The 72,089-nt window shown below is 46.8% G+C and overlaps 1 protein-coding gene across 1 annotated transcript; it reads left to right on the top strand.

Moving 5' to 3' along the window:
* The first annotated feature begins 22,701 nt into the window (after positions 1-22,701).
* LOC146056231 (tyrosinase-like) lies at positions 22,702-66,946 on the top strand. Its single transcript, XM_083168364.1, has 3 exons — positions 22,702-22,868; positions 26,717-26,840; positions 66,379-66,946. Exons 1-3 carry the CDS (start codon positions 22,857-22,859, stop codon positions 66,594-66,596), a joined length of 354 nt encoding a protein of 117 aa, XP_083024490.1. The 5' UTR covers positions 22,702-22,856; the 3' UTR covers positions 66,597-66,946.
* Positions 66,947-72,089: the final 5,143 nt, after the last annotated feature.

The raw sequence follows: 72,089 nt of genomic DNA, 5'->3' as shown, positions 1-72,089 counted from the left end.
CACACTTATGTCAACATTTACATGTGTTGACCTTTCTGTGTTGATTTTTTCTTGTGGCGATTCGCGTCACACCCCCCCCACCCCCCCCCCCCGCAACCCCCACTCCCGCGATTCACGGCACACACACCCCCCCCGCGATTCTCGGCACCCCACCCCGTGACCCCCCTCCCGTGATTCACGGCACACCCCCGCGACCCCCCCTACCATGATTCGCCGCAACCCCCCGCCCCCATAACCCCCCTCCCGCGATTTGCGGCAACCCACCCCGCGACCCCCCTCCCGCGATTCTCTGCAATCCCTCCCCTCCCGCGATTCGCAGCATCCACCCCCCCACAACCCCCCCTCCTGCAATTCGCGGCACCCCCCGCGACACCCCCTCCTGCAATTCGCGGCACCCTCCGCGACTCCCCCTCCCGCGATTCGCGGACACCTAAGTTGCAATACAGGGCATCTTTCATACAATTCTAACCATATTTCTCATATACAAACGTTCACAAATTAAGGGGGCGCAGCCCCTTACGACGGTGTGAAGAGCGCCCGTAGGGCGCGATGAATCACCTAGTATATAAATATATATATATATATATATATATATAGATAGATATATACAGTAGATATGTGTAGAAATATAGATAGATATGTTTGCTCCTCAGGAATGGTAGCTGTCACAACAGTGAAGAGATGGCAGAGGCAATGACAGATTAAAAAAACTGGGTCCCCATGCCCAAAAACCACCCTGCCCTTGGTGTGGTGACCCCTGAGCACTAATCTGTCACTTTTCACTGATTTCCCAAATGTGTTACTGTGTAATATCAGTGGGAAGATGATGTGAGGCATGGGACAGAGAGACCAACTGCCATTTCCAACTGCCGCCCGCATGCCACATGCCAGGTGTAAAACCTCAGTGTGCTGGCCTCTCACTGGCATTTCTTGAGCAGGAGCAGAGGTGAGCACAAGAAAAAATACCCCCCTAGAGAGATCCAGCTTTTACAGCGCGTTTCCTCCAGGTATTATCAGTGATCAGAGAGATCAGCGCACATTAACATCTGTGTTTTCTTTTCTTTTTTTCTTTTTTTTTGTGCACCTTTGGTGCAATTTACCATCATTTACAATGAGCCGGAGGGAACTGGCCCAGTTATTTGGAACTGGGCCATATCCGAACACCTCCTGGCTACGATCTGGACGCCGCAGACCATCTTCAGGCGTTCCATCTGCAGCAGCCCAACCAGCAGCGGCACTGTCCTCAGGAGCACCAGCAGCGGCAGCACCAGCCTTGGTAGCACGGAGACCAGCAGTCATCCTTGCCCGCCTTCCATCCTACAGGAGATGCACCTTTACAGGAGGCGGCGCTGTAGAGTCCTGCACCATCTGCATCTCCCAGTTTCGGGTTTGTGAGGAAGTGGCAGTCACATCCTGCAGGCATGTTTTCCACGTCTCATGCCTGACACAGTGGCTGGACGTCAACAGCATCTGCCCCCTGTGCCGCGCCCGATGCTTTGACCTGAGCAGATTTCCCCAGCGTCATCTTTAGAGGAAATCAAGAACATCATTGCCCCCAAACATCCAGGGGTGCAATCCAAGGACGTAAGTACTATTCTAACTGGTCATGTCCTTGTTGTCTTGTCTCCCCCTGTCTACCCTACTCGGGGATTAGCTACTTGCTGCTGTTGTCAGCAGAAGTCTTGAGGGATTTTACCTTTTTTACCTGAACTGACGGACTTAATTTGGCACATTAAAATTTGGCTTTCAATTTCAAATTCTTCAGTCCCTCAGCAGGATTTTGGTTTCACCTCTTGCCGAGTTCTACTTGTGTTATCCTTGCTCTCCCCCAACCCCCTATTCCCTCATGTGTCTTTATGTTGCTTCTGATTGGCCCTGAAGCTTGTCATTATTCGGCTAATTGGCATTCAATTAAACATTTTTTTTTTTTTTGGCAGATCATCCATTTTACTAAATTTTAATGCTTTGGGAGCTATCCACGAAGCAGTGGAAAGAGGGGAGAATTGTGATTGGTTGCTATTGGTAACCTCTCTACTGGCTCCTCCCTCCACTCTTCTCACTGCTTCCCCAATAGACCCCTTTGCCACCAATCTTAGTTTAAACATATTTAAATATTTTTAATGTGTTTCAAATAAATTCCACCTTTTATTCTGCCAAATACATGTCTCTGAGTCTTTATTTATATTATGGTTACTTATGATTGTGTGATTATATGGTATATACATGGGACACCCCTCAGATGGTGGAAGGTAATGGGCACCATACATTTCCTAATTGATTTCGTTCTAATAAATAAATAAATAACCAATGAATGGCAATCACTGTGTCTGAGTCTTTCTGTTATATAATTTTATTAATGGTATTTTATGGTTATATTATTATTTTGTGGCTGACGTGGGGATCAGATAGAAGATGTTAATCCTATGTCGCATAATGCATGTGCAAGGGTGATTAGCGTCAGAAAATGCAAATGGATCATAAACACAAACTGTCCAGACTCTGGGACAGATGCACTAAGCTTCAAAAGTGATAAAATGGAGAGTGTTAAACAACCAACCAATCAGCACCTGCCTGACATTTTTCAAACACAGTCTGTGACATGTCAGGTAGGAGATGATTGGCTGCTTGTTCATCACTCTCCACTTTATCACTTTTGAAGCTTAGTGCATCTGGCCATGTGACTGACAGGAAACCGGCGCTCGGGGGGGGGGGGGGGTGGAAACCTGCCATATTCCAGGTGTTTCTGAAAAATGCAGCCGTGCCCAGGTATTTAAGAGGAGGGTCTGTGATGTCAGCAATGACCACTGTCACACTCCTAGATTAATGGAAGGGGGGGGGGGGGAATTTGAGGAAGAATTACTTCACAGAAAGAGTAGTAGATACGTGGAATAGCCTCCCATCAGAGGTGGTAGCGGCAAATACAGTAGTACAATGTAAACATGCTTTGGATAGGCATATTGATATCCTTACAAAAAAATAAGGATCAAATATGGTTTGAGGTAACGGGGGAAATTTATTAAGAAAAAATTGTGGAAAAAATTGTATTTTCATACGAAAATACGATTTTTTGGGGGCTTATTCATATTTTTGGCATTTACTATGCCAAAAATACGAATTTTCGTATTGATGGGACATTCGTATTTGTATTTACAAATACGAATAAATACACCATCGATAGAATACGACAGAAATCACCATTCAAAAGAATGGTGGTTCCTGATTTAATAAGCGGCTGTATTGAAAATACGACCGCTAATTAGCATAAAACGGCCGCGAATTGCTGGGCAAATACGGCAGGAAAATACACTATATTTTCCTGTCACATTTGCAGCCTTCAGTGTTAAAAAAATAAGAGTTAAAAAAAATATATAAAAAAAATATATAAAAAAAAAAAAACGGCGTGGGGTCCCCCCACAGCCGTAACCAGCACCAGGCGGAAAGAGCCGGGGCAGGTAATAAAAAAATCAGGAAACCCGACAAATAGGGGTTCTCCGATTTTTTAAAACCAGCCCCAGGTCCAGGGCTGGTTCCCAAAATACGGGGGACAAAATGAGTAGGGGTCCCCTGTATTTTAAGAACCAGCCCCAGACCAAATCAGCCAGCAGGGCAATGCCACAGCCAGGGGACACTTATTATATAAGGTCCCGCGGCCAAAACATTCATCCCTATTGACCAGTCAGCCTGCCAGGGGCCCTGGGGGAGTGGGGACCCCCCCAATAAAGGGGTCCCCCCCCCCCTCCAGGACTTACTTGACCAGGCTGAAGCCTGGTGCTGTCCTCGATGCCCCTGGGCGGTGGGCATCGAGCTGATTGCCGTGTAAAAAAAAGAATAAACTATTGTTTAATACTGTGGAACTATGAGTCCCAGCAAGTCTCCCCCGCATGCTGGGACTTGGAGAACCACAAGTCCCAGCATGCGGGGCATTAAAGGGCCCGCTGGTACTTGTAGTTCCACAGTATGAAAAATAGTCAAATAAATACACACTGACATATGAAAAATAAAACTTTAATACAGCCAAAGCCCACACATACTGATACTTACCTATCTTGAGAACGTTGGTATGTCCCTGGGTCCGGGGCTCCATGGTCCAGGGTCTGGTGCCTTGGTTCCTGGGTCCGTGGCTGCAGAGTCCGTGGTCATGGGCCTTGGTTCCGGGGTCCGGGTCTCCAGGGCTGAAGAGTCCAGGGTCCAGGATCCGAAGAAATCCATTTGGGGACCTGTGGAAGGAAATCCTACTCACCAGGTCCTCTGGCGAAGATCCCGTCTTCTTCTCTCTGCCGTAGTCCAAGTCGCGCATCACCCCGTTTGGACTGAGGAGAGACGCAGAGAACATTCATCTTCCGCGCCTCTCCTCCGAATGATTCTATTGGCCGCCTAGCGGCCAATCAGGAGCCGACTTTCTCAGCTCCAACGTCTAAAAAAGGGGCAGACTAGATGGGCCAAGTGGTTCTTATCTGCCGTCACATTCTAGGTTTCTAAGGGTCACAGTTACTCACATTTGTACAGACAGCAAAAACCTCTTGAGGGTTGGGGAATTGCATATGGACTTGCGATAGAATAGCAATTAGCGATTCATACACAATTCTCTCACAATTTAGCAAAGGGTGTATTCTCTTTCTGCCTGGACGGTCAGGTAAGGGCCTGCGTCCTTTGTAAATATACCATGCAAATGGGTGTGGCCCAGAGGCAGATTTACCACAAGTAACCACTGCACCTGCCTAGGGCCCAGCACGTCCCAAGGGGCCCCATAAAGATATCCTGGCCATCCAAAACATTCCCAGAGGAGCATTGCATGACTACTGCCTGATGTCATGGCATCACATGGACCAGCGCACACTCCCAAAGTCCCTTTAATAGGATATAAAACATATGGTGTCATCCACTGTATGTGGGAAACCAGGTTACTGTACATGTGACCCAGGTAGTCAGCTAATTCCATAAGACCTAGAGCCTGATTCAGATTTGTACTCAATGCCGATGTTCATGCAGCTGAGCATTTATAGGTAAACCCTGCATGCGCCAAGGTACTTTATCTATGGCGCCTGCAATCAGCAGCAAGATTATAGTGCTATGGATTGTTTGAGGAGGGCCTCAAACCGGTATCTTGCCTTGGGCATCGTGAGGTTTAAATCCGCCTCTGGTGTGACCAGCTGTAGGTGGGTGCAGTGGCATTCAGAGGGGGGAGCCAGTACTTATTACCTGGGCCCAGGTCTGCTGGAGGTTCCCCCTCCCCTGTTGCAGGGAGCCGGGCAGTTGGGAGAAATGAAAGGCTGCCACAGCACAGCCTCTCTCTTCTGCTCAGGACATGCTGCTCAGTGCTGTGTGCGGAGCTGGGGAGAGAGGCAGATTCTGCAGCTCTGATGCAGGCGTGATCCCTCCCTGCCACCCACCTGTAGTGCCCACTGCCTGTGCAAAAACATTTTTTTTAACAAGGGCATTACTCCGGTAACCATAGTGGGGCCCATGCACCCCGTCAGTGCCCCTGGATGGGTATGACTACCCGTCACCTGGTGCAGACACATGCTTGGAGAGCTTGGGCCAGGGGATGTGTTGGCCACCTCTACTTACATCTCTTCCTTCAGTAATGTCAGGTAGTTACACCAACATGTTTATAAATCGTGTCTGTGTAAAACCCCTCCGTGCAAAGTGACCGTACTGACATCCAACACTATAACAATGGAGATTGCCATCATTTTACCAAGTCAGCGTAATGGCATATGTGTTTTGTTATTTTTTTTTAACCCTTTGAGACCAACATCTCATGTGTTCAAAATATCTGCTAAAATTGCCAGGTTTGTTATATCAATTCCAATAACAAAAGTGTAAAAACAGATTATATTTCCTATATAAGGTAACATTGCCGGTCGTTATGATGATGTTTGCTTGGCAATTTTCACACCTATATTGACAAATTTATTGGCACTCAAAGGGTTAAAGCACCACAAAGCCATTCCCCAATGAAATGCAATCCAGTAAAGGGCTGGTTTTCTATAACCACAAAAGGCCTGAAGCAGCGGCATCTCATATGTACCACCCTGCGCATGTTGTCCAAGTCAGACATATACATCTCTATGGATCTGTGGCCAATATGGGCTGTGCACAACTGAACTTCATCTCCTCGTGTGGCTACATGGGGGACACTGGATGGCAACGGGGCATTTGAACATAGAGTATAAATCAGGTTGGCATGCAAATGCATACACAGCTGTGATTATCTAGTTTATGTAACCACCAATCATCACAGGAGAAGCTGCCATCCAAGAAAGAAGACAGACACCCGCGGAGCCATCTCAAGTCACTATTGAGGAACATCAACTCCTAGGGTTAACCTATGGCCCTTCAGTCTGGGCGACGCAGTGGTGAGGCTGGTGACATGGTTCTCTGCATGCAATATAGCAGCTAACGAGGTAATGGGCAAGTACTAAGGGGATGTACTAAAGCCGTGTACACACGGTAGCGATATGGGCTATAATTGCTGGAAATATGGTCGCTGGTGACCATATTGCCAGTGATGGGAGTGTGCCCCTGCTATAAATCGCTCCCGTTTTCAGCCCCATTCTAATCGCTGGTCGCAGGAGTTTGCTGCTGCGACCAGTTGATTACCTCTGCGGCTCCCCCAGCAGAGGTTCCTTTTCATCAGCGACCATCTCTGGTCGATGATGAAAAGGAGACACTGAGCAATATATCTCCCCGTGTGTACGCACCTTTAGTTTGAAAAGTGATAAAAAGGGATTTTTGTAAGAACTTACCGTTCGAATTCCTTTCTCTGATATGGTCCTGGTGACACAGCTCAACATTGGGATGTAGGAGGGTCCGTAGGAGCCAGGCACCTATCCTAAAGCTTTTGGAGGGTAGGCTCCTCCCTTCTGCATCCCAGACTCTTCAGTTCAATCTTTCAAAGCCACTGGAATACATTAACTCAGTACAAACGCCTGCACATATTATATGCACAATTTCAAAAATAACTTTTCAACCATATATAACATGAAACATCATGAACCTGGCATACTTACTGAGCGTAAGGGAGGGATTGCTGTGTCACCAGGACCATATCAGAGAAAGGGATTCGAACGGTAAGTTCTTACAAAAATCCCTTTTTCTCTTTCAATGGTCCTGGTGACACAGCTCAACATTGGGACGTTCCAGAGCCGGTCCTTTGGGTGGGTACGCTCAGGACTGCAGCTCTCAACACTGCTCGCCCGAATGATGCGTCCTCCGACGCGAACTCATGGAACCTATAGAATTTGGCAAAAGTATGAACAGATGACCAAGTGGCAGCCCTGAAAACCTGCTCAGCTGTTGCCCCATGTCGAACCACCCAAGAGGTGGCGACTGACCTGGTGGTATGCGCATTAATCCTGGCCGGCACAGGCCTTCCAAATTTAGTATATGCAAAAGCAATTACAGAACGCAACCACCTAGCAATGGTCTGCTTAGAAGCGGGCCAACCAATTTTGTGTACATCATACAAAACTAGTAAAGTATCAGTCTTCCTGACACTCTTTCCTCTGTCCACATAAATGCGCAAGGCGCGCACAACATCCAAATTCCTCACTTTGTCCCTTTTCCTTGAACCCTCTGGGGGTTGAAACACAGGCAGAACTATCTCCTGATTTAGATGAAAAGCAGAGACTACTTTTGGTAAAAATTGGGGTACTGTCCGAAGGACAGCCCTATCATCATGAAATATAAGGAAGGGAGACTTGCAGGAAAATGCTCCCAACTCCGACACTCTTTTTGCTGACGCCACCGCCAACAAAAATACCAGTTTCCATGTTAGGAATTTAAGGTCAGCCGACCTTAACGGCTCAAAAGGCGCCTTTTGAAGGCACTCCAGAACCAGAGATAAATCCCATGGCGCTACTGGTTGCTTGTAGGGAGGTTTCAATCGAGAAACCCCTTGTAGGAAGGTCTGTACTTCCGGTAACAATGCTATCCTTTTTTGGAAATAAATTGACAAGGCCGAGATCTGCACTAAATCGCGATGTGTGTGACTTCTGCCTTTCACACCACCGAATATAGGTCTTCCAGACCCTATAATAATTTGCAGAAGACACTGACTTTCTAGCTTTAATCATGGTGTTAACCACAGCCTCTGAGAACCCTTTGTTCTTCAAGATGGCGGTCTCAACAGCTAAGCCGTCAAATTTAACCGAGCTGAATCCAGATGGTTAAACAGTCCTTGGTTTAGAAGGTCTGACCTCAGAGGTAGACGCCACGAGTCCACAGACAGTCTCTGAAGCCTCGAGTACCAGGACCTCCTTGGCCAATCTGGGGCCACTAAAATCACCGGGATTGCCTGGGCCTGTATCTTTTTCAAAACTCTTGCCAGCAGGAAAAACATAAAGTAGATTCCCCTCCCAGGGGATGGTCATAGCATCCACTGCTTCTGCCAGTGGATCCCTCATCCTGACATAGAACCTGGGTACCTGATGGTTGAACCTGGATGCCATCAGGTCCACATCTGGAGTTCCCCATTTCAGAGTAATTTGATGAAATACTTGTGGGTTCAGGCTCCATTCTCCTTCCATCAGCTCCTCCCTGCTCAGGAAGTCGGCCTCTATATTCTCCACTCCTGGTATGAATATTGCTGATAACGCTGGAACATTCTGTTCCGCCCACAAGAAGATCCGGGACACCTCCCACATAGCCAGTTTGCTGCGTGTGCCTCCCTGGTGATTCAGATACGCCACAGCTGTGGCGTTGTCGGTCTGAATCCTTAAAGGAAGCCTCTGTAACCTTTCTCCCGCCAGAGAAATCACCTTCCACACAGCCCTCAGTTCCAGGTTGTTGATCAGTAAGGCAGACTCCTCCGAAGTCCACAAGCCCTGCAGACACAGGTCCAAGACTACCTCCCACCAGCCCCTGAGACTGGCGTCGGTGGTGACTACCAGCCAGCTCCAGGACTGCAGAGACCGACCCCACTGAAGGGAATCCACCTCCGTCCACCATTTCAAGGCACGCACAACATCCAAATTCTTCACTTTGTCCCTTTTCCTTGAACCCTCTGGGGGTTGAAACACAGGCAGAACTATCTCCTGATTTAGATGAAAAGCAGAGACTACTTTTGGTAAAAATTGGGGTACTGTCAGAAGGACAGCCCTATCATCATGAAATATAAGGAAGGGAGACTTGCAGGAAAATGCTCCCAACTCCGACACTCTTTTTGCTGACGCCACCGCCAACAAAAATACCAGTTTCCATGTTAGGAATTTAAGGTCAGCCGACCTTAACGGCTCAAAAGGTGCCTTTTGAAGGCACTCCAGAACCAGAGATAAATCCCATGCGCTACTGGTTGCTTGTAGGGAGGTTTCAATCGAGAAACCCCTTGTAGGAAGGTCTGTACTTCCGGTAACAATGCTATCCTTTTTTGGAAATAAATTGACAAGGCCGAGATCTGCACTTTGAGTGACTGAAGGCTTAACCCAGAGGAAAAGCCATTCTGCAAAAACTCCAGCAATTTCGCCAATCTAAATCGCGATGTGTGTGACTTCTGCCTTTCACACCACCGAATATAGGTCTTCCAGACCCTATAATAATTTGCAGAAGACACTGACTTTCTAGCTTTAATCATGGTGTTAACCACAGCCTCTGAGAACCCTTTGTTCTTCAAGATGGCGGTCTCAACAGCTAAGCCGTCAAATTTAACCGAGCTGAATCCAGATGGTTGAACGGTCCTTGGTTTAGAAGGTCTGACCTCAGAGGTAGACGCCACGAGTCCACAGACAGTCTCTGAAGCCTCGAGTACCAGGACCTCCTTGGCCAATCTGGGGCCACTAAAATCACCGGGATTGCCTGGGCCTGTATCTTTTTCAAAACTCTTGCCAGCATTGGAACTGGCGGAAAAACATAAAGTAGATTCCCCTCCCAGGGGATGGTCATAGCATCCACTGCTTCTGCCAGTGGATCCCTCATCCTGGCATAGAACCTGGGTACCTGATGGTTGAACCTGGATGCCATCAGGTCCACATCCGGAGTTCCCCATTTCAGAGTAATTTGATGAAATACTTGTGGGTTCAGGCTCCATTCTCCTTCCATCAGCTCCTCCCTGCTCAGGAAGTCGGCCTCTATATTCTCCACTCCTGGTATGAATATTGCTGATAATGCTGGAACATTCTGTTCCGCCCACAAGAAGATCCGGGACACCTCCCACATAGCCAGTTTGCTGCGTGTGCCTCCCTGGTGATTCAGATACGCCACAGCTGTGGCGTTGTCGGTCTGAATCCTTAAAGGAAGCCTCTGTAACCTTTCTCCCACCAGAGAAATCACCTTCCACACAGCCCTCAGTTCCAGGATGTTGATCGGTAAGGCAGACTCCTCCGAAGTCCACAAGCCCTGCAGACACAGGTCCAAGACTACTGCCCCCCAGCCCCTGAGACTGGCGTCGGTGGTGACTACCAGCCAGCTCCAGGACTGTAGAGACCGACCCTACTGAAGGGAATCCACCTCCGTCCACCATTTCAGGGAGGACCGAGCTTCTGGAGACAACACTATTTGTTCTGACTTCATGGTCTGAGTATTCCCTGACCAGGCTGTCAGAATGTTCCACTGGAACACTCGCGAGTGGAACCTGGCGAACTGTAACGTCTCGAAAGACGCCACCATCTTCCCCAGCAGTTTGAGGCACCTCCATACTGATGTTCTCTGAGACCCGAAGATCTCCTGGACCAAGGCAGCCAGATCCCTGGCCTTTGCCTCTGGTAGAAATATCCGATGTAGGTGGGTATCCAGAACAACTCCCAGGAATTGGAGTCTCTGTGACGGCACCAACTGAGACTTTTGTAAATTTAAAAGCCATTTTTGCGCCTGCAAAAACCCGATGGCTTCTGCCAAGTGACTCTTCAACTTTTCTGCTGACTCTGCTTTGAACAGCAGGTCGTCCAACTATGGAATCACCGTGATTCCCCTCAATCGAAGCACTGCCGCCATTACTGACATTATCTTGGTGAATACCCTTGGCGCTGTAGCCAGACCAAAGGGCAACGCCTGGATTTGCAAATGCATGTCTCCTATCGCAAACCTCAATAGAGCCTGATGTTCTGGGTGGATAGGAACATGAAGGTATGCGTCCTGGACATCCATGGACGCCAAAAATTCTCCCTGGTCCAGGCTTAGCAGCACAGACCGTAGAGACTCCATTTTGAAATAGTCTACCCACAAATGGATATTTAATGACTTTAAGTTTAGGTTTGGGCACCAAAAACAGAGTGGAATAAAATCCTTTCTTCCACTCCGCTCTGGGGACCGGGACCACCACACCCTTCTCTAAAAGAGAGTGAGCCGCTCCCAGGAGAGCCGTACGGAGCCGAGCCTCCTTTGGTAGTGTTGTGGGAATGAATCTTCTCGGAGGAAGACCCTTGAAGGGAATTCTGTAACCCTGGGATATAATTTCTAACACCCAAGAATCCCGGTCTAACAGTGCCCATGCGTCTCTGAACAGTGTCAGACGTCCCCCCACCTTGACCACCGCCGGGCAAAAGCCCTGGTAGTCATGCGGAGGGTTTGTCCTCTCCTTTGGTGTTTGGTTTCTTATGAAAGGAACCAAATTTAGACTTTGGGGCCTTGCCCCTGGAGGACTGAAACTTTCCCCTAAAAGACTGTCCTCGAAAGGACGCACCTCCTCTAGGGGAGGGCCGAAAGGACGGCCTAAAAGCAGAAAACCTTGATGTCTGCTTGGCTGCAGGGGCTGGCAGGAAAGTACTTTTACCACCTGTGGCCTGCTTAATAATCTCTTCCAGTTCTGAACCAAATAACAGCTTTCCTTTAAAAGCTAATGCCTCTAAGGCCTTCTTAGACTCGTTATCTGCCTCCCAAGCCTTAAGCCAGAGCACTCTCCTGGCATTGACAGACACTGTGGAAACTCTGTAAAATGGGGAGAGGGGGAAGATTGGGGAGAACCCACGCACAAGTTACACCTTACAGTAAGACAATTTATGAGGTATCAATTAATTGGTCAATATGTCAGTCCACAATGCGAGAAAATTTATTTAATTAAATTGTTTAGTCACTCATGTGGAGGTGCACCCCTGAGAGCAAAAAATGTAGCATAAGAAAAAGGGGAGAAAAAGTACTCTCCTTTGTTTGGGGGCACGCTTTTGTAGAAAAAGAAATTTCTGAGTAATGATGATAGAATTTAAAACATAACTTTTAATCAAGGTACTAATAAAAGATTTGTTGAAGGACAAGGACACAGACAAACTACACAAAACATATATGATTGGTTGGTGTAACCAATAGTGACTCACTCGAGTCTCGTCAAAAAATTGCTGACGTTAAAGGAATAAAGTTACCAGATTTGTATATTAAATAGACTAATATAACAATTTAATCCCAGTGGATAAATCTATTATATACTGCTGGTATTTTTGTAGCGAAATGAAAAAGACGTATTATAAATATGGTCAACACCAATAATTGTATGGTGTGTACCCACATGCAATTTTCAGATTTTATAAATTATCTCAGAGTGCAGTTATTCTCTGGGTACAGTTTTTACTGAAATTTAAGCATACAGGAAAGCGATGGTAGCCACAAAGTCTGGTGATTGTTGTATCAGCTTATGCAAATGTATAGTAAGGTAAAATTACCGTCACTGGTGTTGTCCCGACCAATTAGTAATAGTTCTGGGTCGAGGCAATATATCCCAGTGATATGAAGCCAGATTTGCAGAGATTAGAGAGTGAAAAAATGAATAAGCATCTGCTGTCTCTTGCCCCTGGATAAGGTGCCCTGTTGATAATATATCAGAGCAGGGTCTAGCCGAAATCCTTTCGGTAGAGATGAGAGTGCTAATGATATGTAAATGTGACAAGAGTGCCCAGTTAGGGTGTGTAGAGACGAATTATATCAGGTAGATTGGTAGGCTGCTGCTTCCCATATGCTACAGCATTGATGGGAAGTGAGCGGTACACACTACACAATAGCGTTAAATGACAGAAAGGGATGTCTCCTTTCCCTTCATGCAAATATATGGTGCCCTGTTGCGCAGTGGACAGTGCAGGGTCTTGCCAAATTTCACATGAAGTAGGTAGGGAATCTCTTGAATAAAAGATCTGGAGAAGGGAGAAATAAATAGGGAAAGACGCACTGGTATACTGATAATAATTATATAGTATTGCAAACCATATTGCTTCAGTGCATAGAAAAGGTCTGGCGTTCAAGTGTAAGCATAAGTATTTATATACTACCCACAATCAAGATGGAGGTTAGTGTTGGGGATTTGCGTATACAAAGAAAAAATAAATACCAACAATCAGCAGGAAAGGTAATCAATGTAACCGTCAGGCGGCGGTAGATATAATTGTGCAAGTCGGTGTGGCTAACACCGCTTACCTGTTTGCAGGAGAGCTCCATGTTATCCGTGAGCTCCCAGCATGTGTCCTGCCGGCGCTAGGTATCGGCGTTACTGTCAGCCGGCGCCGCAGGCGATGTGTGCGTGCAGACATCTGTTTCGCTATGAGCTTCCTCAGTGCTCATATATTTGCATGAAGGGAAAGGAGACATCCCTTTCTGTCATTTAACGCTATTGTGTAGTGTGTACCGCTCACTTCCCATCAATGCTGTAGCATATGGGAAGCAGCAGCCTACCAATCTACCTGATATAAGTCGTCTCTACACACCCTAACTGGGCACTCTTGTCACATTTCCATATCATTAGCACTCTCATCTCTACCGAAAGGATTTCGGCTAGACCCTGCTCTGATATATTATCAACAGGGCACCTTATCCAGGGGCAAGAGACAGCAGATGCTTATTCATTTTTTCACTCTCTAATCTCTGCAAATCTGGCTTCATAGCACTGGGATATATTGCCTCGACCCAGAACTATTACTAATTGGTCGGGACAACACCAGTGACGGTAATTTTACCTTACTATACATTTGCATAAGCTGATACAACAATCACCAGACTTTGTGGCTACCATCGCTTTCCTGTATGCTTAAATTTCAGTAAAAACTGTACCCAGAGAATAACTGCACTCTGAGATAATTTATAAAATCTGAAAATTGCATGTGGGTACACACCATACAATTATTGGTGTTGACCATATTTATAATACGTCTTTTTCATTTCGCTACAAAAATACCAGCAGTATATAATAGATTTATCCACTGGGATTAAATTGTTATATTAGTCTATTTAATATACAAATCTGGTAACTTTATTCCTTTAACGTCAGCAATTTTTTGACGAGACTCGAGTGAGTCACTATTGGTTACACCAACCAATCATATATGTTTTGTGTAGTTTGTCTGTGTCCTTGTCCTTCAACAAATCTTTTATTAGTACCTTGATTAAAAGTTATGTTTTAAATTCTATCATCATTACTCAGAAATTTCTTTTTCTACAAAAGCGTGCCCCCAAACAAAGGAGAGTACTTTTTCTCCCCTTTTTCTTATACTGTGGAAACTCTGGCAGCCATTTTGAGAGCTTCCTCCTCAGCCTCCAGCACATACTCTGCAGCTGCTTTAAGCTTCTCCGCAAGCAATAACACACAAGGGTCAGCGTGTAAGATAGTGCACAAATCATTGGCCCACACAATCATGGCCTTAGAGACCCAGGCTGTAGCAATCAGAGTACGTAGGGTGTATCCCACCCCTTCAAAGATTGCCTTGAGGTTACCCTCCATCTTCTTGTCTACTGTGTCCTTAAAGGCTGCTCCCCCTTGCACTGGTAGTACAGTGGCTTTTGACAAACGTGCCACAGAAGCATCTACCACTGGAACTTTCTCCCAGAGATCTGCATGAGCCTCAGGCATGGGGTATAGACTTAAAAATCTCTTTGGCATTTGCAGCCTTTTATCGGGCGTTTTCCAATCCCCTTCCAATAAATCCTGTAAACCTTCATCTGCAGGGAAGGTAACAGCTTCCTTACGCTGCCGTTTAAACACACCTTTTGCAGGAGTTTTATCTTCCACAGACAAATTCAAAGCCTGTTTTACAGCAGTAATCAAATCCTCCACCCCTGCGGCTGAGGAATCCTCAGAATCATCACCCTGCTCCCAGGGAATGTCTGCATATGCTCCATCCTCTTCATCAACAATTAAAGGCACTGAGTAAGACCTTTTAGGGGTCCCCACAGCATCAACATCAATCTTGTCTAGCAATTCACTAAACCTGTTCATCCCCTTAGCAGTATCCTGCATTACCTGAAGAAAACCAGGATCTGCCTGGGTCAGAGGCAAGGAGCCAGAGGACTGCTGAGATGATGACATAGGTCTCTGAGATTCTACTAAGACATCACTCTGTCTGTCCAGCAATTGCACAAAAGCATTTACAGACCTGCCCAGGGCACTGGCCCACGCAGGTTCCAATTGCTCTACCCTCTGGGGTTCACTCCCCATGGGTCTCACAGCCGCGCAAGTGATACACAAGCCCCCTTTGGTCATCTGCTCAGGGACAAATTTCAGTGTACAGACACTGCAAGCGCTCAATGTATTAAGGGCTCCCTCCCCCAAAACAACAGCCTGTTGCTCAGACATGATGTAAAGTAACAGTCACAGTGCATTCAATGTACAAGCGTTTATACAGAGTCAATGCACCCAGCCACTTATCTGTCTGTTGGTTTCAGATGTGGGGAAAACGATGCCCAGGAAATCCAAACACTCTGCCAGGATCTGTCAGCCAGCTCAGCTCCGCTGCAAGCGTTCCGAATGGCGCCAAAACAGAGTGAGGGAAGAGACCAAGTCCCTGCTGCTGCGGGGTCCGTGACTTTTGGCGCCAAACACCCCCAGACAGCCGCTCCCATTGCAGGATCTCCTAGTTCCAGTATCTCCCCCTCAGCTGGGGACCACTTGGAACATGCCTGTAACACACTGCTGTCCTCTCATATAGGAGCTCAGTGTGTAAGCTCCGCAGAAAATGGCCGCCGCCATCACGGAGCGCCTGTCCCCCATGATCCCCACCTAGCGCGAAGCCGGTTTCAGAGTGCTCCGGAGCCCAGGCAGCTTCTTAAAAGAAGCTGTAAGCGCTGCACAGGGAGGCCAGACAGCGTCTCCCCTGTGCACAGCGAGCTGACAGGACGCGCTTCTGTCAGCTCCTGCTGCGCTAGCAGTGTGAGGATTCACTAATGAGAATCCTCACACTGTGCCTACCTAGCTAGTGTAAAAGTTAATAAAATAATAACTCTAATCCTTCGGCTGCTCCGGCAGCCCTTTAGAATAGCACCCACTCCAGTGGGCACCTAACACGAACTGAGGAGTCTGGGATGCAGAAGGGAGGAGCCTACCCTCCAAAAGCTTTAGGATAGGTGCCTGGCTCCTACGAACCCTCCTACATCCCAATGTTGAGCTGTGTCACCAGGACCATTGAAAGAGAAAATTACATGTAATTATTACTGAACAACGTCCCAATCCAAGCAGTCACCTTACTGGTCACATCCCGGGTGTTACTGTATATCGTCCCATTCCCAGCAGTCACCTCTCCGGTCACATTCCCCGGTGTTACTGTATAATGTCCCATTCCCAGCAGGCACCTCTCTGGTCACATCCCCCGGTGTTACTGTATAATGTCCCATTTCCAGCATGCACCTCTCTAGTCACACTCCCCGGTGTTACTGTATAATGTCCCATTCCCAGCAGGCACCTCTCCTGTCACATTCCCCAATGTTACTGTATAATATCCCCATACCCAGCAGTTACCTCTCCAGTCACATCCCCTGGTGTTACTGTATAATATCCCATTCCCAGCAGTCATCTCTTCGGTCACATACCCGGTGTTATTCTTTAACGTCCCATTCCCAGGAGTCACCTCTCTGGTCACATCCCCCTGTGTTACTGTATAATGTCCCATTCCCAGCAGTCGCCTCTCCGGTCACATCCCCAGTGTTATTGTATAATGTCCCATTCCCAGTAGTCACCTCTCCGGTCACATCCCCCGGTGTTACAGTATAACGTCCCATTCCCAGCAGTCACCTCTCCGGTCACATCCCCAGTGTTACTGTATAAAGTCCCATTCCCAGCAGTCACCTCTCTGGTCACATCCCCCTGTGTTACTGTATAATGTCCCATTCCCAGCAGTCACCTCTACGGTCACATCCACCGTTGTTACTGTATAATGTCCCATTCCCAGCAGTCACCTCTCCGGTCACATTCCCCGGTGTTACTGTATAATGCCCCATTCCCAACAGGCACCCCTCTGGTCACATCCCCCAGTGTTACTGTAAAATGTCCCATTCCCAGCAGTCACCTCTCCAGTCACATCCCCTGGTGTTACAGTATAATCTCCCATTCCCAGCAGTCACCTCTCTGATCACATACCTGGTGTTATTCTTTAATGTCCCATTCCCAGCAGTCGCCTCTCCGGTCACATTTCCCTGTGTTACTGTATAATGTCCCATTCCCAGCAGTCACCTCTCCGGTCACAACAAACAGTGTTACTGTATAATGTCCCATTCCCAGCGATCTCCTCTCAGGTCACATCCCCCTGTGTTACTGTATATTGTCTCATTCCCAGCAATCACCTCTCCGGTCACATCCCCCGGTGTTACTGTATATTGTCCCATTCCCAGCAGTCACCTCTCCGGTCACACCCACCAGTGTTACTGTATAATGTCCCATTCCCAGCAATCACCTCTCAGGTCGCATCCCCCTGTGTTACTGTATATTGTCCCATTCCCAGCAATCACCTCTCCGGTCACATCCCCCGGTGTTACTGTATATTGTCCCATTCCCAGCAATCACCTCTCTGGTCACATCCCTCGGTGTTACTGTATAACATCCCATTCCTAGCAGTCACTTCCCCAGTCACCTCCCCCTGTGTTACTGTATAATGTCCCATTCCCAGCAGTCACCTCTCTGGTCACATCCCCCGGTGTTACAGTATAACGTCCCATTCCCAGCAGTCACCTCTCCGGTCACATCCCCGGTGTTAGAGTATAACGTCCCATTCCCAGCAGTCACCTCTCCAGTCACATCCACCAGTGTTACTGTATATTGCCCCATTCCCAGCAGTCACCTCTCCGGTCACATCCCACGGTGTTACTGTATATTGCCCCATTCCCAGCAATCACCTCTCCGGTCACATCCCCCTGTGTTACTGTATAATGTCCCATTCCCAGCAGTCCCCTCTTTGGTCACATCCCTCAGTGTTACTGTAGCTTCTTATTCCCAGCAGACACCTCCGCGGTCACATCCTCCAGTGTTAAAATATAACGTCCCCTCACTCACCTCCCCAGTCAGGTCCCTGTGTTAGCGATAGATAAGACTGATGTCACTGTGACGCTCCCAGAACCCCTCATCTCCCCAGTCAGGTCCCTGTGTTAGTGATAGAGATAAGAGTGATGTCACTGTGACGCTCCCAGACCCCCTCACCTCCCCAGTCAGGTCCCTATGATAGTAATAGAGGTGAGAGTGATGTCACTGTGACGCTCCCAGACCCCCTCACCTCCATAGTCAGGTCTCCCGTGTCAGTAGTGGAGATAGGAGTGATGTCACTGAGACGCTCACAGACCCACTCACCTCCCCAGTCAGGTCCCTGTGTTATTAATAGAGATACAAGTGATGTCACTGTGATGCTCCCAGACCCCCTCACCTCCCCAGTCAGGTCCCTCTGATAGTAATAGAGGTGAGAGTGATGTCACTGTGACGCTCTCAGACCCCCTCACATCCCCAGTCAGGTCCCCAGTGTCAGTAATGGAGATAAGAGTGATGTCACTGTGACGCTCCCAGACCCCCTCACCTCCCCAGTAAGGTCCCTGTGTCAGTAATAGAGATTAGAGTGATGTCACTGTGACGCCCCCAGTCCCCCTCACCTCCCCAGTCAGGTCCCTGTGTCAGTAATAGAGATAAGAGTGATGTCACTGTGACTTTACCTCCCCAGTCAGCAGGCAGATGATCTCCAAGGTTATATTCAATAACTTATTAGCAATGTGATTCTTCTCCTCCATTCCGTTCTCCATTCTCAGTAAATCAGATAATCTAGATGGAAGTCTTCTCCTATGTGTAAGTATCGCAGTTATGCGGCTTCTGGTTAGGAAACGATTCTAGCAGGTACAGTTTTCATCTATGAATGAAACGATGACATTAATAGTGGCTAATGACTTACTGCAGAGCTCACACTGTGATTCCTTGCCATCAGATTAGTCCGGGACACAGTATCAGAGTCTACGATGGAATCGCAAATCATCCCGAATCCCCACTTTGCACAGGGATAGAGACTGCGCGTGCGGCTGGATATGGGCTCTCTTATATGTATGTTATGGGTGTAACCCAGGACAGTGCCAACCTGGGTATCAACACTTACCCTATATACAGATATCCAGCTGGCATTGACACCAAAAACAAACAAAATCATACCCCTTTCGCATCGCACCTTAAACCCGAATTATTGCTGGGTTGATGTTAGAGCGACCCTGCTTGAGGTGCGGTGTGAAAGCTCCCAACCAAATAACCAGGTCGACCAACTCGGCCATTCGACCCGGTTATTAGAAGGGTTGCTACGCTACGATGGGGGTTATTCAGACCTGATCGCTCCGGTCAGTTTTAGCAGCACCTTATGACTATACTGCTATTAGTTATAGCGACAGAGTGTAATCCCACCCAGTGAAGGCCTGCGAATGGTTTGCGCTTAGGGATGACAATCCCTGGGCATTTTTCTAATCCGGAGATATGGGATTGTAAAATGCTCAATCCCAGGATTGGTTTACTTAATATAACAAATGCCGGGCGGGTGGGCGCTGCGGCCCTGCGAAGCCTGACCTCTGACTACATCACGCTGCGCAGAGCCAGGGACGGGAGAAGCCAGGCAGCATTTGAGTGGGTGCACAGCCCAATCTAGAAATCCGGCCAATGTTGGGGCCAAATCCCGGGATCCCGCTGTTCCTGGGATTGGCCACTCTACCTGCGAATAGCTAAATCCATTCGCAACTCACTCACCACTGAATGATTTTCCCAGTGTGTGCAGCCTGTGCCAAGCCCAGAACTTACTCGGTGCTGCAATCGAGGCCAGAGGGGATGTCACACGCCTTCCCAGACACGTTCAGAAAACGGATGGGTCATTCCCCCAAACAATGGGTTCCGGTCAATCATCTTGCTTATGGCCACTGATTATAAAAAAACAAAACAAAAAAAAGACTAATGTATTTCATCAGTGGATGGCCTGAGCACTAGGACCTATATGCATGCGCAGACATTCCTTAATCGCCCGGCCTCCACATTTTTAGTCTTGCAATCAGGAGTGAATTACCCCCTACATCGCTGACTATGCGCACTCCCAAACATAGTCAGCAACATCCTCTGTCGGCCGTGCTTGAGGACATCGTTAGCAAGATCAATGCTGTGGAATGCAGAGAGGAGGAAATCTGGCCAGTAATGCGAAGGAGAAGTTGGCCTCAGCAACCAATGAGCTGCATATTGTCACATTATGGACAGTGCTAGATAAATGTGACGTCCCATGCACACGTTAGGATTTAAAAAATAATAATAATATCGCTGACAAGGGCTCGTGTACACTCAATATCGTTATCGACCACCCCCATAGGCTGAACATGCAGTCCGATTTTGGCTACATAACCAAATGACCTGCACGTTCACTGGGTCCTGGTGACGTTGCAGTAAAAGCAACATGGACGCACACTCAGCCCTTCTTCATGCAGGCCGAGGGGTAGGAGCCTCTAAAAGCGCTACAGAGTTACTCATTTTTCAACGAGTGATAACAATCGTCGTGACTGATAACACTTGTTGCGTATGATAATTGGTACACCAGCCAATCCGCCCCTAACAGTCATTTTTTAAAACAAATGACAGAGGCTGAAAACATGGCGGTTGGGGCGGATTGGTTGGAGCACTATTTATCATACGCAACATGTGTTATCATTCACAGTGAGTTTTATCACTCCTTGATAAATTAGGACCTTTGCATGCTTATATTAACACCTTCAATTCCACTCAAGTTTAAGTATCGCTATAGTCACCCTCCCACACGTATGCCAATGTAATAATAGATAAGGGATCACCACCTTCATTACTGCGGATAAGATACCACAAACTAGGATGACACCAAGATCAAACCATAGTCTGTCAAAAGGAGGTGGGTAAGTTCAGGAAGAACCCGATTGGTCGATGGGAGCCAGTCCAAAATGCCAAAAACATCTCATCCAAAGTGTGTAATTGTGTATATAATATATATATATATATATATATATATATATATATATATATATATATATATATACTGTATATATATATAAAATTGTGAAATACCTGCATTACTCTTGCACTTTAGATAGATCACTAATAAAACAACCTGCAATATGACACACGTACCTATTAATATATGGGGAAATATCAGGAAGGAGGGCCACAAGCACCCGGGATTAGGGGAGTACTCACCGCCACTGCATCACAAGTCCCTCTGGATTCGCTACACAGCACGCCCGGGATGCTGCGCTCCGCAGTTGCGGTGTAATGGCTGTGGCTGCTCCCAGAGGATCTCTGTCTTGTTGTTGTGTCCTGTGTCATCGGCTCCTGCAGCAGGAGGTGCTGGGTCGTCCATGGCTCCGCCTGTCGTGCTGTTCTGGGTAGGCCTCTGCTTCCACCCCCGGCTCCTATCAGGCTGGGGATCTTCCTCTGTCCTCTCCTCTGCTGGGCTGTCTCCTGTCCTCTGCGTGGCTCTTGTCCTTGATGTTGCCTAGTGTTCAAAACACACTTTCGGACAGGCAACTCTAAGGGCAGCTCCGCACCACTGAGGGGGCTTCTACAGGTCTCCAGCTAGGAGTCCTTTGCATGTCCTTCCTAGAGAGCGGGTGTCCTCCGCGGTGCCTGCAGTCCTTGGTCTCCACTTGCTGCGTCCTCTATCTTCTTCGGAGCAACCCCGGGAGAATCCTCCGGCTGGGTGTGCTCCCAGGTAATTTACCCCCTCAGCACCTTCTTCCTCGAGGTTCTAGTCTTCACCCTCTCGGCTCCCCCACGGGCAGGCACTATGTAGGACACCTCGGCAGCACACATCATTCTGTTCTCTCCGGGTTTGGGGCTCCTCCTGTGGTTGGCAGCTAGTGGGGGCAGCGCGGTTCCCTTCCCTCTGGCAGGTGGCAGCAGTAGGGGACTTGGAGGAGCCTGGCTCTCCTGGCGCCATTCCTGGTCACACAGCTGCGCAGCCTCCGCTCCTTACAGGTCAGCAGCTCACAGCACGGCATAGGCCCTTGTCCTCTCCAGGGATCACCCTTCCCGGTGCCGGCTCTCTCTGCTGTGGGTTATGCATCGCTGCAGGACCGCCTCTGCTCCCCCTGCCCTACTCTCTATATCATGGGTCCCCAAACTGCGGCCCTCCAGATGTTGTGAAACTACAAATCCCAGCATGCCTTGCCACAGTTTTGCTATAAGGGAGTGGCAAGGCATGCTGGGATTTGTAGTTTCACAACATCTGGAGGGCCGCAGTTTGAGGACCCATGCTCTATATAGTCCCCCTCAGGCATACCTTGCAGCCAACGACTCCTCTATTTCCCGCTGCAACCGCCTGCGCAGGGGGATTCAGTATTGAATCCCGGCGGTCGGGATCCCGGCGTACAGAATCCCGACGCCGGAATCCCGACAGCCGTAATGCCGACAAGGGGGGTACGTGGATCGCCCCCTCTTGCGGGCTCGCTGCGCTCGCCACGCAGCGGGCCCGCTGCCTCGCTACGCTCGGCACACTAATTTATTCTCCCTCCAGGGGTGTCGTGGACACCATAGGAGGGAGAATGTGTCGGCATTTCGGCGGTCGGGATTCCGGCGTCGGGATTCTAAACGCCGGGATCCCGACCGCCGGGATATTAACTGCATCCCGCGCAGGGTCCCACAGGCCTACATCCCACAAGAGTTGTGTACAGAAGACAGAGTGCGTGACACCTCGTGGGATGGGACAGACTGGCCAGAGGAGGGCATGTATGACCGGGTAAGTGGCTGTCTGTCCATAGGGAAGCAGTATGAAATCCCAACGCCGGAATCCCGACCGCCGAAATCCCGACAAGGGGGGGACGTGGATCGCCCCCCCTTGCGGGCTCGCTGCGCTCGCCACGCAGCGGGCCCGGTGCCTCGCTACGCTCGGCACGCTAATTTATTCTCCCTCCAGGGGTGTCGTGGACACCCACAGAGGAAGAAAGTGTTGGGATTTCGGCGGTCGGGATTCCGAACGCTGGGATCCCGACCGCCGGGATTTTAAATGCATCCCGTCCGTAGAACACAATAGAGCTCAGCACAAAAACCTACTTTTTATGACTGTCTATTTATCAGGACGGTGAAGTCAGACCGTGCCTAGTGCTTTGCAGCTAATCACTGGGTGCGCAGGTATACTACCACGCACTCCACCGTAGAACACAATAAGCAACGAAGATAAAAGATAAGGATATTAAAATCCACAACCCTTCTAAACCTCCTTTAAATGAGGCTGCCTGTGGAAGTGACCAATCAGTGATCAGTGTTGGTCAGGGTAACAAAATCAGGATTAGCTGTTAGCTAATTGTATCCCTTCTTATGTAACTTGTCTCTAATGCCGCTTTCAAATCGCAAATCCAGGGTCGCACCGGGACTTTTAACTGGTTCAGTCCCAGTGCGACCCTGCATGTGCATGTTCACACTGCAACAGTGTCAGCGCGTCATCGGAGAGCTGGCGCTGCTCCAAGCTCTGTCTCCTCCATAGTGTGAACGGGAAAAGGGTCGCTCGACCCGTTTAACCCATTCATACTGCACAGCAACACGAAATGGTAAGAACCCTTCTTTTTTACCAGTTCGTATTGCCGTGTTGCAACCCGATTGCGGGACCCGGAAACCCCTTTCATATCACCCTAATTACCGGGTCGAACCGGCAAGAAAGCGGCTTGTACCCGGTAATTAGGTGCGATGTGAAAGGGGTATTATAAACATGAACCTTCTCTTTGCTGCTTATTTTTTATCTCCTCCACTCTTACTGCACCCGACAATGCGCCTTATGTGCAGTGTAACTTATAACGTCTACCCTTTCCCACCAAAGTCCCGGGTCAGATCTGGAACTTACCTTGTTCACACGGTGGGCTGACTCGAGATAAGATGCCATCTCCAAGTCACAGGAAACTAGTGATCTCCCCTAAATGCCAGGCTGGAGACCTACAGTGGGGAAAGGGCTGTCTGCAGACACAAGTTGTCACTGGGGATAGAACGCAAAATCTTTCTCAATTGGGAAGAACCCTGCTGCACTGCAGGTGGGGCAGATGTAACATGCAAAGAGAGATACATTTGGGTGGGGTGTGTTCAAACTGAATTCTAATGTGCAGTGTAAATATAAAGCATCCAATATCTTCCCTGCACAGAAACAAATAACTCACCTAAATCTCTCTCTCTGCACATGTTACATCTGCCCCACCTGCAGCGCAGCATGGTGTTACCCAGGTCTCTCTGCACATGTTACATCTGCCCCACCTGCAGCGCAGCATGGTGTTACCCAGGTCTCTCTGCACATGTTACATCTGCCCCACCTGCAGCGCAGCATGGTGTTACCCAGGTCTCTCTGCACATGTTACATCTGCCCCACCTGCAGCGCAGCATGGTGTTACCCAGGTCTCTCTGCACATGTTACATCTGCCCCACCTGCAGCGCAGCATGGTGTAACCCAGGTCTCTCTGCACATGTTACATCTGCCCCACCTGCAGCGCAGCATGGTGTTACCTAGGTCTCTCTGCACATGTTACATCTGCCCCACCTGCAGCGCAGCAGGGTTTTACCCTTTTGAGAAAGATTTTGCTTTTGTGATCAACCCTGAATCCGGCCCTAAGTATCCAGGGAGCTTGGGGTACTTAAGATAAGGGGAGACCCACTAAGGATAAAAACACACACACCATACACACAGCATATATACATACACACACAGCATATATACATACACACAACACACATACACAGCATATATACATACACACAACACACATACACACAGCATATATACATACACACAGCATATATACATACACACAGCATATATACATACACACAACACACATACACAGCATATATACATACACACAACACACATACACACAGCATATATATATATATATACACACACACACACAGCATATATACATACACACACAGCATATATACATACACACACAGCATATATACATACACACAGCATATATACATACACACAACACACATACACAGCATATATACATACACACACAGCATATATACATACACACAACACAGCATATATACATATACACACACATCATATATACATACACATACACACAGCATATATACATACACACAACACACATACACAGCATATATACATACACACACAACATATATACATACACACAACACACATACACAGCATATATACATACACACACAGCATATATACATACACACACACCATACACACAGCATATATACATACACACACAGCATATATACATACACACACACAACATATATACATACACACACAACACACACACAGCATATATACATACACACAACACACATACACAGCATATATACATACACACACAGCATATATACATACACACAGCACACATACACAGCATATATACATACACACATACACACATACACAGCTTATATACATACACACACAGCATATATACATACAAACAGCATATATACATACACACACAGCATATATACATACACATACAGCATATATACATACACACACAGCATATATACATACACACACAGCATATATACATACACACAGCATATATACATACACACACAGCATATATACATACACACACACACAGCATATATACATACACACACAGCATATATACATACACACACAGCATATATACATACACACAGCATATATACATACACACACAGCATATATACATACACACACAGCATATATACATACACACACAGCATATATACATACACACACAGCATATATACATACACACACATATACACACACACATCATATATACATACACACACAGCATATATACATACACACAACACACATACACAGCACGCATACAGTAAGGAGCAGATGTGCCTCTTATCGTGGCCCCTGTGCATAGATGGGGACAAGCCTGACTCTGTCTCTTAAAACATATTTGGTGCATCGCTTGCCGGCAGGCACAGGGGGGGTGGGGGGGGGGGGGGTAATGTATCTCCCTAGGGTAAAACTGGAGTGGTCAGGACCATAAAGGGGGCTGTAATCTCTCCCTCCCAGTAATAGCTATTCACACAAAACGTTAGGTAAAAAATGGCAGAGATCCAATGACCATTATCAGTGCTTTCTGGCTACAACCCTGCAAGCTGTGCAGGTTGTGTTTTCTGGTCACTGGACCTGGGTTACACTGGGATACTAGCATACCTCCCAACTTCTTGGCTGCTGGAATAGGGGGCGGGGCCTATGCAAATGACCCCATTTTCAGCCGCGAATAGACGCTGTGCGCATGCGCACAGTGTCTATTCAATCAGCTTGGGGGGGCTCCCAACTGCCACCCTCCACAGTGGGACAATGCAAGCCGCGGATGGGACAGCGGGACAGGACCCGAAAATCGTGACTGTCCCGCTGAAATCGGGACACTTGGGAGGTATGTACTAGAGTGGATGTCACCTACTGTATATCTCCCTAGTGTTTCCTCCTGTGTGTTGTTCAGCCCCTGCATGTCTTAGCTAAGCCAACAAGCCACTGTTGGTTGCAGGCCCATAGATCCCCTCAACCACCACTGGGCCCAGTGTTGTTTTAGAATATAATTCTTCATCTTGGATCTGCAGGTTCTGGTAGATGCTCCGTGTACCACAGACCGGCATTCCCTTCTAGAGGAGGAGAACAACATCTTCCATCGTATGAGGACAAAGCAGCGTCATAGGTGCCACTGCTGCAGACTATGCTCCTGGTGTAAGTCACTGATACCCAGGTCTCTGTATTATGCCAGGAATTTTAGAACTACAGTATTCAATGATTTTCTTTGGAACGGATCTGGGTAATAATATAATTACAGGTTGAGTATCCCTTATCCAAATATCCGTTCTCCAAATTATTCCATAAACCATAATCTCCAGAAGTAATTTTTTTGTGTGTGTGTGTGGGGCTAAAAACCTACTGGGGACATCTGTACCAGCACTACTGAGGACATGATATGTTACTGGCACTACTGGGGACATGATATGTAACTGGCCCTACTGGGGACATGATATGTAACTGGCACTACTGGGGACATGATAATGTAACTGTCTCTACTGGTGACAGCTGTACCATCACTACTGGGGACACGATACGTAACTGGCACTACTGGGGACATGATACGTAACTGGCACTTCTGGGGACATGATATGTAACTGGCACTACTGGGGACATGATATGTAACTGGCACTACTGGGGACATGATATGTAACTGGCACTACTGGGGACATGATATGTAACTGGCACTACTGAGGACATGATATGTAACTGGCACTACTAGGGACATCTGTAGCAGCACTACTGGAGACATCTGTAACTGGCACTACTGGGGACATGATATGTAACTGGCACTACTGGGGACATGATAATGTAACTGTCTCTACTGGTGACAGCTGTACCATCACTACTGGGGACATGATCTGTAACTGGCACTACTGGGGACATGATACGTAACTGGCACTTCTGGGGACATGATATGTAACTGGCACTACTGGGGACATGATATGTAACTGGCACTACTGGGGACATGATATGTAACTGGCACTACTGGGGACATGATATGTAACTGGCACTACTGAGGACATGATATGTAACTGGCACTACTAGGGACATCTGTAGCAGCACTACTGGAGACATCTGTAACTGGCACTACTGGGGACATGATATGTAACTGGCACTACTGGGGACATGATCTATAACTGGCACTACTGAGGACATGATATGTAACTGGCACTACTGGGGACATGATATGTAACTGCTACTACTGGGGACATGATATGTAACTGGCGCTACTGGGGACATGTGTAACTGGCACTACTGGGGATATGATATGTAACTGGCACTACTAGGGCTATGATATGTAACTGGCACTACTGGGGCATAATATGTAACTGGCACTACTAGGGCTATGATATGTAACTGGCACTACTGGGGCATAATATGTAACTGGCGCTACTGGGGACATGATATGTAACTGGCGCTACTAGGGACATCTGTAACTGGCACTACTAGGGATATGATATGTAACTGGCACTACTAGGGATATGATCTGTAACTGGCACTACTGGGGACATTATATGTAACTGGCGCTACTGGGGACATGATATGTAACTGGCGCTACTGGGGACATGATATGTAACTGGCGCTACTGGGGACATGATATGTAACTGGCACTACTGGGGACATGATATGTAACTGGCACTACTGGGGACATGATATGTAACTGGGCCTACTGGGGACATGATATGTAACTGGTACTACTGGGGACTTGATATGTAACTGGCGCTACTGGGGACATATGAAACTGGCACTACTAGGGACATGATATGTAATTGGCACTACTGGGACATAATATGTAACTGGCGCTACTGGGGACATGATATGTAACTGGCACTACTGGGGACATGATATGTAACTGGCACTACTGGGGACATGATATGTAACTGGCACTACTGGGGACATCTGTAACTGGCAGTACTAGGGATATGATATGTAACTGGCGCTACTGCGACATGATCTGTAACTGGCACTACTGGGGACATTATATGTAACTGGCACTACTGGGGACATGATATGTAACTGGGCCTACTGGGGACATGATATGTAACTGGGACTACTGGGACATAATATGTAACTGGCGCTACTGGGGACATGATATGTAACTGGCACTACTGGGGACATGATATGTAACTGGCACTACTGGGGACATGATATGTAACTGGCACTACTGGGGACATCTGTAACTGGCAGTACTAGGGATATGATATGTAACTGGCGCTACTGCGACATGATCTGTAACTGGCACTACTGGGGACATTATATGTAACTGGCACTACTGGGGACATGATATGTAACTGGGCCTACTGGGGACATGATATGTAACTGGCGCTACTGGGGACATGATCTGTAACTGGTGCTACTGGAACATGATCTGTAACTGGTGCTACTGGAACATGATCTGTAACTGGCGCTACTGGGGACATGATATGTAACTGGCACTACTGGGGACATGATATGTAACTGGGCCTTCTGGTGACATGATATGTAACTGGCGCTACTGGGGACATGATATGTAACTGGCACTACTGGGGACATGATATGTAACTGGCACTAAATATGTGTATGAAAATGATTGCTTGGCATTCAAAGTCAGTACCTGAGATAGTACACAGACTTTGTTTCATGTTTATAACCTTGTTTCATGCACAGATATATTATTTGTGTGTATCACACGTGTTTGATGTGCATATACAACATAAATGCAAGATATCTCATTAACCCCTTACCGCCACAGCCTGTTTTTGCCTTCCTGACAGAGCCCTTTTTTTTCAAATCTGACATGTATCACTTTATGTGGGGATAACTTTTTATTGCTTTTACTTATCCCAGTGATTTTGAGATTGTTTTCTCGTGACAAATTGTACTTTAAGTTAGTGGTAAATTTTGGTCGATACAGTCTGTGTTTTTTTGTGAAAAATACCAAAATGTCGTAAAAAAATTGAAAATTTTGCAATTTTCAAAATGTTAAATTTTCTGCTTGTGAGACAAATAATCATACCACTCAAAATAGTTAATAACTAACAAAGACCATGGGCGAAATGTAATAGGGTGCGATTTTTGGACGAGTTCCAAACTCGCCAGAAATCGCACCTTTAAAAATCGCGTTTTTTGCCGCGAATTCGCATATGTAATGAGATGCGAATTAGCGGCAAAAAATGTGATTTGCCGCGATTTGCCGCGATTTTTAGTCATGAAAATGTGCGCATTTTCAGTCATGAAAATGTGCGCATTTTCATAAATGCGATTTTGTTCCAAAAAAAAAAAGTAAAAAAAAAAAAACGGCGTGGGGTCCCCCCTCCTAAGCATAACCAGCCCCGGGCTCATTGAGCCGGACCTGGTTCCAAAAATACGGGGGGACAAAAAGCATAGGGGTCCCCCGTATTTCTGAAACCAGCCCCGGACTCTTGGACCGGTCCTGGTTCCAAAAATACGGGGGACAAAAAATCTGGGGGTCCCCCGTATTTTGAAACCAGCACCGGGCTCCAACAGCCCGCGGTGTCATGCCACAGCCGGGGGACACTTTTTATACAAGGTCCCCCGGCCAAAACATGAGCACCGTGGCTGGTCAGCCTTGGACGGGGTACCTGGAGGAGTGGGGACCCCCCCAATAAAGGGGTCCCCCCCCCCCCAGGCTTCACCCGTCCAGGGCTGAAGCCCGGGGCTGTCACCGGCGTCCGTGGCCAGTGGACGCCGGCCTGATAGGGTTAAATCCATCATACATATCATGACATTGCTTTTTACCGGCGAACTACAAGTGCCAGCAGACCTCCCCCGCATGCTGGGACTTGGAGAACCACAAGTCCCAGCATGCGGGGCATTAATGGGCCCGCTGGGACTTGTAGTCCACCTGTAAAAAGAATGTTTATAAAAAACACACACACAGAGAAGTACAAGTTTATTACACACACACACCTCAATTTTACACCAGCATACTTACCATTCCTGGATCCAGCGCTGGTCTGGCTGCTTCACAGCCGGCTCCCCCCGCACTGACAGTCAGCGGGGAGAACCGGCTTTCTCCGTTGCTTCTAACAGCTTCTGTAGCGCTGTCCGAGTGCTACAGAGGCTGAGAGCGTGATTGGCTGAGCTACAGTATGCGTCTCCATGGAGACGCATAGCTCAGCCAATCAGGACTGAGCTATGCGTCTCCATGGAGACGCATACTGTAGCTCAGCCAATCACGCTCTCAGCCTCTGTAGCACTCGGACAGCGCTACAGAAGCTGTTAGAAGCAACGGAGAAAGCCGGTTCTCCCCGCTGCCTGTCAGTGCGGGGGGAGCCGGCTGTGAAGCAGCCAGACCAGCGCTGGATCCAGGAATGGTAAGTATGCTGGTGTAAAATTGAGGTGTGTGTGTGTAATAAACTTGTACTTCTCTGTGTGTGTGTTTTTTATAAACATTCTTTTTACAGGTGGACTACAAGTCCCAGCGGGCCCATTAATGCCCCGCATGCTGGGACTTGTGGTTCTCCAAGTCCCAGCATGCGGGGGAGGTCTGCTGGCACTTGTAGTTCGCCGGTAAAAAGCAATGTAATGATATGTATGATGGATTTAACCCTATCAGGCCGGCGTCCACTGGCCACGGACGCCGGTGACAGCCCCGGGCTTCAGCCCTGGACGGGTGAAGCCTGGGGGGGGGGGACCCCTTTATTGGGGGGGTCCCCACTCCTCCAGGTACCCCGTCCAAGGCTGACCAGCCACGGTGCTCATGTTTTGGCCAGGGGACCTTGTATAAAAAGTGTCCCCCGGCTGTGGCATGACACCGCGGGCTGTTGGAGCCCGGTGCTGGTTTCAAAATACGGGGGACCCCCAGATTTTTTGTCCCCCGTATTTTTGAAACCAGGACCGGTCCAAGAGTCCGGGGCTGGTTTCAGAAATACGGGGGACCCCTATGCTTTTTGTCCCCCCGTATTTTTGGAACCAGGTCCGGCTCAATGAGCCCGGGGCTGGTTATGCTTAGGAGGGGGGACCCCACGCCGTTTTTTTTTTATAAAAACACTTTTACACATTTTTATTAACAGAACCATGCACAGATCTCAATGATCTGTGCATGGTTCTGTCAAATTCGCCTGTCAGAACCTGGTCTATTTTTCTTTGCGATTTTTGGTAACATTGACCAAAAATCGCACCCTATTACATTTGCGAGTTGTATACTTTATAATGGGAAAACATCTGGATGCGAATTGAAATGTGACTAAAAATCGCACTTCGAAAAGTGCGATTTCGCGGTAAAAAGTGTGATTTTTTACCGCTATTTTCAACCTATTAAATGTGCGATTTTCGGAAAATGTGCGATTTCGGCCGTTTTTGACCAAAAATCGCACATGTCTAAAAAATCGCACCCTATTACATTTCGCCCCATATGTCTACTTTATGTTGCCATCATTATTTCAACCTCCTTTTAATTTTTTTGGACACTAGGAGGCTTAAAATATGAATAGCAAATTCTCAAATTTTCAAGAAAATTTCAAACACTGATTTTTTTAGGGACCAGTTCAGTTCTGATGGGACTTTGAGGGACTTGTATGTGAGACACCCCCATAAATGATGCCATTTCAAAAACTGCACCCCTCACAGTATTCAAAACAGCATTTTGGAAGTTTGTTAACCCTTTAGGTGTTTCACAGGAATTAAAACAAAGTGTAGGTGAAATTTCAAAATTTCATTTTTTTTGCAGATTTTCAATTTTAATACATTTTTCTAAGGAACACAGTCGATTTTACTAGAGAAATGTGACTAAAAATTGATTCCCCCAATTCTTTTGTTTTCATAAATATCCTATATGTGGCCCTAGTGTGCACGTTGACCAAACCACAGGCTTCATAATAGAAGGAGCACCTACTTGATTTTGGAGCCTCCTTTTTATGAGATTATTTTTTAGGCACCATGTAGGTTTCTAGGCACCATAAGATGCTAAAAGTTAGGAACCCCCCCACAAGTGACCCCATTATGCAAACTACACCCCTCAGGGAATTCATCTAGGGGTATGGTGTACATTTCAAACCCCCAGGGGTTTCACCAATTGTGGTACAACTGGGCAGTGAAAATGAAAAATTAAATTTTTTACACAAAAATACAGTTCTGGCTCAAAATTTTTCATTTTCACAAGGAATGAAGGAGACAAAGCACCCCAAAATCTGTGCCGCAATTTCTCCCGAGTACGGCAATGCCTCATATGTGACCAAAAAATACCATTTGGGTGCATGGCAGGACTCAGAAGGGAAGGAGTGATATTTGGATTTTGCAGCACACATTCTGGTGGAATGTTGGTGGGTGCTATGTCGCATTAGCAAGACCCCCCAAGCACCAATACAGTGGAACCCCCCCACAATTGACCCCATTTTGCAAACTACACCCTCAGGGAATTCATCTAGGGGTATAGTGTACATTTCAAACCCCCAGGGGTTTCACCAATTTTGATACAACTGGGCTGTGCAAATGAAAAATTACATTTTTTACACAAAAATGCAGTTCTGGCTCAAAATTTTTCATTTTCACAAGGAATGATGGAGACAAAGCACCCCAAAATCTGTGCCCCAATTTCTCCCGAGTACGGCAATGCCTCACATGTGACCAAAAAATACCATTTGGGTGCATGGCAGGACTCAGAAGGGAAGGAGTGATTTTTGGATTTTGCAGCTCAGATTCTGGTGGAATGTTGGTGGGTGCTATGTCGCATTAGCAAGACCCCCCAAGCACCAATACAGTGGAACCCCCCCACAAGTGACCCCATTTTGCAAACTACACCCCTCAGGGAATTCATCTAGGGGTATAGTGTACATTTCAAACCCCCAGGGGTTTCACCAATTTTGATACAACTGGGCTGTGCAAATGAAAAATTACATTTTTTACACAAAAATGCAGTTCTGGCTCAAAATTTTTCATTTTCACAAGGAATGATGGAGACAAAGCACCCCAAAATCTGTGCCCCAATTTCTCCCGAGTACGGCAATCCCTCACATGTGACCAAAAAATACCATTTGGGTGCATGGCAGGACTCAGAAGGGAAGGAGTGATTTTTGGATTTTGCAGCTCAGATTCTGGTGGAATGTTGGTGGGTGCTATGTCGCATTAGCAAGACCCCCCAAGCACCAATACAGTGGAACCCCCCCACAAGTGACCCCATTTTGCAAACTACACCCCTCAGGGAATTCATCTAGGGGTATAGTGTACATTTCAAACCCCCAGGGGTTTCACCAATTTTGATACAACTGGGCTGTGCAAATGAAAAATTACATTTTTTACACAAAAATGCAGTTCTGGCTCAAAATTTTTCATTTTCACAAGGAATGATGGAGACAAAGCACCCCAAAATCTGTGCCCCAATTTCTCCCGAGTACGGCAATGCCTCACATGTGACCAAAAAATACCATTTGGGTGCATGGCAGGACTCAGAAGGGAAGGAGTGATTTTTGGATTTTGCAGCTCAGATTCTGGTGGAATGTTGGTGGGTGCTATGTCGCATTAGCAAGACCCCCCAAGCACCAATACAGTGGAACCCCCCCCACAAGTGACCCCATTTTGCAAACTACACCCCTCAGGGAATTCATCTAGGGGTATAGTGTACATTTCAAACCCCCAGGGGTTTCACCAATTTTGATACAACTGGGCTGTGCAAATGAAAAATTACATTTTTTTACACAAAAATGCAGTTCTGGCTCAAAATTTTTCATTTTCAGAAGGTATGAAGGAGAAAAAGCACCCCAAAATCTGTGCCCCAATTTCTCCCGAGTACGGCAATGCCTCATGTGTGACCAAAAAGTGGCAGGACTCAGAAGGGAAGGAGAGATATTTGGATTTTGCAGCATAGATTCTGGTGGAATGTTGGTGGGTGCTATGTCGCTTTAGCAAGACCCCCAAAGCACCAATACAGTGGAACCCCCCCACAAGTGACCCCATTTTGCAAACTACACCCCTCAGGGAATTCATCTAGGGGTATAGTGTACATTTCAAACCCCCAGGGGTTTCACCAATTGTGGTACAACTGGGCAGTGAAAATGAAAAATTAAATTTTTTACACAAAAAATGCAGTTCTGGCTCAAAATTTTTCATTTTCCCAAGGAAGGAAGGAGACAAAGCACCCCAAAATCTGTGCCCCAATTTCTCCCGAGTACGGCAATGCCTCATGTGTGACCAAAAAGTGGCAGGACTCAGAAGGGAAGGAGTGATATTTGGATTTTGCAGCACAGATTCTGGTGGAATGTTGGTGGGTGCTATGTCGCATTAGCAAGACCCCCAAAGCACCAATACAGTGGAAACCCCCCACAAGTGACCCCATTTTGCAAACTACACCCCTCAGGGAATTCATCTAGGGGTATAGTGTACATTTCAAACCCCCAGGGGTTTCACCAATTTTGATACAACTGGGCAGTGAAAATGAAAAATTACATTTTTTTTACACAAAAATGCAGTTCTGGCTCAAAATTTTTTCATTTTCAGAAGGTATGAAGGCGAAAAAGCACCCCAAAATCTGTGCCCCAATTTCTCCCGAGTATGGCAATGCCTCATATGTGACCAAAAAATACCAGTTGGGTGCATGGCAGGACTCAGAAAGGAAGGAGTGATTTTTGGATTTTGCAGCTCAGATTCTGGTGGAATGAATGGTGGGTGCTATGTGGCATTAGCAAGACCCCCGAAGCACGGTGAAATGATGAACCTAATAATCCATAGATGTGTGGTATATTTTAAAACACTCCTTTATACATAGGCCGGGTTTGTCGGGGCAAGTTTCACAGTGGAAAATAGTTTCCTTTCTTATTCCCTTTTTATAGCAAACTTTGCACCTTTTTTGTGTCCTGCCCTTTCTTGCAGTGGAGGGGATTTCGTTCGGAAAATGCTGCCCTGGTACAATACGGGGGCCAGTACTAGAAGTACTGGGGCCCTCTGCCTGCTGGTTCCCAAATATTAGGCCCTTTATGACTTCCTCTTGAAAGTGCATAAATGTCCCCCTCTGGCCGGTAGAACGGAATAGCACGTAAGCATTATACAGTGCCATCTGGATGATATACACGGCCAGCTTCTTGTACCAGATTTTTGTTTTCCGCAGGGCACTGTACGGCTTCAGTACCTGATCTGAAAGATCCACTCCGCCCATGTACCTATTGTAATCCAGGATACAATTAGGTTTTGAGGTGTGGGTACTGGTACCTCGTACAGGGACGGAGGTGGTACTGTCTCCGTGAATTGTTGTCAGTATAAGGACATCCCTCTTGTCCTTATATTTGACCAACAACATATTTTCGGTGCATATTCCCCTGCTTTCACCCCTTCTCATTACTTGGGCAATGTGCGTTTTTGGGAGGCCTCTTTGGTTCTTGCGCACAGTACCGCAAGCTGCTGTACCTCTTGAACCAAGGGCCTTAAACAGGGGGATGCTAGTGTAAAAGTTATCCACATAGAGGTGATAACCTTTATCCAGGAAGGGGTGCACTAAATCCCAGACAATTTTTCCACTAACACCTACGAGGGAGGGGGGGCATTCTGGCGGTTCAATTCTTGAATCCTTCCCTTCATATACCCTAAACATGTGGGTGTGCCCTGAGGTGCTTTCACACAGCTTATACATTTTTATGCCATACCTTGCCCTCTTACTGGGAAGGTACTGGCGGAATTTAACCCTTCCTTTAAAATGTATAAGGGACTCGTCGATACAAATAAATTTTTCAGGGATGTACATCTCTGCAAATTTGGCACTGAAATGATCAATGACCGGCCTGACTTTGAATAGCCGGTCAAAGGTGGGATCATCTCTGGGTGGGCACTGTGCATTATCGTTGTAATGCAAAAATTTAAGTATCATCTCAAAACGAGTCCGGGTCATGGCCATACGGTAAAGTGGGGTGCTGTACAGAACATCTGTACTCCAATATTGCCTAATTTCTGGCTTTTTTACTATGCCCATATGAAACACCAGACCCCAAAACGTCATCATCTCTACTGCATCTACAGGGGTCCACCTAGCAAATGATGACGTGGGGTTTTGAGCAGTAAACTGCTGGGCATATAAATTAGTTTGGTCCACCATTAAATTTATAAAATCATCAGAGAAAAATAATTTGAAAAAGTCAATTTCTCTGAGACCTGTGGAATCAAATTGGATTCCTGGCATGGCCAAAAACTCAGGAACCTGGGGCTCAAAATTGTCTGGTGGTGGGGTCCATACGAGATCAATTATTGAGGGGGGGTCTCAGCTGCTCTACGGGGGCGTCTTTGAGGGGGTCCCTCATCACTAGAGGAGGAAGAGGAGCTTAAGATGAATCCTTCAAATTCCCCGCTTGCCTCACTGGCTGTGTCAGAGTCAGAGGCAAGCATGGCATATGCCTCCTCCACTGAATACATTCTTCTGGATGACTGGGATGACATTTGGGATGACATTTGGGATGCCATTTTTATTTTTGTGTTACTGGTAGTGAAATGTTTTAACACGTGTATAGTGTAGGGGGGGGGTACAAACTTTATTTCAACCCGGGGGGTATGTAGTGTGTAGTGTGTATGTAGTGCAGAAAAAAAAAATACTTTATACAAAAAAAAAAAATTGAAGGGGTTAAAAAAAAAAAAATTGAAGGGGTTAAAAAAAAAAAAAAAGGTCCTGCGCCAAAAATTGAGCACAGATGTTGGTCAGTAACGTCCGTCACTGAACATCGCTCAAAGGCAACAGGAATTTGATCAAAAAAAAAAAAATAGATCAACCCTGTGCCGAAAAAGCTGATCAGTGATGTACGTCACTGATCAGCGCACAGTGGCCACAGGACACCCACAAAATCACAGTGTGTGTAAAAAAAAAATTAAAAAAAGACCCCACAGCACCCACAAAAAAAAAAAAGGTGATCAGTGATGCGACACTGATTACCAGTGAGGGGCAGCAGGTGCACAACCTTTGGTGCAACTGACAGTGCAACTGGCAGCAACTGACAGGTATATATAAAAAAAAAAAAACTCTGCACCCCCAAAAAGTTGCTGATCACCTCAGATATAGTGATCAGCACAAAAGGCGGGGGCAGCAGACACAAAATATAGCACTCTCTATCACTCTCTGTCACTATCTCTCTCTATCTCTCTATCTCTCACTATCTATCACTCTATGACACTGCAGCAGCAGCACTGACAGTTATATATATGAAAAATAACCCCTGCACCCCCAAAAAGTTGCTGGGGGTGCACAAAATGGGGGCAGCAGACACAAAATATAGCAGTCTCTATCACTCTCTGTCACTATCTCTCTCTATCTCTCTATCTCTCACTATCTATCACTCTATAACACTGCAGCAGCAGCACTGACAGGTGTATATATATATATAAAAAAAAACCTGCGCCCCCAAAAAGTTGCTGATCAGTTAATTTATACTGATCAGCACAAAAGGGGGGGCAGCAGTCAGTTATATAAAAAATATATAGCACAATCTGTCACTATCTCTCTATCTCTCTCTATCTCTCTCTCTCTATCTCTCTCTATCTCTCTATCTATAACTCTATTACACTGCAGCAGCACAAAATATAGCACTCTCTGTCACTAGGCCTCTCTATCTCTCTCTCTCTCTATCTCTCTCTCTCTAACTCGATGACACTGCAGCAGCACAACACAGCACAACACAGCACAGGATGTCACAAGATGAAGCAAGATCCCAAGCAGTGATCAGGTAAGTATTGAGCAAGGTTCTGGTCAGTAAATGGCGGCAGCTGGGCACGGTGACCGCACTGCACGCTATTCCAGACCGGAATGGCGTCTGCAGTGCAGTCACGTTAGTTTAAACCCCCCTCCATGGCTGTGATTGGTCCGTCGGTCCGACGAACCAATCACGGCCTTTGGGGGCGGACGGGGTGAGGTTGGGTGACACCAGTGTCACCCTTACACCCCGCGGTGATTGGTGCTGTACTTTAAAGCACCAATCACCTCCGATCGCGTGTCACCGGCGAACGTTATTCGCCGGTGACACAGAAAACGCTGTGAATGGCTGTTCACACTGAACAGCCAATCACAGCGATCGCCGACGGGGGGGCGGCATCGCAGCCCCCCCTGGGCATGCAGGGACATGTCTGCTGTCAGGGACAGCAGACATCGTCCCTCTGTCACTGCGTCTCTAGACGCAGTGACAGTTTGAAGTCATGACGTATATATACGTCATGTGTCGGGAAGTACTTCCCGGCCATGACGTATATATACGTCAAATGTCGGGAAGGGGTTAAGGCGCCCCCCCCACACCTACATACCCTTGTGAGAGGTATCTCATGCTATCAGGAGAGATGACAGGTTGTCCGGGCCCCGGTGAAATGTAGGGGACGTGACCTTCATGAGGGTGCATGGGCCCGCCCCTATGGAAATAATAAACCAGCGGGAGAGGACAGGCTGTCGCTTCCTCTCTCCCCCAATCAGCACTTAGCAGTGTGTGCTGAGCTGGGGGGAGAGGCTGCGGCAGGATGTAATCTCTCTCCCCATTGCCCGGCTCCCTGCAACAAGGGAGAGGGGGGGTGGGACCCAGTAGGCCCAGATAAAAAGTTAAGTATGTATTGCTCTAGGGCTCTGATATACAGTACATGGGACTGCGCAATGGATTGGATGTGGAGGTGAAACGCATGTGATTTGCCACTTTTCATCCAATTCATTGGCCCGTTGCATCAGAATCAGATCAAATTGGCCAAAATCGCACTAGTGTATGGGGGCTTTAAAACTTTGACATTCTACATATTGCTTCACCTACTATATACAACACTCAATACATAGCTGCTGCTTGTTACTAATGTTACACGTATTAACCCTTGGGGTCCATTTATTCACATTTTTACTAAAATGTTCACCTCACATACAGGGCCATCTCTAATTCCATTGCTCCATATATCTCTAACCTCATCTCCATTCATACACCCTCCCGCCCTCTACGGTCAGCTGACGACTGTCGTCTCTCCTCCACCCTGATCACTGCTTCCCATGCTAGAGTACAGGACTTTGCCCGTGCTGCACCCCTTCAGTGGAACGCACTCCCTAGCTCCATTAGACTCTCCCCGACCTTGCAAAGCTTCAAACGGGCACTGAAAACTCACCTATTCATCAAAGCGTACCCTTCCACTGCATAAACCAGCTGGTTCTCCGACCCCTCACCTGTTTACATCCTGCTATCTAACCACCACCCCCTCGCTTGCACCTCTTGTAATCTGTCTGTCTCCCCTTCCTACTAGATTGTAAGCTCCTCCGAGCAGGGCCCTCTTCCCTCCTGTTGTCAAAGCCCTCTTCTCTTCACATTTCACTCACAGCTCTCCTTTACTCCAACACTCAGTGACCATCTTCATACTCCTCTCCATCATTGGCCTCAAGCCTCTAGTTGTAGGTTGATTGAGTCCTCACTACTTACATTTAAGCTGTAATGTGTATTGATCTGTGGCGCTCTTTATTTGTATTGTATTTTTGTTATTTATTCAATGTTATGCCAAGTTTTGTCTCCCTGTATTGTTCCTTTGTACGGCGCTGCGAAACACTTGTGGCGCCTTATAAATATAATAATAATAATAATAATAATAATAATAATAATAATAAAATGTGAAATCGGTTTCACACCCATCTCGCATTATTTTAGTATCACTTGAAGGCATATATCCCATCTGGCCACATATACAAAAAAGTCATAAAATTCCAGTAGTGAACCCTGTGAGAACCCCCGGCTTCAGCTGGCCAATCAGAGGGCTCCCATGCAAATCGGAGGTTCTGCAGAGGCTTTCACTGCCCCTAGGCAGTGCGGAAACAGTGTGACCGTGTGAGGATGATGTTGAAAAATCATACTCCCCTCCCCAGGGTCCACTGCTCGGTGCTTTGGCAAGCCTGCCGGTCTTCGGGGCTCCCTGCTGCTCTGTGACTGCCTCTGTGGCACACTTCACAGCAACGGGGCTCACAGAAGGAGGAAGCCCAGAATACGAGTCTATTCCCAAGTGGTTAGTGTGAATCAGCAGAGGTGGTGGGGTCGGGGGTGGTCAATGGATCACATTCCAGGGGGTCATCGCAATGGGGATGGTTGGCAGTAATGGCGGTGCAGCACTGGGGAGGGGGGGTGTCCTTTTCTCTAGACTTGAACCTGAGGACTATTGGGGACCCAGCAGATGAGGTCACCTGGTGGCAGTTGGTGGGCCCATATTTTGTCCCTCAGCTTTACGGTTACATTGCCGTGTTTAGTACTTGATGTGCACCTGCCTTTTTTCTCTGTTGAACGAAGCCATCCGGCTGAGTAACATCTTCTCATTATGTTTAGAATTAGGGTGTGTAACTCAAGCCCCCTCCCTATACACTGTACAATTTTGGGGACATTATAAGGCCAATTTTGGTCATCGATAGGAGTGGGAAGTCAAGTTTAATCTGTATGTAGCATTCACAAGGATTCCGAGCAGGATTTGTGCGTAAAACAAACCCAAACCTCTCCTCCTCGTACACGTTTTAAGCATTCGGAAGACCTAAAAGACGTTCTTCAGGGCACTGAAGAGTGTAAACCTTTTTGTTTGCTCACCGCATTGCTCGGATAAGTGAGTTTAGTCATTACTTTGTAATATTGATTTGGATGTTTAATTAAAATTCCAAATGTAATTAAAAAGAAAATGAAGTTAATTACAATTCTACAATATTTCTTGGTTAATTACGGATTCCTTTCCTCTTGTTGGTTCCTAGAGAGGAAGGTTGGCAATGTCTAGCCTGAAGTGGCGAACCTAGGGCGCGCTAATCTAGAAAATAAACAATAGTGCAAGTAAAACTGCAAAATTCGCGCAAATAATTATATGGCGGTGGGCGGTTGTGGTGGTGACATTTGATGAATGTAAATTGGCAGGTACGCTCGCTTGTTTTGAATGAATGACTGATTACAGAACTCAACCATATGATCTGCAAAGTCACTTTTAGCCCCGCCCCCTTCCTGCCATTGCTAGTCGGTGACCTACAATCCTGTCCGCTGCACTATGAAGCTGGCAGGATGCCAGAGAGCCAACTACTCTTCTGGGGTATTTTTAGGGACTACTCCAAAAATCTGTAGCCTCCTGCAGCTCCCGGGAGGGTATCCAAGCATGGTGTTAACACTTAGCTGGTTATGCACAAAGGGCCTAATGAACATGTCAATGATATGCGCCGAACGTAGTGAGGGAACTAACTTTTATTTCCATCAGAGATCGCCGAAGAGGGGGCGGGTGCTGAAGTTATGTGACTGGGCCGAATTAGGTCCCTTCCGATGGGGCTTGAATTAGGCCCAAAGTTTCCTCCTTGACAGAGCCAGATGCACTACGCTTCAAACGTGATTAAAATGGAGAGTGATAAACCACCAGCCAATCAGCTCCTGCCTGACATTTTTCAAACAGTCTGTGACATGGCAGGCAGGAGCTGATTGGCTGACTGTTTATCATTCTCCATTTTATCACTTTTTGAAGCTTGGTGCATGTGGCCCTTAGTGTCTACAGAGAACAGTACTTTACTTTCCTCGGATCCTTCCCCCCCACAAGTAACTGCAATCTCCCTCCCTTCCCCGTCCCAAGTTCTGTGCATACTTTTATAAACAGGTAGTTGCTTTAGAAAACGATCTGATTTTAATTAATGCATTTAGTCTTGTGCATCATTAAATAGCACTCCAGTACTGTAATGAGCGCGCCAGCCGGTGATGGAAGCACTCGGTACACTTTCGCGGGGAGCCTAATTTCTCTTTAGTATGTATTTTGCATATTTTTAGCATGTAAAACTTGAGTGAAGTGAACAGACCTATATACCCAGGACACTGGTAATTACAGCAATTTTATTCATGGCTATTTTTATTAGGGCCATTAATTCTACAATGTTATGGGCTTCATAGCATATTCTGCTTTTTACGTGTTCTTCATCTAAATTAAGGTCTTTCTGCTGAATATCATTACCGAGGTTCGTGTTGCATGAGGAAAGGGAAAAAAGGTGCATTTTATTTAGTGTCGGCAATATGAGGAGGAAACGGGAAATGGTGTCTGGATGGCTGATCGACAGCTGCTAGGGCCTTGATGGCTAACCTTGACACTCCAGCTGTTGAACTACACATCCCAGCATGATCTGCATCAGATTTAGAATGTCAAAACTGAAGCAGAGCATGCTGGGATGTGTAGATCAACAACATCTGGAGTGTCAAGGTTAGCCAACAAGGGTTTACTCTAGGTAGACATTCAATAGGTTCAAGCAAAAGGTCAAGGTTTTTTTGTTTTGTTTTTCTACTTTCACCATTCATATAGACAGATGGAGCCCTGCCGGGACCTGTAGATTCTTCTGTGTGGTCCTGAAGTGCCTGACCCCATCATTGAAAACGTACCTCCCAAAATGGCCACCACCTCAGAAGACCAATATTCAGGATGCTAGGAGGAGGTGGCCATTTTGGAAGATACGTTTTAAATGGCTTCAGGAGTGACCATATTTGCCGACATTTAAAGTCTCCTCTCTGGGAGAAGCCTAGAGAGGAGACTTTCATCTGCCATTAAGGGGGCGGTGACAGAGCCCTACATCATCAAGCCCCACCCCATTGTGTAGCCCTGCGAATCGCAGGATTTTTTACTAAGGGGGTGGAGCTAAAATTATGAAAATTACCAGTCTCCTCCTAGAGACTGGTGGCATGTAGGATGTTTGCCCACCCTTCCGGGGGAGGAAGCCAGGAGGGGAGGCAAGGATGTGAGTGGCAGCAATGGCTGGTGGAGGTGGAGGAGGGGGGGGGGGAAAGATCCCCTGACAATAAGCAGGATGGCACCACAATTAATATGCTACTGACTGCGCAGTGGTAGTGGAGCACGACACCATGCCAGAGGCATGGTAAGCAAATCTGTGAAGGGGACGTGGTACTCTAATACAGTTTCTCCTGTAACTGTGAACTAGTGCCACCTAGGGACGTAAGGGTGAATTACAAGTGGAAGGCTTGAAGCATCTCCCCCTAAGACCAGTAAGACCTTGCATCTTAGCCTCCCCTGTTTTACACATAAATTGAGGTTCTCGTTTCACCTCATTACAGATGTGACCGTGTACGTTTGTAAATTTAGTAGGGTATTGATCATGGGTTTAAGCCGCTTCTTTCTGCTGCATTTGATGGACAGACAGGACCATTTATTTTGCCCTATCAATATGGCTGCTGTACTTATTTTTTTGGCCCATATCTGGGACTTGCAGCCTATTGTTCCCAACTTTAATGCATGACGGAACTTGATGCAGGTCCTGACACTACAGTATGATCTGCAGCAGTGGTTCTCAACTGTGGTCCTCAAGGCACACCCGCAGGCCAGGTTGTATGTAGTTCCCTACTTATTCACTGATGGTATAATCAAGCTGACAGGTTCAAATTTAAGCCATATGTGCCTAAGCCTGGATAGCCAGAAATCCTGGACTGTTGTGTGCCCTGAGGACCACTGCTCTACAGGACAATCATTAATTCTGGTACAATGACCCCTAATGCATTCTGTGTTAGACATGGGGCCCATCCTCTCGTTCTAGTAGGCAAGTACTCCAAACTACGGAAACATCTGATATCCAGCGTTCCTCTGGTCCCAGCCAATGCCCGATCAGGGGCCACATGGGGCCCATCCTCTCATTATAGTAGGCAAATATTCCAAACTACGAAAACATCTGATATCCAGCATTCCTCTGGTCCCAGCCAATGCCCGATCAGGGGCCACATGGGGCCCATCCTCTTGTTATAGTAGGCAAATATTCCAAACTACGAAAACATCTGATATCCAGCATTCCTCTGGTCCCAGCTAATGCCCGATCAGGGGCCACATGGGGCCCATCCTCTCGTTATAGTAGGCAAATATTCCAAACTACGGAAACATCTGATATCCAGCATTCCTCTGGTCCCAGCCAGTGCACGATCAGGGGCCACATGGGGCCCATCCTCTCGTTATAGTAGGCAAATATTCCAAACTACGAAAACATCTGATATCCAGCATTCCTCTGGTCCCAGCCAATGCCCGATCAGGGGCCACATGGGGCCCATCCTCTCGTTATAGTAGGCAAATATTCCAAACTACGGAAACATCTGATATCCAGCATTCCTCTGGACCCAGCCAGTGCACGATCAGGGCCACATGGGGCTGGAGCTGAAATGTCTGCGTGGTGTTGCAGGTGGTGTGATGAGATGCGGTTACCAGTATACTGATCCCGGCATCCCGCCTGCCCTCACAACATTGGTGCTGATGCTCCAAATCTATCAGAATTCCAACGCTGGAATACTGCCAGCCGGGATCCGGATGGGTTAGTATGCGGGGGTAGCTAGCGTGCGGCCGGGGGAGGGGGGTTTAGGTCTAGGTACTACCGGAGGGACTCAGGGTAGGCTGCGGGGAGGGGAAGGTTACGCATGACTGCAGCAAAGAGGTTCTGCAGCAGCACCTACCAGGGTTATAGTCACCTGCAAGGCAAATAGCTGTTTGTCCCATTGGCCATTGCCCCCTGGTTGTACCCTGCTGTATGTGGGTGTGTGTGGCACTATGGCATCTATCTTCTGAGTAGATAACCCAATGTAACCCAGGGAGGAGACACAGGGGCTCATTTATCATTTCATGTTTGTGTCTAATTCCCCAAATATACCCACTTTGGGGGGGGGTTAGCCGCAAATATTAAATGCCTCCAAAATGTATGATGGAGGGACCACGGCCCTATACTATAACTTCCTACCCCGCCGGCAGTGGCATCATCCATAGGTTTCTATGGGTGATGCGATGCTCCCCAATGTATCAATAGCGGGCAACATGACATCAGGTCCCTGAGCTACCACCATTCTGACATGGCGGTAGCACATTGCAGCCTATGGGCTACTTACCGCAACGCCGGCGTGGCAGTGCGGCCTGCGCTAACCACGCATACGGCACCCGGCTGAGCAGTTTGCAGGGTTACGGTGTACCACCTATAGTATCGCATATGGAGTGTAACTCACACTCCCGGAATGGCTGCGTCCCCCCAGAAAGGTGGACAAAGGGTTAAGAGCAGGGGTCAGGGAAATATAGTAGTACAATGGGGAAACATTCACATTAATAAACGGAAAATAACACTGACTTGCTGTTCTTCCTTTTTTTTTTTTTTTTAACTGATCCATATATACATATGTATATAAATTTCTGTATGTGCTTGTATATTTATTACACATATCAAATATCTCTATATAGAAAAGGCTGAATACACCTCACCTCTAAGATGAAGTACCACCTCTGACCACTAGAGGCCACTAAACAGGCCCAATTACTCCTTAGAAAGTAAAAGCAAAATTATGTTTCAAACTTGGAAGAGAGGGAGCTGTGAAGAAAGAGATTGGGGGTAGGGGTATTACCCGTCAACGGGACAGGCTTGGGTAGGGTGCTGAGCCATCAACGGGACAGGCTTGGGTAGGGGTATTACCCGTCAACGGGACAGGCTTGGGTAGGGTGCTGAGCCATCAACGGGACAGGCTTGGGTAGGGGTATTACCCGTCAACGGGACAGGCTTGGGTAGGGTGCTGAGCCATCAACGGGACAGGCTTGGGTAGGGTGCTGAGCCATCAACGGGACAGGCTTGGGTAGGGTGCTGAGCCATCAACGGGACAGGCTTGGGTAGGGTGCTGAGCCATCAACGGGACAGGCTTTAACCTGAAAATAACAGTTGCACAAACTGTATACGATCCTGTGTGGTATGATCCCACCCAGATCACATTGTATATGGGGCTAAAGGTTCCCATACACGCACCGATCCCGGCATGCGTTCTGTGCATAACTAGCACACATCGCATCGTATGCCTTGTGCATACGATGTGCATGCGATGCGATAAAAAGCTAGTACAAAAAGTATGTGCAGCACATACTTTTTGTACTGTGCGATGAGGTGCCGCGGGAGCGCGCACCCCATCACAGAGCATCGCACCGCCAGGATCGGTGCGTGTATGGGCACCATTAGTGTAGCTGTACAGATCCTCATAGCCCACAGTACTGCCCCAACCTACCATATACTTTAATTACACATTACATTCCCACAGCTATTTACCACATGAATACGGGTCAGACCAGTACAGTAGTACAATGGGAAACACTCACATTAGTGGGAAATAACACATCAGACACTGATTGGCTGGTCAGGCTTTTTATTGGTGACCACAACAGAATCATATAGAGGCCGCTCAGCGACCAAATGACTCCATAGACAGTGACAGCAAAATGATGTTTCAGACCTGCTGGATATGGAGAGAGGGAGTTGTGAAGACAGAGATTGGGGGTAGGGGGATTACCCGTCAACGGGACAGGTTGGGTAGGGGGATGAGCCGCCAACAGGACTGGCTTAGGGGGATGAGCCGTCAACAGGACTGGCTTTGGGGGATGAGCCGTCAACAGGACTGGCTTAGGGGGATGAGCCGTCAACAGGACTGGCTTAGGGGGATGAGCCGTCAACAGGACTGGCTTAGGGGGATGAGCCGTCAACAGGACAGGCTTAACAATGTTGCACAAACTTTAATGATTTAGTTTGCTGCAATATAAACTGACACAAGTCAAATCAACTGTAAACTTTTTTTAAACAAGTTCCCAGGTTACGGGATAGCTGATGTTAAGGGCTCAGTGAGTCCGATATCCAGGTTATATAATCACGCTGGGCATATCGTCTTCCTCCTCCTCCTCCTCCTTCCATAGGAAGCTGACATCCACCCGCTTCTTGTAGATCATCCTATAAAAACAAACGTTGATCAGTGACTGTTCTTGTAAAGACACAAACGTTTGCCATGTACAAGTCATCTCATTATTCCCTGGCCTGCTGCTATCTGGCGCCTGCACCATGTTACTGGCCCTTACTGACTACATTTATCTGTGTGATTCCTCTTTGGACCAATAAGAGCGCTGATGCTGTGGGTGTGACATGACAAGGACGGCCCCCTACAGGAAGCCCAGTGTACAGTGATGTGAGATCCCTCTAATGGGGCCACACACCGAGCGATTGCGGCCTATTTTCTAAGTGATCTGACTAGATTGCCTAGAAATGAAGCACGCATCACTGTGTGTGTGGGGCCCATGGCGATGCGTGGCCCCATGTGTCGCTATCACCGGGAGATGCAGATACTGCACGCAGTATATATCTGGTCATCACCTGCGTTCTCTCTATTGAGAACATGGGCAGTGACAGATCACTGAGGTCTGCTGAGAGTGAGAGATCTGTGCTTAGTGATCTGTGCTGAGAGATCTAACATCACTACGTGTGTGTGTAGGCCCCATCATTTACATGGCTTCATTTCTCCTATTACATTGTTACACTCCCTTAGTATAATGCAGGGTTGCCTACCCTCCTGGAATGGCCGGGAGAGGGGAAACCCTCCCGGGGAGCTGTCTGACTCCCCCCCCCCCCCCCCCCCTTTGGCGGAGAGGGCAGCCAGCAAGTAGACAAGTATGGTATAATGATATATACATGTCATACTAGTAGGATACCGGCCCATCAGCGCTGTGTGAGAGAACTTGTGTAGCGGCCCCGGCTGCAGCAGATATGGAGATACCATATATACATCACAGCATGTGTGTAAGACAAGAGACCTGAAATCTACCCCAGCGACCAGAGCAGGGAGGACGCGCGGATTGTGCCGGCAACCTACCCGGGAGAGGAGTCTCTGCTGCTCACTTCTTCCATGCTCCCAGAAGAGGCAGTGCTGCTATCAGTGGCTGTTTCCGAACAGTAACAGCTGTTATCAGATAGGTCCTCGCGCTCAGAACAGTAACTGCTGTTATCGGATAGGTCCTCGCGCTCAGAACAGTCACTGCTGTTATCGGATAGGTCCTCGCGCTCAGGACAGTCACTGCTGGTATCCGCCAGGTCCTCGCGCTCAGGACAGTCACTGCTGGTATCCGCCAGGTCCTCGCGCTCAGGACAGTCACTGCTGGTATCAGAGCGCTCAGTAGATGTAGTATCATCTGAAAATGAGAGACAGAATCCAATTGGTTGCTATGGGCAACATCACCTCTTTTCATTGTAGTATTAGTACCCAGTACTGTCTATGGGCTCTATGTAATAGGATGTGAGTTCTGTGCGGAGGCGCAATCTCCTCTGTAGTGCGTCCGAACAAAGCAACACTAGAATTAGTAATGTGATCAGTAACAAGCAGCCCATACATGACACCAGGGGGAAACTTACCATCAATCGGGAAGTAGGATGCCACCACTTCATAAATAGCTGCTGCCACCGCTGCTGCCACATAAGCCTCTCGCGCCACTTTAGCGTCCAACTTAGCAGAAGGTTCATCACACACAATGGCGCAAGGCACGGGGTGCTGCACGCTGGTGGGGTGCTGCACGCAGGTGGGGATCTGCACACTGGTGGGGTGCTGCACGCTGGTGTGGGGCTGCACATTGGCTGGGTACATGGTCATTCCCTTCAGCCTCGCAGACTTGCCAGGCTGTAAGGAGCAGAGGAAGAGACATCATGAGCTGTGACTACAGAACTCTCCGCAGTACAAGCACTTTCTACCATGGAAGCAATAGAACAGATCAGGGAAGTGGAACCAGCTGTAACTTCACCATTGTGATTTATAATTTATTGGTACAGGTTGAGTATCCCGTATCCGGATATCAGTTATCCGAATTATTTCAAAACCGTGTTTTTTTTTTTGGGAATAGTTCAAATACCCACCCCCCACCACCACCACCCCCCCCCCCCCCCCCCGGGAACTCGCGCAATGCACTCCTGGGACTGCTGGAGACGCCGGAGATGATGCTGAAGGCCTGCCATGTACGCCGGAGGACTCCATGGACGCCGACGGACCATCGGGGACCCACCAGGGGACAGGTAAGTATGTTAAAAAAAAAAATAATATTCCAAAAACCTTAAAAATCCCTTATTCGGATTGCTCGTGGTCCCGATCATTTCGGATAAGGGATACTCAACCTGTATAACTATTAGTACCGGCGTCAGCAGTTATAATAAGTTTATAGCAATGTATAATGACTGGGAGAAGGTCCGCTCAGCTTTCTTACTGTATATTCAATAAGTTTTATATAATGTCTGTAATATGTAACCATTGTGAAGCTGCCCATACACGGTCCGTTGTGGACCGGCTCTGTTCTGTACTATGTATGTACAAAAAGTATGTGCTGCACATACTTTTTGTACTAGCTACGCATCGCATGGCATGCAAAAAGGCATGCGATGGGTGCTATTGTAAGTCCCAAACGGATCCGTTAAACAGACCGTGTATGGGCAGCTTTAGTGTTATATTCGCTGGAGAGGGGAAGTGACCATGTCCCTAGGTACCCGGGGGTAGGCACTAGTGCACAAAGGGGGTACCCAATAACTAGAACACCACCCACCCCCTGATTTTCTGTTAAACGTGTGCTTGGGTCGGTAATCAAAGCCCCGCCCCTCACAGCATAACGTCATGAGTAGCGGGTCTGTGGTGAGGGGACCTGTTACTTCTGGCATTATGCCGAGAATGGGCGGAGCCTAATAATGCAGACTGTCTGGACCTGACCATCTTCACCTGCGCTGCAGTAACAGTGAGTGTGTGTGTTTATCTCCCCTGACCCACTCCAGAATGCACAAAATGCTCTGTTCTTGGACTTCTCTCTTAATTAGGGATGACCATCGGTGTGGTTGCCATCGATGGCGATATTGCATGTAGTCATTGATGGTAGCTATCTACAGTATGTAATTGTGGTTTCACCAACCGATGGTCATCCCCTTTATGCGACAGACTGGCTCATGGACCAATCAGTTCCAGGGGCAGGGCACCACAGGTGTTATGTTGCACCATCGATGAAGGCAAACCATCTGATTCTCCCCCATCGATGGCAATAATGTGTTATTCTAAATCAGCCATAAGCCATCAATCACAATGAATCATCGATGGTTGTTGGCCATCCTACTTATATTTTAGGATTACAATCACCTTTCTTAACAAACAACTAGTTCAACCCAGGTGACAACAATCATAATATCAGAGGGAATTCCAGGAACAGAGCATTGTGTCCCTCCTGGAATGGGTCATGTTGGGAGAAACCCCCCTCTCACATGCTGCGTTTCCCCTGGTATGAGGGTCACCAGCAGGGGTGCCAGATCATCACTTTAATAAGTGCACATATGAATTACACAGGTCCCGGGGTCAGAGTTCATACCAACAGTCATTACATCAAATCTGCAGTTAATATTTTTGTAACACAGGTTCTGGGGCTAAACATGACTGTCCATTGGACATAATGACACCTGGGACCTATGTAATTCATATGTGCGCTTATTACAGGGATGATCTGACAACCCTGGTCACCAGGGCACATGGGCAGTTAGTGGTAGTTAGTGTCAGGCAGGAGGAGAACGGGCAGGAGGCAGCTACTGGCAGGAGAAGGAGCACACTGCACATAGCCAAATATGGGAGAGGGGGTCTCCAGGGGAACCTACATGTATGACAGCAGCAGAAGCGCTTGCAGAACTACAAAGCCCAGCAAGGTGGGGAGATGGACGCTTCAGTACTGATAATGTGAGAGCCTGAGAGGCTAATGATGAAACGTGAGTGTAACTACACAACATGCCCACATTATGTGACACTGCTGCCTGGGAATTGAGCAGGGGAGGGTACAGGACAGATACAAGTAATACACCTCAGGCCCTGGGCTGGGGAGGACCTCGGACTGGAATACATCTGTTTGTGAATGAGTCTGTGCCCATGTTACTGTGATACCCATAAGCACTGCACCCCGCTTGAATCCCCCCCCCTCCCCCCCTTAGAGGTGAAGAGCAGTGTTACCCTTTTTGTTACATGGATGTTCAAAGAAACCTATTTAGGCTACAGAACTGGACAAATCACCCCAAAATCTGCCCAGAAACGCCCAATATTGGATAAGCTCCTCCCTATTGCGGCCTCTGTATCCTCTGTATGTGCAATGTACAACCCATAAATATAACCAGGCACTTACCTTCCTGCTGGGTGCAGGGATGCACATTTTGCTGCAAAGACAGCCCATAATTTCGCAGGTAACTGCTAAAATTCAGAGTAATACAGTAGGAGCAGGAGAGAAAATATCCGCTTCTTCACCTGATGCTGCCAGAAAGTCCTCTGACACAGAGCCTTTGTGATGTCATAGTGATGTCATGGGACAAGATGGCCGCCATTCAGCAAAAATGTAGTAAAAGTCTCCAAATTGTGTTTAGGGATAAGGGGGGCAGAACAGCGCACATCCTAACTGTCCTGAATTAAAGGCCTCAAAGGGGAACGGGGAAATGTACAAATAATCACCTTTTGTCTGCGGATTTACCTCCAAACCTATGGATTTACTATTCAGCGGTTTGGAGAGTAATTGGCGGGTGGATGAAGGGGATATGGAGCAATTTTAATAAAAATTAGTTTCTTATAATGGAGGAAAGTTTTATGTCCTATTGACATATACACAATGTTATTTTGCATGTTGGTAATTTTGATATATTTTGTGGGTAAAAGGTAATTTCCAATTCTTTCTCCAGTGTTAGAAGATACTGAGATATATCCAGTAATACCCACTAACCATAACATAACACTCATCCACTCACCTCTATATACTGATACAACATTGGGATCTGTGCAGCAGTTTTACCATTGGCAAACGCAGCACAGAAGTAGTGATAATACAGTTACTATGAGGGTGATGGAGAAAGGGGGCATAGCGCGAGGCCTAGACCCCGTGACTGCCTCCATGAGCCATGACCCCGCCCCTATGAGCTGTGCCCCATCCACCCACCTTTTTTTTTTTGTGCGCAGTTATGTTGTTAAGGAAACGACAAATCTTATTAGTGGGGGCCCAAACTCATGGCCCTCCAGCTGTTGTGGAACTACATGTCCCAGCATGCCCTGCAACCGTTTTAGCAATCCATTATATAAAATCTGTGGCAGAGCATGCTGGGATATGTAGTTGCTCAACAGCTGGAGGGCCATGAGTTTGACGCCACTGTTGTACTTGAGAGATTAATTGCTGCTTTTTATGTCGGGCCCTTTCTGTGTGTGGCCGATCCTGTCGCTGAAATTATTTGTGTATGTCCTGTTTACTATAGTACATGAGGGTGGGTGGGAGCATCCAAGGACATTTCCATCTTGTACCCCCCCCCCCCCCCTTTTTTTTTTCCCTCTTCTATCATGTGCTCTTTGGGGCCTAGTATTCAAAACAACTGCAGTGTCACTCCAGCAGGGGCGAATTAATATTCTATGCAGATGTACACAAGGGGGTCCGTGGGTCAAATGATGCGAATAGTGCCATTTTAGCCCCGCCCCCGCAGTGCAATGCCTGAAAAACAGCATTTCCTGTCGGGGGGGTCGTGGTTAAAATGGAGTGATCACTCTGGCCATGCCCCCAAACAAGTAGCCACTGCTGTGGCCCCTGCCCCCCTGAGCTGGGTAAGTATCTTATCTCTAGAGCCATGTTGTGCGGGGAGAGTAATTTTCAGCTTTTTTTGTGGGGGCCCAAACAAACTACAGACGCTGTGACCTAATCTCACACCTGACTGCATGGTTGGAAATTTTTTTTTTTTGGGGGGGGGGGTCTCCCTTCCAATGTCGCCGTGCAAGTGACATCATAACGACAACGTCTAGGGAAGAGCGGGTGGAGAATGGGGCAGGCAGCCACAGCAGCAGCCGCAGGAAAGGGAGAGGCAGTAGCTGGGAGCCGCAGCACTGGCCAGCAGAGCACGGTGAGTATGAATGGGGACGATGTCAACGTTATGACCTATCTCTGGGGGCCAGATTCTCTAAGCTTCAAAAGTGATAAATTGCAGAGTGATAATTAGCCAGCCAATCAGCTCCTACCTGACATTTTTCAAACCCAGCCTGCACTGTGACATGTCAGACAGGAGCTGATTGGCTGGCTGTTTATCACTCTGCATTTTATCCCTTTTGAAGCTTAGAGAATCTGGCCATGGGGGAGAGCTCCGCAGAATCTGTGTGGCCAGATAGATTGAGTTTCCCTGCCAGGCTGCCATTGCTATTACTGCTGGAAGGATTTGGGGAGGAAGGAGATCTGGTGCTGATGATGGTGGGAGAGGGGGGTGGGGTCTGTCATCTGAAGGAAGGGTCCTGACTGCCAGCTCCTACTATGACGCAGTGACACGATCTGTAGAGCCAGTTTGTACAGGGAGAAATTAAATGCTCTCTTTGTGGGGGCCCAAACAAACCAATCATTTCAACCACAGTCATGTGGCAGACCCTGGCACTGAAATGATTGGTTTGTTAGTGTGTATGTCCTATTTCCGCAACATAATGGTGGGCGGGAGGGCCCAAGGACAATTCCATTTTACACTTCCTTTTTTTTTTTTGGCATTATGTGCTCTATGGGGCCTAGGTTTCTAAAACTGCCATCCTGTTTGCCACTGCAGTGCCATTCCGAGATGGGCCACTTGTTTGTGCCGCATACTTGTGTCATTTAGCATAGTCATCCAACTACCTCGGTGCAACCTATTGGCCTAAAAACAACATTGTGAGCTGTCAGGTATTCAGAATAGATTGGAAATTAATGTTATTGAGGTTAAGGTACTTGTGTATTTGCAGGGCACCCAATTTGCATACGTACGGCACCGTAGGAATATTTTCCTTAGTTAATTTTTAGTGCACCCCTGCCTGCGCATCGCATGCCATTTGCAGTGCGGTGCGATGCGATTTTTCATTGTATAAGCAGCCATGCGATGCGATGCGATGAGATGGTACTTCATTTTAAAAGCACCCATGTGATTTTATTGCGTGCTATTTTACACACCCCCACTATCCACGTCACCCCGAAGCGTGGCGAGCGCACACTGTTACCCGTCCTCCGGACCTTTTCATACCCCCACTATCCACGTTGGCCTGGAGTTGATTTTATAAAGTGTGGCGACCGAAGCGAGCCACCGAGCCCCGCATGGGGACGTGGAATACATGTGAAGTATCTGCGTCCCCTCGCCAGACTTTATAGAATTAACTCCACGCCGACGTGGATATTGGCAGTATGAAAAGGTCCGCCACACTTCGGGTGACGTGGATAGTGGGGGTGTGCAAAATAGCACGCGATAAAATCGCACCCATAGAGGGAGAATAAATTAGCGTGCCAGCTGCATGGCGAGCGCAGCGAGCCCGCAAGGGAGGGCGATCACGGCTTGGATGGGGACCACTGCTTTGAAGTCAGATATCTCCGGTTCCCAAGGGCCGAATTTACAATTCTTATGCCCCTGGAAAGAGGAGACCCTCAGCTTTCAGCTAAGGGCCCTTAGACTCCTGGGGGGGTTTCTGGGTACTCAGAAACCCCCCCTGCGTGCGCTACTGCTACCTGCAGCAGGTAGGATCGGATTCGGATCCAATTCAGATCCAACCGAACGATTTTGACCAAATCTGCATCCAATCAGTCTGAATTGGATCCAGATTGATGGGATTGTGCCAAAATCGTTTTGGTGTGTACCCAGCATTACACACGCCCTCTAATGTTTGTCCTATCCGGGGCTGACCTTAACATTAGGCCGCTGCCTAGGGTGCCAGGATCCAGGGGACTCGTCTGAATCAGAGTTAAGGGTGTCTCTAACATTCATCCTTGTTGTTCTGAATGCAGGCAACGGCAGCGACTGTTCAACTTCTAAGACGCCAGCTACTGGAAAGTAGGCATTGATGTGTGGGTTGGGGAGGAGTGAGGCAGTATACCAGGGATGGGGAACCTTTAGCCCTCCTGCTGTTGAACTATGCATCCCAGCATGCCCTGCAACAGTTTTACCATGGCCAAATAGCAAAACTTTTGCAGGGCATGCTGGGATGTGTAGTTCAACAGCCGGAGGGCCAAAGGTCCTCTCTCCCTGCAGTACACTGAACATTGACGCATCTTCCATCGATGTTTCCCATCGATGGCAGTTTATCCTGGAACCATCTATGGCTATAAACCATTCTATCGGCAGCCATCGATGGTTCCCACCATCGTCTACTTGCGCATGCGCAGAGGAAGAATGGGGCGGCCGCTGGGAGGTGCGCGCATGCGTGATAGTACTATACCTGACACGCTGGATAATGTGTCTTCTGCGTATGCGTTCGCCGCGCACGCACCCGGCTCCTGCTCCGACTTGGACTCGGAGAGGGTAGTATAGCCGGGCAGCTGGCCAGCAGGGGGGAAGAAAAAAATCGCCATCGGATGCCATCCATCGATGGCATCAAACTATTCGACCCTCGCCTATCGATGCCGAAAACATCGAACACTAGGTCCCGACCATCGATGTTTTGGGAACATCAATAGTCGATGGCCATCCCTAGCATCCATACTGTATATCATATGGCGTTATCACTGCAGAGGTCTCTGGAGAAATTGTTACATTTTAAGCTACCGTACAATATAATTTTCAGGGATCTTTTGGTTTCTTTTACACTATTGCATGTATTTAAATGTCAGATCTGTTAAGCGCTTATGGATTCTATAAACACACTTGTCCCAGAATACGATCAATGCAACGTATAGATCAGCTGTTACTGATACGCTCGCAAGATAAACGAGACTCTTTAAACATGGCAGGGAATTGCAGCGTCCCTACAGGGATTGGAGGATCAGCCAATTGTCTTGGGCCACAAATCTTCCAAGATAGGATGGTCAATAGGAGACGAGTCCGCTGTGTTTTCCCAACAAACGAGGCGCTGTGTTAGAATTCAGGCTGCGATCGATACATCAAGACTTAGAGGCTGCATCAGTAATTAATACAGGGATACTGATCTATACAATGTACAATGTATAGCCAGAACCTGGAGCCTCTTGTATGTGTTTTGTTAAATAGTGAAGTTGCGGTAATCTCATGGTGTTGCGTATACCACCTAGGAACATGAGATAGGCATGTGGTAGCTGGGGTTTTATAAGGTGGGGAGAGGGGGGGGGGGGGGGCTTAATTTTCTAAATTGCACCATATATCTTTGTATCTGATGTGATGGATTGAATTGGAGAGCGATAAAGTAGCAGACAATCCGCTCCTGCCATGTTAGGGGCTGTGATATAAAAATGACAGTTTGGTTGGTACGGTTTCGCTCTTCACTTTCTCTTTTGTACACTTGAAATTTGCTAAGATGGGATTTCTATTTTTCACAGGGGATGTTGCTCTGGGCAACCAATTAGAATCTATATGTTTAGCACGGTATAGAAGATAATAGATGGGATCTGATTGGTTGCTCATAGCAACATCTCACGTGAAGTATAACTCCCATCTTAGTAAATTTCCCCCATTACCACTTTGGGGGGGTATTCAATTTGTGCCGATATTTCCTGATCGGGGAAATCGCATCAGTCGCCTATTCGATGTTGTCGGTAACAACTGCATTGAGACTGTCAGATCCCAACTTTAGTTTTTTTTTTGTTACAATGATCGGTTTTGTCTGCAACGGCTGCCGATTATCAGTCACAGGTGTTTTTCAACAATCGGCGGCCATTTTCACCGATCCATGGACTTTCCGACACTCGGAACATTGGATTCCGTTATCGTCTGATCAGACGAAAACCGCCCGGGACACCGGCTGTCGGGACATTCAGACTGTCGGAATCTATGATTGAAGATCCCCCTCCCCTTTGGCTGTATTACTTAATTAACCAAAATAGTCTTCCCAGCGGTGTAGCTAGGTGCCATGGTGCCCGGAGCAAGGGCATATTTCGCGCCCCCCCCGGGTAATGAATTGGGGGCGTGGCTAACATGTGTTGTCATGTTACATTTGAAAAGAAAAAACTTTAAAAAATCTAAATGGGTGAAAGGGTCCATTCTTTTTTTATTATGCAGAAATAGAATATAACAGTGAGGTGCAGTAACAAGAAATACAATAACAACAGTTGGGGCATTTTAGCGAGCTGACTATATCACTTAGAAAATGCCTGTAAAATCGCTGTGTGTGTGTAGGTGCCATAGCGATGTGCGGTCCCATGCATCGCTATCGCCCAGCGATTAATATCCAGCATGCTCGATATTAATCGGTTACGGACAGTGTTCTGTCCAGACAGATTGCCCAGCATACAGCACTGACTCATTGCTGTGTGCTGAGTGATCTAGCATCGCTCAGATAGCTCAGCAAATCTCTACCTGTGTAGGCCCCTTAACATTAAACGCACTTAATCTTTTAAATATTTTTTTCAAAAGAAATTACTTTTTAAATAACTAAACTCAGAGTCTCCAGTCCCTTAAAACAGTGGTCAACACATGGATATACATATTTATGTCAACTTAATCTTTCTTGCTTTGGCAGCCGCAAATGTATCGATTATTGAGTCAAAGTTTATTGTTTCAGCAGTCTCATGTTCAATTGAGAGGATGCTTAAGTTGGATAAGCGGTCTTGTGCAGTGGTTGTTCGGAGATAGTTCTTTATAATTTTTAACTTGCTAAAAGAACGCTCACATGTAGCTACTGTAACAGGTAAGGTGAGAAATATACGAATGGCAGTAGTGATATTGCTGAAAGAATCCTGGAGTTTGTGTTGATATATATTTTGAAGGAGCTGGAGTGGAGTTAGAGAGTGGAGATTTGGAAACACAACCTTTCCATAGCTCTGGAACGCTTCTAGTTCACTTAGCAGCTCTTCAGATTCAACGTCCTCTGTATACTTTTCACAAAACTGTTGTGCCTTCTGTTTTAGCTCTTCTTTTGTCAGTGAAGCAATTGTGGCTCCATGTAAAAAAGCAAATGTCTTGGACACAGACTGCATACCTGAAAATCTCCAATCCAACTGGCTTAAAATGGCATCCATGATTTGGAGAATTGACCTTCTTAGAGACTCCCTTTCAGTAGGCTCTGGATCATCCTGTTCTGATGAGGATTCATCAAAGTGTTTTTTTCTTTTGTGGAGTCTTTTCTTAGAAAATGTGGCTGGTAGACCAGTTTGGTCACATATCTTCTCTGCTTCAACCAGCCATCCATCAATGCTGGTTTCATCACGCATTGCCTGTATTGAAGCGGTCAGTCCATGCAAGTGTGATGAGCACTCATCCACCGAAATATCCTGTCTTTGAACCACCTTATTTATCCTATCTATAGTATTCAATATTTTGTTCCACACCACCATCAGAACAATAAATTTAATGGATTTAATTTGTTTGGAAAGACCTCTTGCCTCTGATGTTGCTTCTGGAGAAAATGAATTGCTGTTTCTGATTTCCTCACAAGCAGCAATGATGCCCGTAAACTCCTTACAAAGTGCATGTACAGCTTGGGCACGACTAGACCATCTTGTATTGCTCTGAGCCTTAACAGTGATGGATACATGCTCTTTAAGCAGACTCCATCTAGGAGGTGAGGAAGAAAAAAACACAAATAGCCTCTGCACTGTACAAAAAAAATCTGACATCATAGGTGAAACAGCTGCTGCATGTGTTCCAACCAGGTTTAATGTGTGAGCTGAGCAAGGAACAAAGGTAGCTAGGTTATTTATATTTCTGATTCTTGCTTGCACACCCCTGTAGGCTCCTGCCATGTTGCTGCCATTGTCGTATCCCTGACCACGACAATTCATGATGTCCAGCCCATCTTTTTCAATTTTTTTAAAAATTTCTCCTGCAAGGTCTTCCCCAGTCTTCGCAGTGGTGGCTATGAAATCTATAAAGCTTTCGATAATTTCACAGGTGCCATCTTCAGTACAGTGAACATAACGAATTATTTGAGACAGTTGGTCAGTGTGGGATATGTCCGGCGTACTGTCAAATAGCACTGCATAGTATTTTGCGGTTTTTATTTTCTTCAGATTTGTGTTCCTCACTTCACTTCCAAGTAAGTTGATGAACTCATTTTGTATCTCAGGAGACAAATAACTGACTTGGTTCTTCTGATGTTTCTCTAAGTGAAATTTTACAATTGGCACATGCTTGGATATCCGCTTCACATAACTAAGAAAGTTACCATCTTTTCTGTGGCCACGCAAAGCTAAATTATTCTCTGCCAAATACATGATGGCATCAAGGATGACTCTCAGAAACTCTCTCCATTTTTGTGCTTCGCTTGCAATAGATTTCTGCAAATCACAATCAATTCCAGATGCTTTTGTAATCCGGTACTCCAACTCCCTCCATTTACATATATTTATTTTGTGTGTTGGGGAACATTCATGTTCCTTTATGCCCCTGGAAACATGGCTCCAGTCTTTGTATCCTGTCATGGAATTGGCCATCGCTGAAACTGACTGCAGGCCAACCTTGCCAAACAAAAGGCACGGGAAACAAAATATAGCATTTGTTTTTCCATATACAAGCCATGCCCTTTCTGACATTTCACCGTTGGCTGACTGTTTGGTAAACCAAGTGCTGCAAAATCCTCTCCCGCTATGCTTACTCTCATTCATAGCCACTACACTTTTGTTCTGTTGTGGACCAATCTGGACCAAGATGTCACGCAACTTATTTGTAATCGGATTAGGCCATGTTGTTGGATCTTTTATATCAATAGATGGACTAATAGAAGCTAGAATGACTGTAAAGTCTACATTTTCAGAGATCTCTACACCATCAGTAGGAGCAGCCTGTATGGGGGATGTGGAAGCTTGATCAGTGACTGAGTGACCTCCCATGACCAAAGTGTGGTCAGAGATGGTAGCTGGCATGGTAGGTAGGCACACTTCACTTGCCACAATGTGCTCATCAGAGACAGATGTTTCATTGGCAGGCAAACTGGCTGTACTGGCCACAGCATGCTGTGAGGGGGCACCGCTGCTTGAAGCCTGGACCATCACATCCTCACTCACTATAGTATTTTCTATACCTTCACTATTCTGGTTGTCAGGAGGGTTAACTTTTCTAACCCATTCATTCATTGAGCCAGACATCACTTTGTCTTGCTCTTTTCGTATTTTTGTTTTTTTCCTGTAATAAGAACCTGATTTTTTCTTTCCGGACATCTTTAGAATATCTGACATGATAAAAATAATAGATTACATACTAGATTAAGGAAATAACCATTATTATTTAAATTACCTAAATATTACTATTTTTTAGGGTGTGTGAAAGTCTCAAAATGGGGTTTAACACAGCAAACAGAGACAGTGGAACTTGGCCTTACTTACAAGAAAATATCACAGGCTACATTGGCTTTTGAAATGTTTTGACAGACTATATCCTGATGAAAAGGCAGCTGGGCCATGAAAAGTTGATGAAGACTTGGTCTCATGTAATGTATCATTGCATAATTTTTCTTAAAACAGCAATTGTTTATTACTAAACGTGGCGTGCCATCTCTTTTTTGCCAAGTGCAAAATAAGTATTATCTATCTATCTATCTATCTATCTATCTATCTATCTATCTATCTATCTATCTATCTATCTATCTATCTATCTATCTATGTAGAAACACTTTATATCCGGTTTTCAAACAACCTTGAGAATAACTTGCACAGGTGCCCCCATGAACTAGCACAGTCGCAAAGCTGTGTACACTATCTATATATATATATATATATATATATATATATATATATATATATATATATATATATATATTATATATATATATATATATCAGGGACGGGGAACCTCTGGGCCTCCAGCTGTTGTTGAACTACACACCCCAGCATGCCCTGCAACAGTTTTAGCATGGCCCAATAGTAAAACTCTTGCAGGACATGCTGGGATGTGCAGTTCAACAACTGTATATATAAACAAGAGCCATGATGAACGTGGCAACACCTGTCAGTTTAAAATGTGTGTATATATATATATATATATATATATATATATATATATATATATAAAACTACAAAGCAAATGCGGCACTAGAAGTCTGTAAATAAATGTATTTTGCACAAAAAGTGGGTCACATAGTCCGACATTTCGGGGTGTACAAACCCCTTCAAGGAATGATAACAAATATACTTGGTGCTGTGCTTACCTAATATCCCACAAAGTGTGGAATAGAGAAACCACCACCTCCAATCGTGCAGTGACGGCTTCCGCTCCCTGGACAACGCCACGGCAGCACGATTGGAGGTGGTGGTTTCTCTATTCCACACTTTGTGGGATATTAGGTAAGCACAGCACCAAGTATATTTGTTATCACACTTTGAAGAAGGGGTTTGTACACCCCAAAACATCGGACTATGAGACCCACTTTTTTTGGTAAATACAATTATTTACACAGACTCCTAGTGCCGTATTTGCTTCGTAGTTATGCATTCCTTTTATAAAGGCACATGAGCAGTTGCTAAGTAGTGGAGTGACGGACCTTCTGATAAATAAATATATATATATATATATATATATATATATATATATATATATATATATATATATATAGTGGAGGAAGATGTGGCACTCTGTCTTTACAAATGAATACACTATCCAAGTGCAGTAATAATTACTAGATACTAGATAGTGTGATCATTTGAAAAGACTGAGAGTGCCACATCTTCCTCCACTATATACAATCGCTTGTGAAGGCACCTGGCACAGCATCAAGAATCATTTCATTTGGAGTGGTGGACACTTGCAAACTATATACATATGTATAGATATAGAGGAATCCCTGTGATATATAGTCAATAGCATCGGGTGCTTACCGCAATAACCGGTGGATACAGATAGGGAGGCAGTGTCACTCCAGAGGTCTTTTCATATAACTTTTAATAGTACATTATTAGCCACAACGCATAAGTCTTATGCGTTGTGGCTAATAATGAACTATTAAAAGTTCCATGAAAAGACCTCTGGAGTGACACTGCCTCCCTATCTGTATCTATATATATATATGTTGTTACCCAGTTTATTTTTCACTGTCTACTATTGTAAAGAGCAACGGAATCTGCTGCACTATATAAGACGCTGACGGAATCTGCTGCGCTATATAAGACACTGACGGAATCTGCTGCGCTATATAAGACACTGACGGAATCTGCTGCGCTATATAAGACACTGACGGAATCTGCTGCTATATAAGACACTGACGGAATCTGCTGCGCTATATAAGATGCTGACGGAATCTGCTGCGCTATATAAGACGCTGACGGAATCTGCTGCTATACAAGACACTGACGGAATCTGCTGCGCTATATAAGACGCTGACGGAATCTGCTGCACTATATAAGACGCTGACGGAATCTGCTGCGCTATATAAGACACTGACGGAATCTGCTGCGCTATATAAGACGCTGACGGAATCTGCTGCACTATATAAGACGCTGACGGAATCTGCTGCGCTATATAAGACACTGTAACGGAATCTGCTGCGCTATATAAGACGCTGTAACGGAATCTGCTGCACTATATAAGACGCTGACGGAATCTGCTGCGCTATATAAGACACTGACGGAATCTGCTGCGCTATATAAGACACTGACGGAATCTGCTGCGCTATGTATGACGCTGTAACGGAATCTGCTGCACTATATAAGACGCTGTAACAGAATCTGCTGCGCTATATAAGACACTGACGGAATCTGCTGCGCTATATAAGACCCTGTAACGGAATCTGCTGCGCTATATAAGACACTGACGGAATCTGCTGCGCTATATAAGACACTGTAACGGAACCTGCTGCGCTATATAAGACACTGTAACGGAATCTGCTGCGCTATATAAGACGCTGTAACGGAATCTGCTTCGCTATATAAGATGCTGTAACAGAATCTGCTGCGCTATATAAGACACTGTAACGGAATCTGCTGCACTATATAAGACACTGTAACGGAATCTGCTTCGCTATATAAGATGCTGTAATGGAATCTGCTGCGCTATATAAGACACTGACGGAATCTGCTGCGCTAAATAAGATGCTGTAACGGAATCTGCTGCGCTATATAAGACGCTGTAACGGAATCTGCTGCCGCTATATAACACACTGTAACGGAATCTGCTGCTCTATATAAGACACTGTAACGGAACCTGCTGCTCTATATAACACACTGTAACGGAACCTGCTGCGCTATATAAGACACTGTAACGGAACCTGCCACACTCATTACCCGCTCCCATTCCCGACTGCAGGACTTTCTTCGGGCTGCACCCACTCTGTGGAATGCCCTCCCAAGCACAATAAGACTCTCCTCCAGTCTCCAAACCTATAAGCGTTCCCTGAAGACTCATCTCTTCAGGCAAGCTTATCAAATTCCAGAACCAGTCATAGAACCTTGCGTTCTGGTGGAATCGATGCAATAAAGAATACAGTATCTATCCTTATGTATCAATGCCTATTTCCCTATAGATTGTAAGCTTGCGAGCAGGGCCCTCCTACATTTTGACTGTCTGTAAATACCCTGTTTTGTTGTTTCACTGTCTGCTATTGTAAAGCGCAACGGAATATGCTGCGCTATATAAGAAACTGTTAATAAATAAATAAATAAATATAAGACACTGTAACGGAATCCGCTGCGCTATATAAGACACTGTAACGGAACCTGCTGCGCTATATAAGACACTGTAACGGAATCCGCTGCGCTATGCTGCGCTATATAAGACACTGTAACGGAATCTGCTGCGCTATATAAGACGCTGTAACGGAATCTGCTGCGCTATATAACACGCTGTAACGGAACCTGCTGCGCTATATAAGACACTGTAACGGAATCTGCTGCGCTATGCTGCGCTATTTAAGACACTGTAACGGAATCTGCTGCGCTATATAAGACGCTGTAACGGAATCTGCTGCGCTATATAAGATGCTGACAGCTGTAAATAAATAAATATATATATATATATATACATATAAAGATATATACAGCACAGCAGGGCAGCAGCAGAAGACAGAGATATTCACTCTGTCTCCCTTCTCCCTCTTCAAACCCCCCCCCCCCCCCCGCCCCACGAAGCCACCAAAAACAAAGTTTATTGCTAACATTAACTAGCTGTAAAAAAAAAAAAAATTACATCCACCTTGAATAACTGACTGCTGGATAACTTAACAGGGCGGCAGTGGCACGGGCGGCAGCTAAACACTTTCTCCTCCTCCAGGCTACAGCCAGCGCTTGGGATGGCTGATGACGCTGCTGTAGCCAGGGAGGAGGGAGTGAGTCACAGACAGGTGACAGTCTGGGCGGAGTCTGCACACTGCTGCCCGGAAGCCGCCCGGACCGAGCAGCAGCAGCAGCAGAGAGGACGGAGTGTGGACTGTCTGTGACTGTCAGCAGGGACCCGGTGAGGCAGGCGCCGGGCAGGGGCCAGGGCAGCCGCCGGCGCTGCGCACGCTGCCCGGCCGTTAGCAGCACAGAGCCAAACAGAAACAGTACGATGATGATATGCTTGTGCTGTGCACGGGAGACACTTGGTCATTTGCGGAGGGGGGGCGGGCCGTCGGCGCCAACCAACCAATCTGCGCCCGGAGCATGAGCTCCGGTGGCTCCGCCCTCCCTACGCCTCTGAGTCTTCCATCGCTGGAAAAAAAGGAAAAATATATATATTTTTCCAGTGATGGTGATATTTACGGAGTAATACATTTACCATTGGACACACCAAAATGATTTGCCAAGCTGTATTAGCTGATCTTGGAGAAACTGCCCTATTTTACACCCCTTGTTGTAATATGTAATATCTATATCTATATATCTATATCCTCTAAAGCCCCGTACACACGGGGGAGATATATTGCTAGCAATATATGGCTGAGTAATATATTGCTCAGTTTCTCCTTTTCATCAGCGACCAGAGATGGTCGCTGATGAAAGGGAACCTCTGCTGGCGGTGCCGCAGAGGTAATCAGCTGGTCGCAGCAGCGATTAGAATGGGGCTGAAAACGGGAGCGTGCACCCGGCGATTTATCGTTGGGGCACACTCCCATCACTGGTAATATGGTCACGTGCGACCATATTCCCAGCGATATCAGCCCCTAACGCCCCCGTGTGTACACAGCTTTACTGGGCAATTTGTATAGTTACTGGGATCTCTGGCAGCCAGACAGCAATTCCTAGGAACAGGGTTAGATTATGATATTTGCCAAACGTCAATGGCAAATGATGGCCATTGTTTTTTTCCATTGATGGCTGAGAGGGATTCGGTATGAAATCCTGAATGGGTCAAAATCCCGACATTTAAAATTCCGACATTTAAAATCCCGACAGGGTCAAAATCCTGACATATATAGAATGTACAGGTGAAACAGTCTACATGACTTTCAGTCGACAGGTGTGAGGTCGACATGGGTTTTTTCAGTTTTTTTTTTTTTACCCGAATGTCGACACCGTCGACATGGACACAGTTGCAAGTGAACCGCAGCCCCTCGCTACGCTCGCCACACAATTTTATTCTCCCACCACTCCCTAGTGGATGGTAGGGCATGAATACCGCATGCCGGCGCATGTCGGTTCAAAAAACAGTGAAAAAACCCATGTCGTCCTCGCACCTATCGACTGAAAGTCATGTACACGGTTTCACCTGTACATTCTAAATGTCGGGATTTTGACCCTGTCCGACACTTGACAAGTCGGGCAAACCAATCAGAAACAAAAAAGTTGGTGGTTGTCGACACCAGGTCCAAAGGGCAGCTTTCACCTCGTCAGCACCTGCAGTTCAAGGAGGTTCTGCCACACCCGTCGTACGTACAAGGAGGCATTACTTTTCAATCGAGCCTCACATTTTTATAGCAACTCTTTTTCTACAGAAGAGAATAGGACTAGCAGCCCCATCAGGTTATTAGTAGGTACTACACCTACATTATAGAAAAATGGGTACTATGCATAGCTTTCCCTCTGAGCCGATGGTCCGGATGCAAAATAAAGTCGGATAGTGACATAGAAGTTTAAACTGTAACTGAGCAATGGACTTACAGTATATTTTTAGAGTAAACGTTGTACACTCTACTAAAATGTCTAAATGTAGAATCTTATACTGTAAACATTTTGACGGTTTTCTCTTTTAACCACTCAGGTTCCATCCAAGACTTCCTGACGCCGTATCTGGAGCAGGCACGACAGATTTGGCAGTGGCTTCTGGGAGCCGCGGTAGTAGGAGGCTTACTTACGGCAGTGATAGCCTTGCTGGCGCGCTTGGTGTGTCGGAGGAGAAGACGGCCACCGGCTGAAGAGACCAGGCCTCTTCTCATGGAAGCCGAAGATTATCACAGCACCTATCAATCCAATCTATGATGCGAGAAAGATATTAGTACGCTGCTTTTTTAAATGGGACTTTAATTATATTGTGATACACAATGTGTGTAAAACAAATCCCCCCACAGGCGGTGTCATACTCCAAAAAAGCAGGATCTATTTTTTTTTTTTTTACTGGGTTTTATCCTTCCAATATTTTTGAGAATCCATATTGGTCCTTTTTTATTCCAGGTCGGGTACAGTGTTTTCGTCTTTCAGTGACGATGGGTTAAATATGCCTTAAGTGTGTAATGCATATATATATATTGCTATTGATTGTAAAATATCCAGTAGCTTATACTGAGCCGTGTGGATTGTCGATAATTGTCTACAATGTGTCCAAACATTAAACCCAGTCTTCTCTTTTTTTTTTAAATTGTAAGGCAGTTGTTGAAAGGTGTGTCCTATTCAATATGTTCTGCGGGGGGGGGGGGGACCTTGTGGTTGAGGTACCATGCTATCAGGGTGTAATGTAGCTCTGGCCAATCCGGTCCTTGATAGTGAAAAGTTTTCTAGATCACTCAGATGGTACCCAGGTGTAGTCATTACTGTTTATTTTTCAAATGTGCTGCATTTGGGCTCGGTGCTATAAAGGGTGTGATCTCATAAAGAAGGGGCAATAGTACCACCAATTTCATTACACCATACAGTAGCACAATCTTATTTACATTACACTGCAAATATTGTCGCTGATTTATATTACACCCCACAGTGGTGGCCCTTATTCACCATGGCATTGCTCTAAGGTGTGTGAGGAAAGCAGAAGAGTAATAAGAAAGGGGAAAGGTAACCAGAACAGTGAATTCTGAGGGGAACGAGGGAAAAGATAGTAGGGAGATGGTAAGGTACTGGGCAGAGAGAGTGGGACTTCCAAATGCCGTGCAGATAAAGGGGGAGATTCTCTAAAGCAGAAATGCGGTAAAGACCCTGTTATCTGGGTTTTTACCGCATTTCTGTATGCTCTGTCCCCCTCCGCAGTGGCAGCGCTGTGGAGGGAATCGCTAGCAAAAGCTGGCGATTCCCTGCAGAAGCCTATGGATCCCTCCCAGCATGCCCTGCAGCCGGCGCCGCACTCTGCACATGTGCAGATGGACTCCAGTGTCTCAGACCCATAAGTCCAGCGCCGCATCGCAAGGGACAACTCTTAGCGCAAGAGCTGTCCCTTGCATTAATGATCGCATATGTTAGAATGCGGTGTCCGGCGAAGGGGGAAAAACAGTGCTGTAGATGTTAGAACATCCCGCCCAAAGGATTAAGAAGCGAGATTCTGGGCAGAGAAATGGGAAACCAACCTGATTCTGGGCAGAGAGCACGGTGGCAGCAAGATGCCGGACAGAGAGGAGAAGCGGGGCATGAAAAATGGGAAAGCAGACGGATTTTGGAAAGAGAGGAGGGCACAGATGGATTGATAGGGGTGGGGGGGGGGGGGGGGAGACTACAGCTGCTGGACACAGAAAATAGAAAAGAAACCTATTAAAGAAGCTACATAGATAGATATAGCTAGAGAGAGAGAGAGATCTAAAAAAAAAAGCTAAAGAGGAGGCAAGGTGCATTCTCGACTGGCCATGTTTTGCGATCCACAGTGTTCCAGGGGTCAGAAAAGCCTGTGACAAGCTCCTCCAATCATCATGTGCTGAGCTCCACAAATCACAGCTCAACAGATGCTGAGATCAGGGGAAGAGGTTCGGCACAGAAGTGAGGGAGGTGCTGGGAGTCGTGCCTCCCCCCACACACACACCCATCTACTGTCGGCACCGCTGCCTCTCATGCATTTTGACTGATGCTAAGGTTTGGGTTCCTAATGTAATCACAATCTCCTATTCTCCTACCAATAGGTGTGATGCTACACACTATACGATTTGCGATAACTATTTGCATAATAGTGATATTTTTAATAATATTTTGCATATCGTTCAGTGTGTACCCACTAGATCACCATCGCTAACGGTAACACCTATTGTCAGGACATGCAGTCAGATCTGACGATATCGCCAGTGACTGCATGTTCAGCGGGAATCCCGGTGATGTCACCGAATATCGGTCTGTGACGCATGAACCATGAAAACTTGTGTCAACCATGTCGACCTTAATGTGACCCTATCAGAAGGCAAATGTGTCCGTCTTAGGCACCTTCCAAATATTTTTGATATCAGATTTTAGGATATTGGAGGCTCAACCTTTTTACCTCTACTGCTAAAGGTTTCGTATAATTGACTTAAAACCACATAAATTGCAATGCACTATTGTCTATACCAGAGGTTCCCAAATGTGGCTCTCAAGGCACCCCAACAATCTAGGTTTTTTAAGTATATCCATGGCTAAGCACAGATGGTTAAAAGAAAATGACTGAGGTACTAATAGTCACCTGTAGCCAAGCATGGATATCTTAAAACCTGGACTGTTGGAGTTCCTTCAGGACTGGGTTTGGTAAACCCCTGGTCTATAGGACTATTAGGACTTTCAGCTGCAGCCTAGACATCTGGGCTGCAATATATGCATTGTGTAATACAGTACGTGGATCATTAATATAGCAACTGGTCATTTCAGCAGTCGCATACAAACGCCTGTAGCGCACTTCCTGCGCTCGACATAGAGCATAATTATCAGTTATTTGATGTTCACTCGTGTTTCAAAATAAATGATATCAGAGAATTGTGCTGGATTTTCCAATTGCCGACTATTCCCACATAACGGAACTGGGACCAGATGCAGTAAGCTTCAAAAAATGATAAAATGGACAGTGATAAACCACCAGCCAGAGGCGTAACTCTGGGAGGCAATGGAGTCATCTGCCGCCGGGCTCCTGCTCCCAAGGGGGCACCTCTCCTCTCCTGCCAGTTTGAATCAGTTCATTGAAAGCCATCCATTTTACTTCTGTGGCTGACTCCCCCTCATAACATCATTTTTGCAAGTGTCAAAACCTGTATTCCTGTATTAGAACCCATGACTTGTCTTACTGGAGACAGACACCTTACTGATTGAGCTATATGGGGGGGCACCAATATTTATCTTGCCTCCGGGCAACTGGGGCGAACTTACGCCACTGCCACCAGCCAATCGGCTCCCACCTGCCTGTCACAGACTGTGTTTGCAAAATGTCAGGCAGGAGCTGATTGGTTGGTGGTTTATCACTCTCCATTTTATCACTTTTGAAGCTTAGAGAATCTGGCCCCTGTTTTCTATACAGAGGGATACTGTATATTATGCTGTGTGAGGAGATTAGTGGAGGATAGATCAGGCGTGCTTAAGTCAAACGTGTCAATTTAGAGAAAACCTATCCCAATATAAATGAGTTTAAAATATTTTTGTTATTTTAATGAATCCAATTTCTTTAAAATAAAAAATAAAAAGCACCAATGTATGGATAAAAAAAAAACATATACACAGTCTGGATACTTTTAAAGATCAAGTTCACTACGTATCATACGGGGTGGGAAAAACACAGTTCGTACCTCCACTCCCGTAGTCCAGATCACTCTCTCCACCCCATGTGTGCCGTGGTACCGGCTTCCAGTCAGACAGCGAGCAGCTATCACGGCTGCAGCTAAGACAGGCGGCTTGTGCTGGAAACTCAATTACCACTACACACAAGGGGCGGAGAGAGTGATCTGGACTAGGGGAGTGGAGGTATGAACTGTGTTTATCCCACCCCGTATGATACATAGGACGGGATGTATTAATATACATTGCCGCCCTTCGCCGGCTGTCCGCCGCGATGCCAGCGCATATGTACTAACATATGCTGCTGGCATCGCGATGCGGTGACGGAGGCCCCCAGCGATACCTGGAATGTGGTGTGCGGGGGTCTCCGTCACCTCCCTGCCCCCTCCTGCATCCCTCAAGCGGGGGAAAGCTAAGCAGGCTGTCCCCGGCACCTCCTCCTCCCCCCTGCAGCCGGAAGGACGTCCGGCTGCGTCAATAGGGGGAGGAAGGTGTTACCTTCCAGGTCCAGGAGGACCTGGACCAGGTAAGCCAGAGGGAGGGGGAGAGGGGGGTCGGCGGGTTTTTCGGCGGAGGCGTCGGGCGGCGAAAAGAAGCCCATAGGCTTCTATAGGGTATCGCCACCCAAAGGTGGCAATACCCTAAAATGCGGTGACGTGGCGGCGGGGTTTTAATACATAGAAAAATGTGGTAAAACAGGGGTTTTACCGCATTTTCCCGTTAGTACATCCCGCCCTTAGTGAACTTGATCTTTAAAAGTATCCGGACTCTGTATATATGGTATTTTATCCATGCTTTTTTTAATTTTAACTAATTTCCATTGGGACAGATTTTCTCCAAATTGACACGTTTGACTTAAGCGCCCCTACTCCATCCTCCACTAATCTTTTCTCCTCACACTGTCTATCACTGGCTGATTGAACCAGTCATTGGAGGTACACGGGCTGCTGTGCTAGGTGTTCTTGAATTTAATCTACACACCACACTGACACTGTATACTGTATATTATGCTGTCAGAATCAGCATTGCACTGTGGAGGGGTGGCCATACCCCCACTCAAGGCTCAGTTGTTTAGCTCCGCCTCCGATCCCACCCCTTCGGGATGGGGGTCTTAATGGCAGTGAACTTAATTTGGACCAAATCAAGCCAACTTGCATTGGTTTCGATCAAACAGGTTTCCGGGAACATGGCACTCGGGGACAGCTCTAACATGTAACACATGCGCAAATCATCAATATAATGGCCACGGCTGCCACAGTGATTTCTGAAACCAGCGATGGTCCGACAGAGCAGTATATAGTATGGTTGTAGGGTGTGCTGTATGCGGGCCTGACTGTACCTAGGGGGTCCATGTGCACCACAAACCCTGCACCATTGCGAACAGATGCCGTTATTTGTAGCAGGCCATGTAGGTAAGCTGCAGGTAGGTCTCCTTTGTTTATTATTATAGAAATAGCTGAGTTTATATCATTCCGATTCCCTCAGACAAATAAAGCATTCAAGAGATATCTGTGGTCCGGGAACAGACCATCTAAGGACGACACATGAGGTATCCCACTTCATCATCCAACCTCAGTCTAAGGCAGGGCTGGGCAACACCGGCCCTCCAGATGTTAGTGAACTACACATCCCAGGATGCTTTGCATTAGTTTTGCTATGTGGCCATGCTGGGATGTGTAGTTCACTAACATCTGGAGGGCCGGTGTTGCCCAGCCCTGGTCTAAGGGGAGCGTCTAGACAGGAGAAGGCCCGTGTTAAGGATTGACATCGGTTTTCGATGGTTCATAACGATCTTTTTTTTTATGTTAGTGGTTTGACCATTCGAGAGCGGCTTTCTCATTTGATGGTGGGCTTCCAATGTCCATCCCTAGCCTGTGTGCAATCTCTGTCTGGGCTCTCCCCCCTCTCTAGCCATCAGCACTGTATGTAGACTCTGACCCTAGGGTCACTAGGGGAGCCTAGCGCTGTCCTAGAGTCTACTGCAGGGATGGGGAACCTTTGGCCCTCCAGCTGTTGTTGAACTACATATCCCAGCATGCACTGCAACAGGAT

The sequence above is a fragment of the Crinia signifera genome, unplaced genomic scaffold, assembly GCF_055691185.1.
Source record: "Crinia signifera unplaced genomic scaffold, ASM5569118v1 HAP2_SCAFFOLD_76, whole genome shotgun sequence".
In the NCBI taxonomy this organism is placed as follows: domain Eukaryota; kingdom Metazoa; phylum Chordata; class Amphibia; order Anura; family Myobatrachidae; genus Crinia; species Crinia signifera.
Note: the sequence above shows the minus strand (reverse complement) of the source record. Positions and strands in the feature narration are given on the sequence as shown.

What these genes read in the sequence shown, in the direction of transcription:
- LOC146056231 (XM_083168364.1), top strand. An exon ending in CTGCAGACTATGCTCCTGGT is followed by an intron (nt 26,841 to 66,378) that starts GTAAGTCACTGA and finishes TTAACCACTCAG; the next exon opens with GTTCCATCCAAGACTTCCTG.